This window comes from Rattus norvegicus, chromosome 5 (genome assembly GCF_021556685.1).
Source record: "Rattus norvegicus strain SHRSP/BbbUtx chromosome 5, alternate assembly SHRSP_T2T, whole genome shotgun sequence".
In the NCBI taxonomy this organism is placed as follows: domain Eukaryota; kingdom Metazoa; phylum Chordata; class Mammalia; order Rodentia; family Muridae; genus Rattus; species Rattus norvegicus.
The window spans coordinates 109,680,997-109,752,687 of NC_141538.1; the positions used below are offsets into that span (position 1 = coordinate 109,680,997).

Genomic DNA, 71,691 nt, shown 5'->3' on the forward strand with positions numbered 1-71,691 from the left:
CTGCATCACAGCAATAGAGACCTTGAGTAAGACAGTTACCAATGACTTATAATGACGACAAATATGTGAGTGTAAATGAATACATACCATATTTATCTTTCTGGGTCTAGTTACTTCACTTAAGATAGATGGAACTAGGGAGGAAATCACATATGTTTTTCAATTTTTATTGTCTTGGAGATCCCCGAAATAGTTGGTTTCAGTACTCACAAACCTGCGTATCTGAATCTTATCATTCCAGACACATTTTCTGCACTTGCCAGTGCTTTAGTTCAAAAGTCTAATTAGCAGATCCCAAAATCTCAGTTACACTTGCAAACTCCTACACATGAAGAAGCTTAGCGTGGAATTCTTCCAAAGGACGACAGGAATGGTAACCAGACTATATGGCTGACTATCTTAGAGTTTCTGTTGCTATGGTCGACACCATGATGAAAAAGCAAGTTGGGGAGGAAAGCGTTTATTTGGCTGACATTTCTGTATAACTGTTCATCATCAAAAGAAGTCAGGATAGAAACTCAAGCAGAGCAGGAATCTGGAGGCAGAAGGTGATGCAGGGTCATAAAGGAGTGCTGCTTTCTGGTTTGCTGCTTTCTGGGGGGATCAGCCTGCTTTCTTATAGAACCCAGAGCCATCAGCCCAGGGATAGTACCACCCACAATGGCCTGGACCCTCCCCCGTTGATCACTAATGGAGAAAATGCCTTAGAAATGCTCATGGAGGCATTTCCTCAACTGAGGCTCCTTCCTCACTGATGACTCTAGCTTGTGTCAAGCTGACACAAAATCAACCAGAACACTGATACCTGGAATTTTATAACTGTTGCTATACTGTGTGTTTTAAAAAAGAAAGAAATAGGGTATATTAGGAAATTAGGGGAACAATGGAAGCTGGTCAAACAGCCCTACCTATTTCTGCTATACAATAAAAACTGCCAGGTAACTGGTAATAGAGCATATTACTGTATACATTTTTTATTTAATTACTAAAGATATTTAAGTTTCAAGAAAATTAAGAGAAAGCAAAGTACCTAAGAATGAGAAATTGTGTTTGGTCACAAAGCAAAAGAAATAATGTGTCAAAATGGTGTCCTCATTTTCTATTATGATCAAATGTGATCAGAAAGAAAACTGGGCTTGTTGGTGGGTTTTTTGTTGTTGTTGTTGTTGTTGTTGTTGTTGTTGTTGTTGTTGTTGTTTTTGGGTGGTTTTTTTTTTTTTTTGTCAATTTGAGACACCTGGAAAGAGCAAACTTCATTTAAGGAAGCTGGCTGAACATGATCCAGGAAGTGAGCAGCTCTTCTGAAATTCTTCTGTAATTTCAGCTTCAGGTTGTAATTTCTGCTTCTGTAATTCCTTTTTGGGTTTCTGCTCTCACTTCCCTCAGTGATGAACTATGACCTGGAAGTGTGAGCCAAATAAGCCCTTCCCTCTCCTAAGTTGTTTTTGGTTATGATGTTTACCACAGCAACAGAAAACAAACGAGGACAAATACTTTCTTCAACTATTAAAAAAATCAACAGAGGGATGATGCTAAGAATATTTGTATAGGGAGATTTTGGTCTTTGGCATGTGTTACAAGTCGGGCTTTCACAAAAAGAGAACTGGGATTACATGGAAACTTTGAATTGGAAGAATGAACATAGAATATTTTGTTGGAGACTAGGGCCATAACTTTCCAGCTAGAAAGGTTCTGATAGTATACAGACCAACAACAGAATACAACCAGAATCTCACAAAAGACTAGGTAGGGTATTGACCAACAAAATTGTGTACCAAGAAGGCAGAAGACCAAATCTATCTTCTCACTACAGAGTCCAGAATTTTATAATAACTAATTAGCCTACAGAATTTGTGAGTCAAGTAACTTCCAACTTTCCTCCTGCAAGAAAACAAGTGACTAGTAACTGAATAATTTTTAAAACTTTTAAAAATTATTAGAAAATGAATAATATAATAGGGCATGAGCAAGACTGAAGAAGGAGGAGGAGGAGGAGGAGGAGAAGAAGAAGAGGAAGAAAGAAGAAGAAGAAGAAGGAGAAGGAGAAGGAGAAGGAGAAGGAGAAGAAGAAGAAGAAGAAGAAGAAGAAGAAGAAGAAGAAGAAGAAGAAGAAGAAGAAGAAGAAGAAGAAGAAGAAAGAAGACAAGAGAAACAAAAAGAAGAAGAAGAGGGGAAGGAGAAAGAAAATAATAAAAAAACAAGCAAAAAGCCCTCAGACTGTAGAGAGGTAAGAACCTCAAAATCTGCTTGAGACTTAAGTGCACTTACTGACCACAGCAAGATTGCTTCTTCTTTTCTCTTTTGTTCTGTTCTTGTTTTTTCTCTTTCATTTCTTTTGTAGCACAGGCTATCTTTGTAGTCTCATTATGGGTCTTGCCGTGGACATAGGCCAGGCTAGTCTTGAACTTGCAGCCATCCTACCGTTTCAGCATGTCTATTCATATTAACAACCTTATGAAGGAAAGAAGTGGAACTAAGCCCAAGACCTGATTCAGGATGTCTGACAAGAAACTTAATTCTTGTTCCCTACTTCAGGAAAGCTGAATTATACCCTCTGGGCAAGAGGGAGTTAGAAAAAAAGTGGCCTGTCCAGATATCTGTAGCCCAGATCCACTTTGTCCGAGAGTCACGGAATACCAGAAGCAAACTTGGCTTGGCCTACTCCTGATTAGGAAGTGCACTGCTTCCAGGCAAAACAAAGATGAATTCTTCTGGAGACATGCAGCTTCATAGCAGTCCTGTAATCAGTTTTACAAATAATTCTTCAAAGACTATAATACTTTATAAAGTTTATAATAAACTTCAAAAATATACCACATGAGGCCAACATGTGTGGAAATCTACAGAAACGACCCACGTAGATTTGAGATATCAAAATTTCGTGCAAAGGCAGGAATCTGGAATGGTCGTGCACCCTTGGGACCCCAGCCTTCAGAAAATGGTGAGAGTAAAAGGCATCTTAAGTTCAAAGTCAGTGTGACCTATACACTAAGACCCTGCCTCACAAAGCAAACAAAACACAAAGACAAATCGTTCATGCTTCCCATGATGTAGTTACCATAGCGTCTCATGGCACAGAGCTGGGCAAGTGTCCAACTGAAAGTGAACTCAAGAGCACACATGGACAAAAGAGGGGATACATAAATGTTGGGTGGTTACAAGATGGAATACCAACCACCAGTAAAAGTACAATGACACCCTTGGAAAAGACAACAGTGACCAAAAGGAAAAACAAAGCTACAAGTGGCATGTGTGCAAAGGTCTTAGAGATTGGCCACTTTCTGGGATAGTGCTGTCTAGCTTGTTCAAAGTTGTCCCAGGGTCATGCCATGGAACCACAAAACGAATACTGATGATGATGATAGTGGTAGAGTTTTAATTGACTCCACCTCTGCTCGTAACCCCTTTATCCATATCCAGCGCTTCTTCCTTGACTAACACAGCTACTGTGTTCTTCCTCCCTGTCTGTAGCTTCCCTGTCACCATGCTAGGTCCTTAGCATTTTGTAGCACACGGATCAATTCACTTTGTCTCAGGTGCAGCCTGTGTAGATTTTCAGGAGCTTATATTTAGCCTTCTATATCAAACTACATGTGCCTTAAGACAAAGGGACACATTTCCTTTTTCTCCATCTTACTGTGTAGATCTGGTTTGATGGAGCTATTTAAATGGTGGAAGGGTTTTATTACAATGGCTGCATGTCTAAAACCTGTTTCCCCAAGGCACAAATGTATGGCTGACTTAGCTAGATTTTTTTGTTCCTTGGGGGAATTTTTTTAGAATGGGGATTTTTTTTTCTAATTAAAAGATGCCTTAGACAAAGATTAAAACAGAGACAGAAGGAACACCCACTCAGAGCCTGCCCCACATGTGGCCCATACATATACAGCCACCCAATTAGACAAGATGGATGAAGCAAAGAAGTGCAGGCCAACAGGAGGCGGATGTAGATCTCTCCTGAGAGACACAGCCAGAATACAGCAAATACAGAGGCGAATGCCAGCAGCAAACCACTGAACTGAGAACGGGACCCCCGTTGAAGGAATCAGAGAAAGAACTGGAAGAGCTTGAAGGGGCTCGAGACCCCTTATGAACAACAATGCCAAGCAACTAGAGGTTCCAGGGACTAAGCCACTACCTAAAGACTATACATGAACTGACCCTGGACTCTGACCTCATAGGTAGCAATGAATATCCTAGTAAGAGCACCAGTGGAAGGGGAAGCCCTGGGTCCTGCTAAGACTGAACCCCCAGTGAACGTGATTGTTGGGGGGAGGGCGGCAATGGGGGGAGGATGGGGAGGGGAACAGCCATAAAGAAGGGGAGGGGGAGGGATTAGGGGGATGTTTGCCCGGAAACCGGGAAAGGGAATAACATTCGAAATGTAAATAAGAAATACTCAAGTTAATAAAAAAAAAAGAAAGAAAGAAAGAAAGAAAAAGATGCCTTAGAGGTCCAGTCAAAGTGAACAGAAAGGGAGAAAACCAGGGATAAAGAAGCTGTCATAATGAAAGTAGATATTTTCTTTGACTCCAGTTCTCAATGCCACCCTGGTGCTTTACATATAAACTGTTAATTATGAATGCTGTGCTCCACTCCACCCCACCCAGGGGGGGAAAAAACCTGCTACTTCTGGTGGGCAAGCTAGTACAGACCTGAGATCCTAGCGCTTGGAAGGTTAAAGAGGGGTTGCGAGTTCAAAGTCAACCATGACTATATAAGTAATCCCTGGCTCAACAACCTCAAAAACAAACAAAACAAGTATTATTTACTGACTTGTGGGTATCACACTTAGTGTGGCTCTCAGGGCTGCCCTTTTGATCCACTGGAGTCCAAAATTCCAACAGCAGCTTTTCTTTCTTTCTGCCCCCTTTGCAGAGTGGCTTCTTAAATTTAGCATAACTCATGTATACATCATTTTTCTGGGTTAGCAGATCATCATGTCTTTGTATCCCTAAAATAGATTCCAGTTTATCTGTTAACCAATGTCATTTTGGTGGCTGCTAGTACTTGGTAATTATTTACAGAGACCTGTAATTGTTAGGCTGTCAAGCTGCTGTCTTCCAAAGTAGAAATGGGTTCTGTGTTCCCATCAGTGGTGAATGCAACTCAGTACTCAGACCTGTTGTTTGCCCGGGTGTTAGAGTTTTGGCTATTCTAATATATATGAGGAAGTGACTGACTGTTGCACTTGCCAACTGCCTAATGGTATGTGATGTTCCCATACACTCAAGTAGGAAGTGATAAGAGAAGATACCAGAGATCACTCTTAGATAATGGCCAGCATTGAACCTTTTTTTCTCATTTGTATTATTTTCCTGCTGTGACTATAATGAATGTTCTAAAATACACAGTCATTCAAGACAATGGAAATGCATTGTTCTGGAGCTCACAAGTGGAAAATAGATCTTACTGTGCTGCAGATCCATGTATTGACAGCACACACTGCTTTTGGAGGGTCTGGGAATAGTTATTTTCCATGTTTCAGAGGCGGTATGTGTTCTTTGGCTTCTGTCCCCCTGCCTACATTTTCAAACCTAGCTATATTGGGCTAAGTCTGTTTCATATTTTTCTCTCTGATTGTCTTTCTCTCCCACTTCTAAGGATCCTGAGGATGGAATCAGGCCCACGTGGATAAACCAGGATAATCTTCTAAAATTGCGGACTTCAAAGATATCCGGATCTAAATTCCTGGGACCAGTGACTGTATGGAAAAAGAGTTTTCCAAGGATATAGTCAAGTCACAGATCTTGAGATAAGGATGTTATCTTAGGTTGTAAGCTCTAAATATGATTAGACATTTCCTTTAATTGGAGGACAGTGCTTTATAAGAGGAAAACAGAAGATTCCACAACAGAGAGATGATGACAGCTTTCCTGATAAAATGTAAAAGATGGAGATTTTTTCTGCCTTGCCAAAAAAAAAAAAATCTCCAAGACACATTGGGTGTTTCAGTCAATGTGCTGGCTAGTTTTGTGTCAACCTATGGACATCTGAGAGGAAAGAACCTCAATTGAGAAAATGCCTCTATAAGATGGGGCTGCAGGTAAGCCTGCAGGACATTTTTCTTAATTAGTAATTGAGGGGGAGGGCTCATCTCATTGTGGACGGTGCCATGTCTGTGCTGTTGGGCCTGAGGTTTGTAAGAAATCAGGCTGAGCAATCCATGGAAGCAAGCCAGTAAACAGGAATTCTCCATGGCCTCTGCTGCCTGCAGATTCCTGCCCTGTTTGAAGTCCTGCCTTGGCTTCCCTCAGAAGAGTGTGATCCAGGTTAATAATAAATAACCTGGGAGAGTAACTTCCTCCCCAAGTTACTCTCGTCCTGATGGTTCTTCAAGTCAAGGACAACCCTAACTAAGATAGTCAGTCACCCAAAGAGTACATACTACATGTAATGATGCTATTTCAGAGGAAATAAAATGCACCAAACAGAGAACCATGTATCATGAAAAACTCATCCAGTTTAACGATACCTTCAGATACCTCTAAGGAATAGCAATGAAAAAAAAATATTGCTATTCTGCATTGCTTAACCACAGCTTTGCTTTGGTTTTGGTTTTTCTTTGCTTACTATTTAATTCAAGTGCCAACAAGTCCTTGACAAGAAATGCTCATTTAATAAACAGTTCATGAAGATGAGGCTTGCCATCAATATTGACTCCTGGGCTGGTGGGCAGATGTTATAGGTATTCTAAATTCTTCCTGTTCAGAGTACGTCACAGAACTGCATGTATCAGTGTCTCTGTGTGTGTTTCTGGGAAATGCATTGCTATTGTGTATCTAACTTAAACATCTACCCTGGAAAGTAAACCTCTTGTCCCCACTTTACCAACGAGGAACCTAAGATTTGGGTGTGTGACTACTTGACAGATGTTTTCTCTTTCTTTTCCTGTTTATGCAATTTGACAGTTACACAAACCTCACCAAATGGAATGTAGAAATCTCTAGAAAAATGTCCCTTTCAGGCAGGTTTTCACTTGTGTTTTTTGTTTTGTTTTGTTTTTATTAGAAAATTCATAAACTTGATTTAAAAATCGATAACATACACAGGTAGAAGGAATGTCCTGTCCTGACTTCTGCAATACAGAGAGATGGCTGTATGTCTTGCCTTTTGAATTTTCTAGATATGCCTAATTACTTAATGTGACAATGAAGTAAATAGCAGGGAAGCCATAGTCATTGAAGTGTTATATCTTTTATTACAAAGTCATGGGCTGGAGAGATGGCTCAGTGGTTAAGAGCACTGACTGCTCTTCCAAAGGTCCTGGGTTCAATTCCCAGCAACCACATGGTGGCTCACAACCATCTGTAATGAGATCTGATGCCCTCTTCTGGTGTGTCTGGAGACAGCTACAATGTACTTATATATAATAAATGTTTTTTAAAAAAAAAAAGTCACAGTGGCGATGCCGGTAAGTTGGCTATTTGACCAATCTACAACTGTGTCTATAGAATAAATTTCAGAAGTCGAATTGGTTAGTCAAATAAATATCCCCTGGAATTCTTTGTAGAGAAAACTGAGTGTGGTTGTACATGCCTATAAACCAGCACTCAAGTATGTTTGAGGTCACCCAAGACCCTGTCTCTAAATAAGTAAATAATTATAGGGGATAACTTTTTATTAAATTTATTTATTTATTCACTGTACAACCTATTACCAGCCCTTCCTCTTTTCCCAGTACCCCCATTCCCCCACCCCTCCACCCCACTACCCCCTCACATCAAGTCACTGAGGTGCTAGGCACATCCTCTCCCCACTGAGACCAGACAAGGCTGTCCATTTAGGGATGTAGGATCCACAGGAAGGAACAATTGCTAACTTTTAGCCATAAATGTTAGGTAAATATTCTTCTTTCAGAAATTGTTTTGTTGTTGTTGTTGTTGATGATGATGATGATGATTTGTTGTGTTTTGAGACAGGGTATCTCTATGTATTCTTAGCTGTCCTGGAACTTGCTATATAGACCAGGCTGGTCTTGAGCTTACAGAGATCTTACTGCCTCTGCCTCCAGAGTCCTGGGACTAAAAGTATAAACCACCACTCCTGGTCCTATCTTCAGAAATATTTAGTTACACCTTCTCCGTGCTGTAAGAACACTTCCTTGTACATGGGGAAGGGAAAAAGAAAAAAAACCTAGTTTGCCTAGGGTACACAAAGGTACCGTTAAAAGATGGTTTGCTGGGATTCATAGCATCAACCCCTCCACTTTCTAAAACAGTTTCATTTCCCAGTTGCAACTGAAATCTGTTTCTATTTCACTCAAGACACAACTGATCTCCCTACCTGCCTTAGCCTCTCATGATCAGACTGCAGTGCCCTGAACTGTCCACCATTGATCCTGTAGTGGCACCCAGAACCCACGGCCTTCCTACAGGTTCCCTACACCAAATACTTTCCTCACAAAGAGAAACACACTCTATTCTCCTCTTAAGTCTGCCTTGAGCCTCTTTCTCTTTATATGATTATGTGACCTCACGAAACTTATTTTCTCTTAATAGATGAGGGTCTATAAAGACTTACTCCTTGATTTCCGAAGTCAAATCCATGTGTCCTCAGTGTTCTCATGTAAAGCTTGAAGGTTTAGCCACTCATAAAACTGAGTGCATGTTAATATTTTATATACATAAAATATATATGACATTTTGCATATATGTATATATATATATGCCTTGACATCTACACAGAATTGCAAGTAGAAGAATCTTAACAGTTACTTAAGTGTAACTATGCAAAGTGCAAACTGTGTGCACTTAAGTGACTGCAAAGAGTTTTCTCGTCTCAGTTATTAACCACAGAGATCATGTTATCAACTGACGTAAAATGAAGGAGGAGTAGTAAACAGTGGACACTGCTCCCACTGTTAATAAGCAGTGCTCCAATCTGTAATGGAGGGCAGAGTTGACAGCTTCCTCCCTGCACTGCAAGTTTAATAAAGATTTAAATATTCATCGCTGATTCTTCTGTATAGCTTGGACATACTGATTTGTTCTTTTGTGCGTTTTGGTGTTTACCAAATCTGACTTACTGGAGAGCGGAGTGGAAGAGGGAGTCCCTGATGCAGTTCTCTGTGTGAGAAGAGTCTCAGGAGGCAGAAGCTTTAAGGTTTTTTAATACCAGGCATTTTGCTAAAAAAAAAGAAAAAAAATGCAGGCTCAGAAGGAGTAGGAACTCCACAGGAAGACCAACAGAGTCAACTAACCTGGACCCTTGGGGCTCTCAGAGTCCAATCAAAGAGCATACATGGGAGCTTGACCTAGACCCGCACATATGTAGCAGATGTGGAGCTTGTTCTTCTTGTGGGTCCCGAACAAGCGGAGGTGGGCGCGGGGGCTATCCGAATAGCTGTTGCCTGGATGTGGGGTATGTTCTTCTAGCTGGGCTGTCTTGTCTGATCTCAATGTGAGAGGAAGTGTCTAGCCTCGCAGACTTGAAGTGCCAGGGTTGGGGAATACCCAGGGAGTCCCCACCCACTCAAAGGAAGCGGGGAGAGAAGGATGTGGGGAGGATTGTGGGAGGGGGGGACAGGGAGCGGTATATAGAGTGAATAAGAAAAAAAATAAAATAAAATTAGGTTTAAAAAAAAAGCCAGAAGCCAGTAACTGTTTGCTCTTTGAGGTACAAGATTCAGAATCCTGGTAAAGTACTGTAAGACAAATCACTCAGAAAAGAGTTCCAGAAAGGAAACAATAACCAAATCATCTAAAAATACACTTATTTGTCTTGTACTTGAGCCCGGTTGCTTCAGTGGCTTTTCCTGATTTGAAAGGGAGTGGAATGGCTCAGGTCGACTGCGCCCGGTGCGGGGTCCCAGGGAGACCACGTAAGGTGGCGGGGAACCCCCTCCAGGGTCGCAACGGCTGGGGAGGCTCCTGAAATCCGCGGGTTCTGGGGAGGCTCCTGAAATCCGCGGGTTCGTAGTGCCTTTATCCAAGCCACCACCTCTTCTGAGTCCCAGTGGTTCTATGAGCCTCTCCCTTTCCAGCCCTCTGACAGCACTGGCTTTTTCTAGCTTGCGGCGGCGCGGCTGCTGTGGATGTGAGTGTAGTGCTCTCACACAAAGGGAAGTTTCCATTGCCGGGCTGCTCCGTAAGCAGCTTCGCTGAACCCGTAAGCAGCTTCGCTGAACCCGGAGCTCTGGTTCAGCTTTCCAAGGTGGCCCTGCCAGGACCTCTAAGTCCTACTCTAAGGTCCTCAGACTTTAGAGGTTAATGGCAAGGAAATTCGGAAAGACCTCCACCCTCAGAGGCAGAAGTGAAACGCCCTAAAGTTGGGGAAGGAGATCATCAAGTGGTCATGGAAATGTGTTGGGACTAGAAGAGGGTGTCCTTTGTGCAACACTGTATTTTTGCTAAATATCATTTGTGATCCTACCCACCCCCACTCCCATCCCCACCCTGAGATCTTGTCATTTCACTTTGGAGCCCACGTCAACCTGGAACTCACAATTCTGCCTTGGGATTCAAGTGGACTGGAGTACAGGTGTATGCCACCCTGACCCAATAATTGTACATTTTAAAAATAGGGTAGCAAGTGCGGCACTATATACCTGCCCTCCAGGCGCATTGCAGTCTGGGGTGTGGAGTTGTGATAGTGGCAATTTCTTGCGCAGTTCAATCCTGAGAACCCAGCTCAGGCAGGATTCCTGCGCAGTCCTCCGGTGCAAGCTTGCAAAAGGGCAAACGTTGAAGGATCTGCTTCCATAATTAAGCAAAGGGCCCCAAAACACTTTACTACCAAAGTCCAAATGTGTAAATCCAGGTTCTCTGAATTCCCATCCACCATTTTAAGCACAGCTCATCCATCTTAAGACCTGGCTTTTGTTTGCTATTTCTTGTTTCTGAAATCCGGACATGTTTATCTATGGTAGGAGGTTTACAATACTATTTCTTATATTGTCTGTGACTCAGTCAAATTGCTAAGATTTCCTGTCTTGTGTTTTGCAAGAGGATTCAATTCGTAAGTCTTTGGCACTGTGCCCTAATAATGAATGTTGACAGAATGGGTGGATAGAAACTACGTTTTAAGTTAAGAATCTTGGAGCTCCCAATTTGCTGGAAACTTTAGAAGAGCCTCGTGGCCCTTTTTGAACTCTACTTGGCTAAATGGCTGTTACGATGCCAACAGTAGCTGGTAGAGGATGAAATGGAGGATGGATTGGAGCACCAGAGATAGCTCACAAGAAACCAAGAAACAGTCACAGATGGGGACTCGGAAGTTTCAAAATACTTTTTCTTTTTTTGGTAAAATGATATAGAAATGGGAGCTTCAGTGAGAGTTTGGGGACATGGACATGTGAAGTCTTTTCTATGCTAAAAATCAGTTGACATTATAAAAAGTAGGGGCCCTATCTGGCATCAATGGGAGGGGAGGCCCTTGGTCCTGTGAAGGCTTGATGCCCCAGTGTAGAGGAATGCTAGCGCGGTGAGGCTGGAGAGGATGGGTGGATGGGGGAGCACCCTCATAAAAGCAGGTAAGGGGGGAATTTGCAGAGGAGAAACCCGGAAAGGGGAATAACATTTGAAATATAAATAAATAAAATATCCAATTAAAAAAAGAACTGTAAAAGGGAAACATTTTTAAAAAGTATTTAATCTTTTTTAATAGTCCACTCTGTCCCTCCCTCCCTCTGCTAACCTCCCCCCACCCACCCCGCGTGATTGCAAAAAGCATTATGTATTTTTTTAAAGCCATATGCTAGTCTCGCGTTGCCAGAAGTGAAGCCAAGGAGAAAAAGGAGGGCTGAGGCCTAACTTAGCGCTGCTTTGGGGGTTGGCCTCGAAATCCTAGGCACCTGCAGGGAAGAAAGAAAAAAACAATCGGGTTTTATACAGCTGTTCTAGGTGCCAACCTTACCCCACCCCCCATCCTGCTCCTGCGTAGCACCCGGCCCGGCCTGTGCACCCCCCCCCCCCGCCCAACCCCTTGCCAGGTGACCTTCTGGGCACATCCAGTCTCTGATATCCGCCAGCCACCACGGGTTTTCCTGTAGGTTATATTGTACATAGCAGTGGGGCTGGCTTTCTCTTGGCAGCCCGAGAAAACCGCAGCGTGGTAAAGAGTTGCCTACTTGTCTCCATCCCCGTCTTCCACCCCGGAGCAGACGCCCCACCCCATCCGCAAGGACCTTTTCGGTCTCCCTCCTCTATAACTATTAATGGGTTCTGAAGGCTCCTTTTTAAGATCTTCAGGGTTCCCACAAGACTGGCTTTCACTCGCTAGTTCCCCACCCTTCAGCGACTACTCCTGCATTCTGTCCTGCAACCCTCACTCCAGCTCTTTCGTTAGTAGCGTCTCTAACCACTTCTTTTTCCTGACCCCCCCCCACACACACACTCAGCAACCTACTCATTGAAAACATGTCTCCTCCTACTCCTCCTTCTCCTGGAAGACAGCTGTACTTGGGGGGATCCAGCCCATCAAATTAGGACCCAGCCCAGCCTCCCTCTTCTTGCTTGCAGCTTGGAATCTAATCCAGTCAACACTCATTTCCAAGGGCCAGAATGAGACTGTTACGCCCTTGTTCCGGGATCTATTCTAATAGCTTCTAAACCATGTTTTACACTAAACATTTGTGTTATTTTCGTATTTTGCTTCATAAATCTTACTTTAACTATTTTCCCCTTAGCAAATGAAAAACTTCAAGCTTGACATTTTATGTAGGGGTGGGTTGTGTAAAGGGGACGGGATCCAAGAAAGGCTTCCTAGTTGCTGAAGGTTTGAAAAGGAAAAGGGGGCTTATATTGATATGTGGTTTAATCATATCTCCAAGAAGTGGGCCGTTTACATTTTATTAGCTACGTGTATACACCCCTTGCGCGGTGCTCACGGAGGCCACAGACATCGATTGAATCCCCTGTAGCTTTAATTCCAGGCTGATAGGAGCTGCCTGAAGTGGGTGGAAGAGCAGGGCACTCTTAACAGCCGAACCCCATCTCCAGCCCTAAAATGTAAACTTGAAAAGATGGGCAACGACTGAGTCTCTTGGAGGGGAGCGTGGAAGATCTCCACCTCAGACATCCTCAAAAAACGCCCTGGCCTAGAAAACTTTCCACTGCGAAGGCCAAGGTTTACAAATCTGAGGCGCAAGAGCTGAAGCACAGGATGTAGAGTAACTTGGTTTGGAAGCTGGAATCAGTCCACCCGGCCAGGCTCTGCTGCTGCTCTACAGGTGTGTGCAGAGCCGAATACTAGACCTCTGGGCCCTTCCGCTCTTGTGGTACCCAGCCTAGTCCTTGACCGTGAGTAAGCAGGTGGGTAAAATGGGAATTTATGGGGCAGTGTCCATGTTCTCAGGCTCATTTGAGTTGCATCTTTTTCTGAGTTTCGGAAGCCTTTGGACCACCCATGCTCACCTGGGCGTGCTTGAGCAGAAGTTATGCCTGTCGGTGACCCGGGAAACGTTCCCAGCGGAGGAGAGTAGATACCGCAAATACCGCACGACGTCGTGATGTCCCCGCTCTAGGGCCAGGTCGAGCGGCAGGCGACCCCAGGCATCGCGCACATCCAGCCGCGCCCCTGCCTGGTGCAGTACTACCAGAGTGTCTAGGAAGCCCTCCCGCGCTGCGTCGTGCACCGGTCGGGAGAGGGTGGTGGGGTCCTCGCAGTTCGAATCTGCACCATAGGAGAGCAGGAGAGCTGCCACTTTGACGTTGCCCATCATCATCACCTGAAAAGTCAGAAAAAGAGCAAAGGGGTCACAGACACAGTGAAGAAAGAAGCCTTGTGTAGAAGCCTCATCCTTAACTACATCCATAGTCACAGTCACGAGGTTCTATCCCTTAAAGGCGCCCAGTCCCGCCCATGAATTCTTCTTACACACAGGTTAACAGTGTATTTCCTAAGATTTCCTGGTGCTCAAACCCCTGTAGAACATCACCAAGGCACAGACACACTGCACTCGCCTCATTTGAGATGAACTGAGATTGTGTGGTCATTACTAAAAAGTGGTTGTGGGAGGGGGCGTGGGCTGGAGAGACGGCTCCGCGGTTAAGAGCACTTGATTGCTCTTCCAGAGGTCCTGAGTTCAATTCCCAGAAACCACATGGTGGCTCACAATCATCTGTAATGGGATCCGATCATCCAGTGTGTCTGAAGACAGCTACAGTGTACTCATACACATAAAATAAATAAAGCTTTTTAAAAAGTGGTTGCAAAAAAGACAACCAGAATTCTTACAAAAATTTTTTGTTAACCTTGTCTTCCTGGAATGCTATACTTCAATAAAATAAGAAAGCTGGTCCGTAAAATAATAATTTCTCCTCCCCATCTTAAATTATTGGTCCTTTGAACGGAGACTAGAGAGGAAAGACTATGGAGATAGTACTCTACCAAGGAACTTGAGGCACATTATCCAAGTGTGCAAACCCAGGCTCCCTGAATTCCCATCCACTCTGGACAACCAGAATAAGGCTCGAGGTTTTCCCAGATGTCCTGCCACAGAGAAGATATATAAGATATATAAGCAGGGACACAGAGGTCAGAGAGAAGAGGCAGGTGTCCTGGCCCCTGAGCTAGGAAAAAGAAAGCAGATTCTGGCTTTTAGCCTTCTAAAAAAAATGAAGCCCTCTGGACTCATTTTAGACATCCGGTTCCTATAGTTACATAATGATAATTTTGTGTTTGTCTTAGTCATTAAATATGTGCTAACTGGCTCAGTTGGTGGTATGTTTGCCTGGTGTTTTGGGTTGCTTTCTATTGCTGCAGTAGAGACCATGACCAAAAGTATCCTGGGGAAGAAAGGGTATTACAGTTCTTCACAAGTCAGGAACTCCAGCTGTGCAGGAACCTGAAGGGATGCTCTAAATGGCTTGCTCAGCTTGCTTTCCAATGCAGGCAAACCAACTAACTACCTATGGGTCGCACTGCCCACACTGAGCTGGATTCTCCCAGAAATCAAGAAAGTGCCCTGCCTCCGACTTGCCTAAAGGCCAATATGATAAATACATTTTCTTAAAGTACTTTCTTTCCAAATTACTCTAGTTTGTCGTGTTGACTGTAAAACCACCTGTAAGACTTAGCATGTGAAAGAAACTCTGGGTTCAAACTCCAACACTATATATTCTCAGCACCCAGTGAATAGAGGCAGGAGGATCAGAATTTCAAAGTCACCCTCAGCTACAAATCCTTTTGGAAGTCAGTCTGAGCTGCATAAGATCCTCTCTGTCTCTGTCTCTCTGTCTCTTTGACTCTCTCCCTCTCTCCCTCTCTCTCTCTCTCTCTCTCTCTCTCTCTCTCTCTCTCTCTCTCTCACACACACACACACACACACACACACACACACACACACTAAAAGAGGGGAGGTGGAGAAGGACTAGGAGGGAAACTGTAATCAGGATATGTTATAGGAGAAAAACATCTATTTTTACATAGAATGGAAAATTATAAGTTGTTAGAACAGTAATAAGAAAACAAAAACTTCTCGTTTAAATTTTGAATGGTTAGCTCTGGACTGTCAGTTCTCCTGACACAATCCACTTCCCAAGGCTACACAGAAAAACCCTGTCTCAAAAACAACAACAATAATGATAAATTAAGTCATTTCCACAGGAGACTGGACTCAACACAGTGCTTTGTGCATGAGGAGCAAGAGCTCAACCATCTTATCTCCCGTCATCTACCAGAGAGGAATTTTGAAATGGACTCCACAATGGCCACAGAGACACATAACTATTTTGTTATGTAGGGGTAAGGGACTCCAGTTCTGGATGACCTCACACCACCTGGGTGAACATCAGACATGCATGTGGTACAGATATGCATTCAGGCAAAACACCTACACACAGATAATAAACCAATAATAAAGAATAATAAACAACCCAACTATAGAAGTGGGAGTTCTGCTGCTCAGCTGGCAGTATGACTTGAGGTTGGACGTTATGCTTACAGTACCAATGGAAATGTTAACTTTAAGTTACCTGCTTACACTTTCAAAACGTGATTAACTATCACATAAAACTTTCCCCAAGTTGTTTTACTTACAATGGCGACTCTTCAAAACTCTGTAGGGTAAAGATGGCTATGCAGGTAAAAGGATTTGCTGTCAAGCCTGACCTTCCTTTTCCAGATTCATATGGTGGAAAGAGACAACCACATCCCACAAGTTGTACTCTGATCTCCACACACAGCCCCCTCTCAACTAAATAAATAAATCAGTGCAATAAAAAAATGTAAAGCTCTGTAAAGTTAACTGGACAATAAACTAGGCAGAACTCGCTTTAGAGAAAACAAGAAAGCCCCCAACACCACTTTGTACAGGGAACCCACAGTTTTTTGAACTAATTTTATCTAGGGTCCAAAATAAAGAAACATTTGCTCATACTAGAGGAAACTTGACTATAGGTTTGGAACGTGTACTCAGACTACAAGAAGGGAAGGGCAATGTTAGCTAATGTAATTGATGCACCACTACGTTTGCCTACTGTGTGTATAATAACAACCGAGCTCTGGAACAAGTCTTACTCCTCCAAGTCAGGCGCACGTCCTTCTCTTCAGGCCCCTGCTTCTGTTTACCCACTGCTTTGCTTGGTGGCTATCTCCTCCTCCTCTCCTGTCAAAAGTTTTAACCTCAGGAGTCTTCTCAAGAATCATATTAGCAACAACAGTCTTGCATGTAATATTACAAAAAAAAAACACCCAAAATAACCCATATGGATGGCCAAGAAGTTTGCCACTAGAATAAGCTTGAAGAATGGACCCTGATAAATCTTCAGGAACTTTTGGTTCTCAAGAGGAAAATTTAATCAGTTTACTGTTCTGTACTCTCAACTGCTGGAAAAGTCAGTCTTTGTCTCTTTGGATTTTCCCTTCCCTTCCCTTCCCTTCCCTTCCCTTCCCTTCCCTTCCCTTCCCTTCCCTTCCCTTCCCTTCCCTTCCCTTCTGTCCCTTCCGCCCCCCTCCTCTCAGGTGCTCCTGTGGCACCCAGCACAATCAGGGGTGTGTGTGTGCGCGCGCGCGCGCGCGCACACACGCGTGCGTGTGTGTGTGTGTGTGTGTGTGTGTGTGTGTGTGTGTGTGTCCATCTCCACGTTAACATTAGGTAGAGGGACTGGAATGTCATCACATCCAACATGGTTTAGTCGGCCACAGATCGTTTTTGCAACTTCAAACAACTCTTATTCAGTGCTGATGGAAGTAGAGGAGAGAGAGAGAGAGAGAGAGAGAGAGAGAGAGAGAGAGAGAGAGAGAGAGAGAGAGAGAGAGAGAGAGAGAGAGAGAGAGAGGCAGTGAACATAGCCACTCGGAATTCTATGTGATTTTACACATGAATTACTCAATATACATGAAGAAGACAGCATAATCAATTGCACTAGTATTGCTGAATCTTTCTCTGAAGAAAGTGAAACTAACTTAGCTTCAGGAAAACTGTAAGGGAACGACAAAAAGGAGGAAGTAATGCTGTGTGTGTGCCACATGTATGTTGAAGACCTCCATCTTACTCATAAAATTGGTTTTAAAAGTTGCTCACATCCTTTATGGTATGGAAAAGTTGAAATGGCAAAAATAAAATGAATACTAAATCCTTTAAGAAAGTACCTTAACTTTTTTGTTGTTTTGTTCTTTCTTTCTACTCTTTTTTTTTTTTTTGGCGGGGGTGGGGGTGTTTCTATACAGGGCTTTCTTTGTGTCATCTCTGCAGAGCTAGAACTGAAAAGATTAGTCTGCCACTGTCTCCTGATTTTGGGATTAAAGGTGTATATCACCACAGTCCAGGGTTTTTTTTCTTTTCTTTCTTTTTCTTTCTAATTTTCTTCTTTCTTCCTTTCTTCCTTCCGCTCTTTTTTTCATAAACTAAGCATTTCTGTCTCAAACACCAAGTTGGTTAAACGATTTCCTCCCTCCCCCTTACTAACTATCTGTTAAAACTATCGACCTGACTTTCTTTTACTTTTCTGCATTCAATAAATAAGGCCCCCCTCTTACATATTTTAGGACTCCAAATGCAAACTCCTCAGCCACTGCTTACACTCCAAATGTTAAACTGTAAATTGTAGACACATTATTTTAAAAGGTTCACATTTGTCTTGTACAACCACCCAACCTAACTAGAATTAAAAATGTTTCCACGCTCGACTTGTAAATGATCTCAAGGTCCAAAACTCGTTTATTTTTATTCTGAGATTTAAAGTGTGTAAAATATATTCTATGTTGCAGTTTCAGAAGGCACAGTCTAGCCTTTTTTAGTCAAGTTGCAACTGGTGTTTCTTTTCTTCACCTGACTATGCATAGGTTCCTGGAATGAACATTTGTTCCACAGGAATTTTCTTTGTTAGAATTAGAAACGATGGTTACAAATGGATATTACTAGGGCCGTGACTCCTTTTAGGTTGAAACTTAGTAAGCTGGTAAAAGCAAAACCAGAAAGAATCTACTGACAGTAGATGGGGAAAGTAAGAATTTTCAATAGTAAGAAATTGAAAACTCGATGCCAAAATGGTTACACTGTAACAAGTTCGTTTAATGGGGGCCCAGGGAGAGCAGCAGCAGCAGCAGCAGCAGCAGCAGCAGCAGCAGCAGCAGCAGCAGCAGCAGCAGCAGCAGCAGCAGGAAAAAAAAATTACCTGGGGTATACATTTCATGCATTTCATAAATGGTAATTGAATGTTCACTCTTCTTGAACAAAAGTTATCTCACTGCAGATGGGACATTCCTTGCCTACCTGTATCGGGGTACGACCGAAAGTGTTCGGGGCGTTTGGTGAAGCCCCGGCTTCCAGCAGTGCCCGCACCTCGTGCTCACGGCCCAGGGCCGCTGCCCTGGCTAGTCTATCTGCAGAGGACTCCATGCTGCTCCGGATCGCCCTCCTCGAGTTCGCCTTCCTCTCGGAGATTCAGTGCCCGCCCAGTCGCCAGTGGTGTGACCAGTGGGGCCCTCCTTCCTTCCTCTGAGGGGGACGGGGGGGGGGGCAAACCACGCTTTGCTCCTGACCTGGTTCCACAGCCCGCTTTAGCTGGCGCTATGTGCCCTGAATAAAGCAGGAATTGAACACCTCTGAAAACACTGCTGCCCACCCCACCCCCGGGGGTCGGACTGCAGAGGAGGTGAGGGGTTCCTGTGGAGTGCTAGGAGTTGAAGCTTCGCTGAAGGATCGAACTGCCCCCACCTGCTACCCACGCTGACACCCTTTCCCGCAAGCCTGGCCACCCCTTGAGGTACTGGGCTCCTTTCGGGCGGGGACACCATAGAGGAGCACATCTGAGAAAGTGAACTAGTCCATTCTCTACCCGCTCGAAATCGAAATCTCTCCTCCTCCCCAGCAAACCCCAGGTTTTAGGAAAACGAAGGAGGGAGTTTTCATCGCCAAATTGAAGCTTAAGATATTTAACTTCTTAGCAAAAAAAAAAAAAAAAAAAAAAAAAAGGAAAGGCGCGTTCTCTTTTATTCAGAAGAAAGAGCTACATCCTGGCCAAGGTGAGATCCCAACAACCCTAGCTCAAACAAACAACTTATTTTGGAGGGTACTATACCAAGTATGAAACCCGAACCTTGGCGAGGAATTTTCAGAAATATTTCTGATGTTGCGGTAGCAGTGCTAGGATTCTGTACACAAATTTCAAAAAGCGAGCGAGTGAAGTCTTTGGAGGGTAATCTGCTTATAAAGTATTTCTATTTTATGGACCCGTTGTGAGTTTAAATGAGTTGATATGCTGCACATAAATGTTGAGAACTACTGCACACCCAATGGCACAGGTTTAAATTGTTCATTTAAAACTTATTGCAATCTTGTGAGGCAGGAAGAACACGCTTTGGGCAGAATTACTAGACAAACGGGTAGACTAAAAAAGAGTCCTCACCGAAAAGGCAGCGGCCCTTTCTCCCTCTCCTGGAACTCAACCTAAACTCTCAGAGGAGCTCTGCCTGCTGCTTTCCGAGCCTTCCGAGTGCCAGGAGTAAAGACCTGGCGTTATTTTCTGTAGGTGCTGAATAATTGTCTCTCCCCATATTCTTTATATGGCCACAGCTATTTTGACTTTACATATGTGTGTGGTGAGAATGCCAATCATATGCTGTGGACACAAAACTAGAGACAGAGAACTGACTCTGTGTGTGTGTGTGTGTGTGTGTGTGTGTGAGAGAGAGAGAGAGAGAGAGAGAGAGAGAGAGACAGAGAGACAGAGACAGAGACAGAGACAGAGCGTATATGTGTGAGTCTCACCTTATATTATACCCCAAGTTGTCCGTGCTTCAGCCTCTCAAACTGCTGGGATTATAGGCTGCTACCAAGCAAGCTGGGTTTAGTTTAAATAAACTATGTACATTTTCTGAGTCTTTGTTCTCTCTCCTTAGGTTTAAGTAAATTATGTAAACCTCTTGAGGTCTGTAAGGAAAATAAAATTTACCTAGGAAAGGTCATTTTGGGGAGTATTGAATATTCTGTGAAAATCCAGGTATATAGTGGGTTTTCAATAAATAAAAATTATTATTTTGGAACACATACATGTTCTCTCATGTTTAGTGGTGGAGGCCATTAAAGTCAATTTCCTCTTTACCCTTATTCATAACTGTGTATTCCTGCAAAAGTTATAAAAACCAATAAGTAAACTCTCTTCTAATACTTGTTGTGAATTCTATTTTGGGGAATTCAACCCTCTAAACATATCACTGTGGTCCCCAAAGTACCTGTGTTCTAACAAAATAACTCTCAGAGAAAAACCTAGTCATTTAATTACTCTGGGGTGGGTCAATGTGTCCAATGTTTTCTCTGCTTTGTAACTTACCTACCACGCTTCCTTTGAGTGTATTTCAAGTGAAAATGTGTATCCCTGGTTGGCCCTGGGAAAACTAGGCTAAACAGGGGACCCCCCCCTTTATACAGTCCCTTATGGAGTGGATCTTCCTTTAAAAACAAGTATTGCCCTCTGATTGCTAACTGGTGTTGTGCATTTGTGTGTGTGTGTGTGTGTGTGTGTGTGTGTGTGTGTGTGTGTGGAATTCCAATTCTGAATAACTCCTTCAAAGGAGCTACGAGCTATCATAAATGACTCAAAAAGATTAACTTTCACATTCCAGACATTTTGAGGAGTTTGAAAATGACTTTAATAATACACACACACACACACACACACACACACACACACACACACACTTTTAAAACAATATTTAAAAACTGTTTTGAGTAAATCGCAGGGGTTAGAAATCCAATAATTGCCAGTGCTTCCTGACGTAATCACTACGCCAGGTCATTGAAATTATTTGAGATCAAAGACAGATTAATAACAATACCTTTGGTTTTAATAAACACACCGATTTTCTACTACAGAAGAAATTATACATTTATAAGTGATAGATATTGCTATAAATTATACATATTATCCAGACAGTACATACAATTGTGCCCTGTGTGCTTTCATACAGGGGATCTATGCGGTTGTAGATTTAAAGGCAGGCGACTTTGCACTAATTTTCATATGGCATCTTACATTGGATTTGGCTAGGGACTTGATTGTTAGGTGTTTCTTGGTTGTTTGTAGGGAGATTGACATCCTCTACCTACTTCTACCTGTCACTACATGAATATCACAAACTGCTCACCCAGGCTGACAGTTAAAAATAATAAAAATAAAATGCGAGTGGAGAAATCCCTGCTCTCACAAACCACAACAGCTAGGAAGTAAAAGGAAGCAAACGTGATCCCAGACTGTGTGAATTCCAAGAACAGGTGTGTCCTGCTTCGGGCTGTTCAAACTGTATTAGCGCAGAGCCTCTCACTTGCTGCTTTTAAATTAAAGTACAGCTTAAATTTGGGAGATGCAGAGACTTGGGAACTCATGTCAGTGATTATTATATTGCTTCATGTTTTGAATTTTCCCACTGAATCTGTAAATATTCCCTGGGACACAGACAGCGTTAAGAGTGACTTATGGGGGTTAAAACTGTGTAGCCCCCTGAGCATGGTGGCATACCCTGCTCATCCCAGCACTTAGAAGGCTGAGGATGGCTGCGAGTCCCAGGCCAGCCTGGGGTACAGAATGAGAGTGACTGACTCTATCTCAAAATTCCAGAAAATAAAATGGTCCTAAGTCCAGAAGCAAACAGAGTCAGTAATATAGAAATTATTAACCAACGACAGTTTACAGGTTGTGATATTTTTCTGAGCCTTAATCTTTAAACACAAAGACAGGACAGAGCAAAATATCAAAACCATAAGAACACAAAGATAATTAAATGAGATAATGCAGGTCAGATTTCTTTATTAAGCTCCCCATAATCACTTCTGAGAGAGAATATACCTTCAATATTTCTTTTGGAAGAGTGACTGAATGAACTTTTTAAGAAATGTGGTATTACATAGAAGTCTGTTGTAACTATTTGGTATGGAAAATTCAAAGTACTTCACATTACATGGGTTCTCCATTATTGCACAGTTAAAAAGATACTACTTTTTATAGGAGGAGGATTTTCGACTGAAGGAAGTCAGATAGCTTCTGTGTCTTTAAATTGGATGCAAGAACCACACAAAGGCTGAGTCAGATGATCTGGCGACTGAACAGAAGAAGTGAGCAGGAAAACACTCAGAAGAGAAAGCAAAATGGCGATTGTTCTGACTCCATCCCTAATGTAACAGGGGACACCTGGTAAGGCCAAGAAGCAGCTCTGATTACACTTAAAGGTACCCTAGCTTAGGTTTTCTTACAACTGTGCATTTCCCTCCAGCTCAAGCTATTCATGCCCCCGCCCCACCTCATTTCCGTGCTTTTACAGACACACAAAGGCCCGGCATTTTGTCTGTCAGCTTCATTATGTTATGGTAATATTTTACTATAAGCTTTTGATTTTAAATAAATTATTTAAACCACTGAAACCCTTGTATCTTCCATCCTTCTTTAAAACAACAACAACAACAACAACATTTTAGGTTACTCAATGTCTGGTTTAGATAATAAAATAAAATCCTTATTCACATGTATATGGAGAGAGTCTTATTCGCCTGGTATAAACAAAGTGAAGCACAACGGAATTTTGAGCAGATGATTTTATTGTGGCTTTTCTATATAGAATTTTCAATAGGGCACTGTACACTGTAAAATATCCCATTAGGCCTCCCCTCTTAACATATCCTTTATGCAAATCTTTCCGCCTGCAAATGCTTAAAGGTCTCTTTTTCATTTTATGAAATGATTCCTTCCTTGATCTTCAGTTATTCTCCTACTTGGAGTCCAAAATATACTTAACCCTGAGCTATAAACATCTCCCCTACATTTAAAAACAGTTTGGCAAAAATAAGGTTTTAAATAAGCAATATTGACCTATATATGCAAATCATAGCATAACAGAATCCACCTCAGGTGGTAAAGTGAAGATACTGAGGTCCACCAGAGACCTGCAGGACTCGAGTTCCAGGAGAGTGAACCAGAGGAAGCCACAAGAACAGCCGAGCCTGCTGCTGCTGCTGCTGCTGCTACACTGCACCCCACCCCAACCTGGATTTTTGCATGCTTCCACGAAGAAAGCAAACACACGGAGAGAACTTTGCAGTTTTCTTAGTTTCATTTTACGTAAGAGATTAGGTAACTTTATAGCTCTTCCTAAAACGCAATTCCCCTTGGAGTTTGGGGGTGTTTTTTTCAGTGATAGAGCCTGTAGCTAGTGCACCCACAGTTCCATCCTGAACATCCTGGTTTTCATAGGGTTCTGTAATCATTTGAGCAAGTTACATGAAGGTGATTTGGTGGCAAGGGACGAAATTGACAATGTGTTGAAGAGGAATTTAAAGTGTTTACATTTTCATAAGCAGAGCCAATATACATACATTCCCTAATTTAAAAATAAAGCTGTCTAAAAATGATGCTTTGGGGATTCAAATCTTCTAGCAAGATCTATATTTTAATCTTCCCACTGTATCACTTTTTCTTTATTATGGCTTTTGTTGAAACACAGTGAGTGTTCTGGGGCCCTTCTTCATTGATGTTTGGTAGCACCAATAATTTTAAGTTCACCTGGGCTTGCTGATTTCCCTGACATAGCACAAATTACCATATCGTGGATCTGTTGAGGTCTGAAGTTGGAGGATATTTTTAGGATTTTTTTTTCCTCACAGGTTTTCTTGGGCTGTATTTTGCCTGCCAAATATGTGGGTCTTGCTTTGACTGGAAGTGGTGGTGTTCAGTTTTGATTTGTAATTTTAAGATCTTACCCTAATGAGGGAGATTTGCACTACAAAGAGAAATAAGTCATCGCTGGAAATTGCTGCTCGCCTCTAAAAGGCATGCTGTACTTCAGACATAGAAGCAAGGAGGTCAGGACTCCACAGGACCCTGCTGGGATACGTGGGGCGGCATCCCTGGGTATTCTTCTAAATAAAACTGATTTACTCTTTCCCACCATCACTCCTCCAAACCAGTAGAGTTGGTGATGTAGATATGATCTCCTATTGGCGTCTGACTCTGCTGGATACCACTCCTTCTTTGTTCTGTGAAAGCCTTTTCCTGCAAGGCTGCTAACACCTACACTGTCAGTTACCACTATCTGATTGCGTCTTATCTGTGGTTGTAGCCCTGGGGAGGGAACTGGTCCTGAGGAGACTGAAAAAGAAATGGAAGGAGTGCCTGGGCCGCATGTGGTGGAAGGTGGATCTAGGGTCTAACTTCTGGTTATTTGGTCTTGTTTAGGCAGCCAACTGAATTAGCATCTTCTCTAGGAACTGAGAGGGTTGAGAGGAAGGGAAAATCAGGGAAGGTGGCAGGAGCTGAAGAATGCAGGGATCAATATCTGAGCTGTGTAGAGCTCCTCCAAGAACCACTGGGGCTCTTGGGACCTCAGGATGCTCAACAAACCTCTGAGATTAGCTCTGCCAACCAGTCATTCATTCTCAGTCTGAGGTCATTTCAAATACCTCGGTATGAGTGTAGCAGGTTGAAGTTGTGTGAGGGACCCATCATCCCATGGCTTCAGAGATGGGTCAAAACAGCAAGTATCCTTTTTAGGAATCTTAAATGAGCTAGTGCATTTACAGTTAGAGCCTGGGGTCACAGCCCCGGACAGATTTCCCAAACCTGAAAGCCATCTTTATGGAGGCAAGACTCCCACAACTCAGTTCTTCGCTCATATAACACTCAAGCCATCCCTGATGTGCAACTTTTATGGGGCTGGGCTTGGGCAATGAAATATGCTTGACTGGTGATATCAGACAAGACTGTGTAAAACTCAAAAGGATGATGAAGATGATAAGTATCCCCGCTGCTCCCAGTCTGAGGACAACATTTATTACCTTGAATCTCACTTTTCAAGTTGCCTAACTTTGGGGGGTGGCGAGCACGGTGGTACAGATCTTTAATTCTAGCACTTGGCAGAGTGCTATGCGTTCCAGGCCAGTCCGTTTACACAGCAAGTGCCAGGCACCCAAAGGTACTCTATCTCAAAGAAACAAAACAAAACCCAGTTAAAAAAAAAAACCTACATTTAAATTAAATATTTTACATTGTATTAAATCTATTAAATATGTCAGTCAGAAGGGACACACACATTTGCATTCTCCCAGTGGCTAAGGCAAAAGAACAAAGAATCCAGGCCAATCTGTGCTACATGGGGAAACTGTCTTAAAATCAAACAAACATCTTTAATCATAGCACTTGGGAGGCCAGAGGTAGGTGGATGTAGGCAGATCACTGTGGTTGGAGGTCAGTCTGGTTTACACAGTGAGTTCATAGGGAGACCCTACCTCAAAGTGTGTGTGTGGGGGGGTCTCTACTCCCAAACCTAACAACCGTCTCATTCCAGATTGTAGTTGAGCTACAATCCAACACCATATTGCTGTGATCTGAGGCAACTTTCACTCTTCCTGTACTGGTCTTCATCAGATATTTTCTTAGGGTGATGTCTACACAGAACAGTTGAATGTAGTGTAAGCATTTATACAGTTCTCATCCTGTGCTATAAAATTGACTGGGGTTACAGCTCAGTTCACAAAGTACTCAGAGAATCCTGGGTTTGGCCCCCAGGACTATATAAACAAGATTTAGTGGCCGAAGGCCAGTAATCCAAGCATCCAGGAGGTGTTCAGATGCTGATTTCAAAACCTGCCTAAGCTAAATACATGAGGCCCTGTCTAAAAATTATTTTTTCTTGCTTGTAAAGGGCCATATTAGAAATCAGGTATATGGAAATGTGAAGTTAGAGAAAATTCATACTTAGTACTATAAAATTTTTTATATTTAAAAATGAAACAATACTCATTATTTACATAATTCAGAGTTCAGAAACACAGCATCACAGAAACTTCTGGGCTGGGATAAACCACACAGAGGGTCCGGGGAATTAAGGGTTTCAGTTTAAGGAAGTGCAGGGTACTACAGCGTGAAAGAAAAAGAGAGGTGTCTTTCGTGTGTGTGTGTGTGTGTGTGTGTGTGTGTGTGTGTGTGTGTGTGTGTGTGTGTGTATGTATGTATTTATAGGTATTTTTGAGGCAGGGTTTCTTTGTGTAGCCATGGCTGTTCTGGAACTACCTCTGTAGACCAGACTGGCCTCCCTTGAGTGTTGTATTTAAGGATGAGCCACTGAGCCAGGCTTGAGAGATATCTTTTACAGAGTGAAAACACTGGTCCAAATGTGTCAAATAGCTTTGCTATTAGAAAATATTTTTTGGTGATTCATATCACTTTATGAAAAAGAGTTATCCCAATGTTAGGAATAATGGTGGAGTTTATTCCTATCACAGTGATTCTAGTAATTAATCAATGTGAAATGACAGATCTGTAAAATGTTAGAGACACTGGCAGTAGTAGGCTATTCCCTTTCTATACTAGGACGACAATGATGTCTTAAAACTCAAAAAGGGGGGGGGTTGTTTTTTATGTAGAACACAGCATCAATTTGGGATCAGGTACATATTGAAATATTGGTTTATGTCAACTGCAAGGCATGGCAAACTATGGGAGGAGGAGGAAGAGGAGGAGGAAGAAGAAGAAGAGGAGGAGGAAGAGGAGTAGCAGCTGCTATAGAGAGCCCCTAAAGAATGATGAATAAAGGAGTGTTTGGTCAATGTGAAGGAGGACCTTGTGATGTTAATCAGAAATGTGTATCGGTACTGGAGAACGAACCCAGTGCCATTTGCAGACTACCATTGACTACTAAGTCCCTCACAGAATTTTATCATACACATTTTCAGTCACACAGGGATAAAACGTTCTAAATAAAGCATCATAGAAACTTTCAAAAACGTTGAGATATTGATATCTTACATACATGCATCAGTAATGCGTGTAAGGAATGTCTAAAGTGTGCACCTGAGCCAGTGTAATTAGCACCACATAAGTCAATGTACTGTGGCATAATAGTGATATATAAACACGAGGTGCATAATTATAAAGACACTGGTGACTAACACTTCCAATATTTCTATTAAGTGCTTGGTTTCAAATAGAAAGCTGGGGAATTGGACATATTTTAGCACACATTTTATTTATGCCGTGTGTCCTATCATCAGATACTTGATGATAATTGGGCCTTTTACATAATGAAGGCACTTCTACATAATTTTACAAATAATTCCTAAAACATTCTTTTGTTTGTTTTTTTACTTGTGACAAATGATTTCTTTTGACAAACCTATTTTTATTATTCCACAGATTCTACATCATGGGGCATAGTCTGCATTACAACTTCTAATACTCTAAGTTGACATTTATCTTTGTGTTTCATTTTGTTTCAAATAGCCCAGATGGCCTATTATGTACGTAATAAAGGATTACCTTGAGCCCCAAATCCCCTGCCTCTATTACCAATCGGTGCCCGGTCCTTTCAGTGCTGGAATTTCAGGAAAGTGCCACCATATCCAGCAACTCTGCCTCTTGTGGATAGAACCTGGGATTTTGGACGTGTTAGGAATATAGCTCAAGCCCTATCTGTAACTCTAAGGGCCCACAATGTGGTGTTTTATATTCCTAAAAATATACAATTTACATATGGTTAAAATTTCTGCCTCCTAACCACAGATTCCCAAAGGCACCGAATTACTTGTATAAAATAATTAATAGGGAGAAATATTAACTAATAAAACAGCTTTTTAATAGAGCTGGGCATCAACAACTATCCTCAGATGCACATATCATAAAGGCGAGATGTTGTATGCTGTGCAGAAAAAAAAAATCACCATTAAGGAAGATGACTCGGATCCCGTGAATGTTTTTAAATGAACTAAAATCAAAGCTAGCAACAAGTCACAAAAACCTTTATAAATGCCCTACTAACTTTTGGCAAAAATTAAATTTCAAGTCCCTTTAATCCCAGCATTGCGGCAGAGGTGAATCTTTGAGTTTGAGGGCAGCCTGGCCTAGAGAGTGAGTTCCCGGACAGCCAGGGCTATAAAGAGAAACTCTTATCTTGAAAAACAAACAAACAAACAAACAAACACCAAAAACCAAACAAGTAAACACAATTTGAGTTTTCCTTTTCTGTCCTTTCATTTTCTTTATGGCCCAGGACACTGCTCCAGCTTCTCTAGCCCTCCTTGGTAGTGTTAATAGTTTCACATTTCCGTAACTAAAAGATAATTGACACTGTGATAAACTTTTCCTAGGGAGTGGGAGGTTTCACTTTGGAACCCGTATTCTCCAAGATTTTTGTACACTGCATGTACATGTACGTACTTTTTTTTTCCTTTCAGTTTTCCAGATCACCGGATGTAAAAAAAGCTGCACAGGTTCGATTTTTCAAGCACTAGGCCTCATTTAAAACTTATGTTAAATTGTGGTCTGTGAATCTTAAAATATTACTGCCTCTGACTCTTCCGGGACCGCAGGTGTAAATTCTAATCGTGCACTGAGAAAGCACTGTACTAAACAGTTTCAGTGAATTTAGGCCAGCCAGTAAAAAGTGTTCACCTCTATGGTCAGCCAAGCCTATACGGGGCAAGGAATCTTAGAGAATCGCGTGCTTGCTTTTGTGTAGCAGCTACTGAATTTTTCATATTTTAGGAAGTCCATTTTTGTTCCTGTTTCTCTCTCTCTCTCTCTCTCTCTCTCTCTCTCTCTCTCTCTCTCTCTCTCTCTCTCCCCCTACCTCCATCCCTCCCCCCCCACCTCTGCTACCCCTGGTGGATGGGGGCGAAATAAGTAAACCCTTAGAAAACAAGACAGGTATTTCCCCCTCCTGCACCCCAGGGCGAAATAAAGAGCTTTAGAAAACAAACCTCTTTACCTAAAGGGTAGTGTGTGTGTGTGTGTGTGTGTGTGTGTGTGTGTGTGTGTGTGTGCGTGTGTGCACACAAATACGCCTGCAGTTTCCTAACTTATAACGAGGATATGTAGGAGTCACTCATTTCTAAGACAAGCAAGTAGGTTTGGAAATAGTCTTAGGCTTTTTGTAGGATTGAGGAGGAGCGTGAAGCCGACCCCTTCAGACTTACCGAGTGAGAGAGAGAACACCATCTCCAAGAAACTAAGCCGAAGTGGAACAGCGACCTCTCCCCTCCCCCACCTAAAGTCCCCACCCGGACACATCCTCCTTCTACCTCGTGGAGCAGATGCATAGAAGCACGCGGAACCACAGCACCTGTGCGTGCAGCGTTGCAGGGCCTTTCCTACCTGGTCCAGGATGTGGCTGCGGCCCTCTCCGCGCGATCCTCTCTGGCCTCAACACCAAGGCCACGAAACCTCGTGTGCCGTTCGCTGACCTGGGTCGCGAGGATCCCAGGAACTGCACCAAGAAAACCCTCACTTGGGGTGAGCGCCCTGTGCGCCGAATCCTCACAGTGACCACGAACCTGCGACCCATGCTCCTGCGGCCGAACTCTCTCAGCAGTGGCATTACTGTGACAAGCGAGGTGAGAAGCGCCGCCCCCAGCCCCTTCGGCTAGGAGGCACCTCGCGACCCACGCGCCGCCCCCGGCCCATCTCCGCTCCACGCCCATCTCCGCCCTCAGGCGCGCCCCCGTGTCCCATGCGCGCGGTCCCCAGTCGCGCGGGAAAGCTTCCCGGAGGCGCCCAGGGGGAGGCGCGCGCGGGGCCTGTCGCATCCGGGGTCCCGCTGCCTCCCGCGCAGGGCACGCTCCGGATCCCGCTCGCTTCGCTCGCCACCCATCGCGGTGACAGCTAGCGCCGCGGGACGCGTGCGCACCACCCGCCCCCTAGCTGTAGCCGCGTCCTATCGCGGCCGGCCGGCTACGTCTCGTGTGCCGTTCTGTTTTCGCTCTGCTTAACTTTTGGGACCCCGTTCTCTCAGTCTACGCCTGACGCCCCTCGGTGAGGGTTCTCCGGCTCCGAATCCAGCTCTAAAAAGAAGGAAAAAAGAAGATCCGCGAGGCCTGCCTTGGGCCGGCCCGCCAATCAGGACGCGCGCGGGCGTTTTGAACGCTAGCGGTTCGCTGCGCTCCTCCGGTGGGAACAGCGCGCAGAGGAGAGCGGCTGAGTGTACAGGGGGCCAGGGCCTGCGCGTCGCTGCGGACCGGTAAGTGTGGCCGGGCCAGGTCCCCGCGCAGTCCGGCAGACACGAGGCCGCAGCCCGAGGACGTTGTTTATTTTCGGTTTTAAGCGCGAGCGCTAGCGGAGCATCCCCGGCTCTTCCTCTTTCCCCGCCCCGTGTCGCCTCCCTCTCCGGTCCCCTCCCCCCTCCCGGCTGCCCCCTTCTCCGCTGCCTCCCCGCCTCCACCGCGGCCCCCGCGGAACAGGAAAAGTGGGGGAAGGAGAAAAAGGAGCGGTTGAACCCAGGGACGCGCCGGCCGAGACGGAGGGATCGCGCTTGGTCAGTCCTGGCTCGTGCGGGTCCGGAGCTCGGAGCTTGAGAAAGCGGCAAGTAGAACCCAGGATCCTTCTAGCAGGCCTGCGAAGGTGCTCGCGGGACAGAGGGCTATCGGTCTGGACCTGTTCTGAGTTCACCAGCGGAAGCCTAGCTGGTCTGGGTGGCCCAGCTGTGCAAGGTGGCGTGAGACCCGGACTTGGATTTGCGGCCCTGAGACTTGGTGGCTTCTCCTTTACGAGCTCCGGCCTAGTGTTCTGGCTGCAGTAAAGTATCAATTCAGGGCGACAGCTGGCAGGGTCTTACAGAGTGGACTCCAAATACCAGTACTAGACATAGGAGGATGGCAAGACCTGGGAATAGCCAAACTAACTCAGCTAAAGGCCTTGCTGAAACTGAGAGGTCAGGGCAGGACCGGCTGCTGCTTTTCCATTCCCCTGGTGTATGACATTGCAGTAGATCTGCAGTAGACCTTGCAATAGAACCTAGGCTGAAGCATGGATCCGCTAAATAAAATGAGTTTGAGGGTCTCTTATAAGGACCCCCTAAGTATCCGTGTAGGGTTAAAACAAAACCCAAAGCAGTGCATACCTCTGGTTGGCTTCACAGAGAATTTGAGTTTCCCAAATACCATGGTTGGCCCTGGGGCTTCTGGCTACCCTACCTGGAATTTCCTCTACTTCAGAAAACTGCCGCTCCTCTAGGTGTCTGGAGTTGAAAAGCTGAAAATCTGGACTTTTAAGTCCCTACCCCCCGTTGCCCACTGTCTATTCTCTATCTGTTGGATGAGAAGGAATTGTGCATTTTTCATCTTCGTATAAATGCAATCACGAAGGTATTGGAGTTCCAAGTGACTGTTGGCTATGTGCTCTTCAAAAAGTGAATGATGAACTAATAATGAATATGTGGCTTTACTTAAACTCGAAGCACCCATTTTATCTTCAGAGTTGCCCTTTGAATGAGAGACTTTTGTCCTTATTTTGCAGGGGACAAGACTGAGGTCGAGAGGCTCAAGTCTTGAACACTACTTGGCTTCACACGTACAGGCTAGACTACAGGATGATCACTGGATTACCGGGTGGTGATCTCTCTCTCTCTGTTGTCAAAGGATCAGCTACAACTGAAAGTCAGTTATCTGTGAGTCACTCTGCAAACAGAATCCATGAAAGCTGGAACTTTGCTTTGCTCTCAGTGGTCTAGAAACCTGACAGTTTTGTGTCTTTTATAAAAGAAAACACTATTCTGTTTTGGATTAGCAAACTCATTCTGTAGTGAGAATAGGAAGGATTCCTCTCCTCCCCACACAATGTGGGGGAAGATGTTCATCTCTCAGGGCCTTTTCTTTTTTTGAGGGGTTAGGGTTATGGAAATAGAAATGAAAATTGCCATCACTGAGCTCTATAATTGCATCTTGGCTCTATAATTGACTGACTTCCATTACTGATTTTATCCTCATTGCAGGGACTCAGACACAAATCACCCTACAACACAGACCACAGGGCAGGGGAGATGACTCAGTGGGTCAAGCACTTGCCATACAAAAGCATTGGGGACTGAATTCAGATCCTCATGACCCCACTACTATAGAGGTGGAGAAAGGAGGTTCTCTGAACAAGGACTAACTGGATTGGCCAAATCAGTGAGTTGGGCTCTAGTGAGAAATTCTGCCTCAGTATATAAAGATTGACATTTGACTTCACCTTTAACCCCCACACTGGCATGTGAACCCTCTCACATCCATCTATACGCAGGAGCATGGTTACACATGTGCTCCTTGAACTTACTCAGTTAAAAAAAAAAAACAGGCCAGCGAGTAACGGGGCATGGCGGCAAATAGTTATAATATATGTACTGTAGAGGCCAAGGCAGGAAGCATATGAATATGAAGCCAGCATGGGAGACCTTTTTTCAAAACATCCAAAAATGAGGGCTAGGGGAGATGGTTTGGTAGAAAAGTGCTTCCTTTACAAATGTGAGTGTCCAAGTTTGAATACCCAGAGCTCAAACTGGGCCTAGTAGCCTGCCTGTGTAAGCCCAGTTTCAACAGCTGGGTGGTAGGTAGGTGGAGACAGGACAATCTCCTGCGGGTCTGTCAGCTTGACATACAAAGCAGCAAATAAGGCAGAAAACAACTAACCTTAGAGTCTGTTCACTGATCTCCACACATGTGCCCTTACACACGAACTTGCATACACAGATACCTCACACCAAAGGTTAAAAACAAAACCACCCCAAAGATGGAGATTTGAGACGCAAAAAGATCTGCAAAGAATGTAAACTATGTTATATACAAATGGCCAAAGAATAATAAAAAAGACAATATCAGGGCTGGAGAGATGGCTCAGCGGTTAAGAGCACTGACTGCTCTTCCAGAGGTCCTGAGTTCAATTCCCAGCAACCACATGGTGGCTCACAACCATCTGTAATGGGATCCGATGCCTTTTTCTGGAGTGTCTGAAAACAGCTACAGTGTACTCATATAAATTAAATAAAATAAATCTTTAAAAAAAGACAATATCAGCAAGTAAAAGAATGAAAGCAGAAATGATAGCATGGAGCTGTAAGTGGCAGAGAGAAAGGGAGTGAGTGCTGTCAGGATGCACTCTTCCTTGATTCTGTTAGAACTTGCTGTAGTTTTATTTTGGAAACACTTTACAATGTATCAAAGTTGTTGGCATACCTGTACCCTTCGATCCAGGTGTTTCATTCTTATAATTTAAATAAGTATCCAGAAATACACAAATATGTGAAAATATATACCCATGTATATACTTACAGACAGCATATGGAATTATAGGAAACTGCATGTTAGATGGTCATTTTACATAAGTTTTGAACCAACAAGTCTAGTCATAAAGCTCGTGTATGAAAAATATGTTATGTATGTGTATACATACGTATCTGTAAGCATGGGGAAGTGTATGCGTATGTGTATAAAGAAAAATTGTGAACATACACACATGTATAGATATAGCTGTTCCTTTTGCTGCAGACATTTCACTTCAAATTATTTCACTCTGGATCTTGGCAATGTGGAGGCCGGGTTCTTTATAATAGTATACAGTAACAAAGAAAAAGGAATAAACATGAACATGCATTGGTGATACTTTGTTTTCTAAAAGCCATGACTCATCAACCAAACCAAGACTCACCCACAAATACAAAATTGGGGAGCTGTGAAAATGGAAGTGCTTCTGTATCTGGGCAGCAGGGACTGTCAGAAAGCTCATAGTAGCAGGAGAAAGTAAGTACTAGAGTAGTGGTGGTCTGATTTGTATTTTTAATGTGTTGAGGTAGGCATGTTTATAACTACACAATTCACACATTCACTCTTTGTGTCTCTGTCTCTGCCTCTCTCTCTCTCTCTCTCTACACACACACACACACACACACACACACACAGTTACCTTTTGCTATTAAGAATAGTTTAAAAAGTCTCAGTTTTTATTTAATACTTGCTGCTTTTCTGAACTGTTTGAAAGTTTGCTGTTGACAAGAAGTAGAGATCAATTATCATTTAGTAAATGTGGAGCTGCTTAGTAAATATGAATTATTTATTAGTGTTTTGAAGTTGCTTTCCAGAAGTATAGGAAGCTGCATGTTAGATGGTTGTGCATATTTATATATTTTACATAAGTTCGAACCAACAAGTCTAGTCTCATGTATAAAAAATGTTATATATGTACATTCATACATATCTGTTGCTTTCAAGTAACTAATAGGGCCAACACCATCATGGTCTAAATCTACTAAATATGGTATACATATACTAGTTACTTGGAGGTGGAATGGAATGTCATTTAATTTTTTCCCAGAAGGAAGATAACATTCATTTTTATGTTTACTTTAAAAATTAAACAGACCAAAAGTGAATCCTGGAATAGGTTTGTTGTGGTAACTTGGTGGCTGTCCAGAGACTAGGAGGCAATAGGGAATGATCAGATAGTTTTTAGGCATGGGGTATAGCTTCTAACCCCAGGTGGTGTGTGAGCAGGGGAAACCATGAGAAGTTCCTCTGTGTAGGAGGGAAAGGGAAAGAGCATCTTAACCCTTAGAAGAAGCAGGGAGCCACTGACTGCACATCTTCCCAGTCTTGGAAGAAAAGCCCATTCCCAGTAACATGCTGACCTGTCCTTGTATTTGAGAGTATACTACATTGTTAGTGCTTAATGTTTTTGTATGTCTCTTCTAAACATATTAAAAATATGTAACAGCATACCGTGAGATATTATTTACATCTTACTTAGAAACAACAACAAAACCAAATTTAACAGCATTACATCTCTCAGGAAGATACAGAAACCTTTCTCATTGCCCTCTGATTTGGGAGTCCACTGACAGCTATTGCCAGTCCGGAGAAGGTGTTGCCCTGCCCCAGCTCTGCTGTCTGCAGCTCAGTGCTACTTAACTGGGGCAGAAGAGAGGGAAGTCCCCCAGAAAGACACAGTTTTGGGGAAGGGCAAGGAGACGGATTTGTGAGAAGATAGGAACAGGGAATCTGCTCCAACTTCCATTTTTCTGTCTGAATTCTTACACAAACACATCAGAAAGCTTCCACATGCCAGTGCATGTCACAAAAGTGACATTTTCAGTGTACTTCTATTAACTTAGAATGGCTAACTCCCACATTGTTTTCTACATTGAACTTGTCAAAACGAAGCCAAGTATTTCTGCTGTGCCAGTTTTCATCCGACTTGTGAATTTTTCAGTGAACCAATGCAGCACATGGCTGGTTCAGGGGGGTAGAAATTTCCACAGATAGATAGGTAGTATTGTAAAAGGTTCTTTGTCCCAGTGCCACAGAATAAATATTCAGAAAACCACAGATTTATCTACTTAGATACACAGACATACATACATCACTGTCAGCTATGGAGAGATTCGAGAAGCACAGAACTTTAGTGATGATAGGACTGCAGAAAGGGCCTCATGCAGTTTCCATATTCATACATAGCAGAAACTAAGACTTACTCATGTCATGCATGTCACTTAGCAGCCACATTGTTAAATGAACAATGTGGACCAGTGCCTTCCTCCCCCTCGTTCTCTCGCTCTCCAGGGTTTGCGAGTAGAGTGGGAGAATATGTTGAGATTCAATTGCTATTGTTTCTTCAAGTAATTTTTAAATTTAGAGTTACCTTCTTTCTAAAAATATATGATAATCTGTCCATCAAGTCATCAATAGCCATAACTGAGTGCTGAAATGACACCAAGTAACAGCAAATTAATTAGTAGTTATGATAATAATGGGAATGTACCCAGCAAGTCAGAATATGGTTGCGGCTAGATGCACCCCTGCCAGATCTTACATTTGGGGATAGTGGGCTCTGCCATTCACAGGACTGCTGCAGATGTGTCCTGTAACTTTTGTGGGTTCTTAAGGCCACTGCTTTTTCCTTTTTAGCGTGAGTATTGGCCATAGCGAAGCTTATAACCTGCCATGAAAATTACCAGCTTCTGGGAGAATATAAAAGGAAATTAGCTTATCTTCCATTACAAAGACAGTTAAACTCTTTTAACTATCCTATATAACTTTAATTTTTTCCTGTGAAGAGCAATAGAGAATTATTAAATGTATGTATGTAAACATTTGTTACAGAAATTATGTCACTGAGAATGATCATTTCTTTAAATTTGGAATGATCTCCTTAAACAAGCAAATTCAAATATTTTGGACCAAAAGAAGCTAAAGGATTTTATAAATCAAATGGGAGGTTTATAGTACCATTTGTGTGATTTTTTTCTTTGAAGCTATTTTAAGTAATATATCCCTCAAAAGTACATTTTAGCTTCCATTGATTATTTAAACATTAATTAGAATTATGTTTTTTTATTTTTATAAACCAGTATGAAAATGAGTGCTCTGTTATATTTGCTTAAGAATATTTTTCTTAACATTTGTAAGAAAATAATACATTGATCATTTTTCCCCCAGAGCCTGTCCATTTCCCTACCTGTCCAACTTGGTTTTCCGTCTCTCAAAAACAAACAAAAAGCAAATAAGAAAAGCAAAAAACAACTCCCAGCCCCCTCCCCCAATCAAAACAGGCGGGGAAAAGACCAATGAAACAGTGCCAAACAAAGCGAAAGGAAAGAGCCCACAAAAATAGCACTGAGTTCTGTTCGGCTGCCCGACTAGGCTGGCCGACTACTCGTGGAACCTGTCCTGAAGGTATGGTTGATATACTCAGAGAGACTATTGGAGAAAACTGATTTTGCTGGTGACAGGGTGACAGTCGGTGTCCATTGTAGATAGGTTCGTGTTTAGGGATGGGACCCAGTATCCACTTCATTCCTTTAGTGCTTGAACTTGTACTTGCCGCCACAGTCTCTGTGAATTCATAGAGTCAGTCCTCTTGTGTCCAGAAGAGAACTTCCCTGACATATTCCCTTCCTCTGGCTCTCAGTCTGCCTCTTCCTCCACACAGCTCCCTGAGCTCTGAAGGAAGAGCTTTGATAAAAACATCCCATCTAGGACATCTCTCCCCTCTGCAGACTGTTCAGTTGTGGGACTCAGTTAGTTCTTCCCTACCTATTACAAGAAGCTCCTCTGCTGTGGCCAGTGAAGCACTGATCCATAGGTATAGCAATGTCATCAGGTGTCATTTTATTGCTCTGTTCCTGTAGCAGAATATGGTAGTGGGTATTTTACTGGGTCATGACTAATTTATTGTAGTTTTAGGTTCTTGGCCACTTCAGCCAGTGTCAGGTTTGGGTTCCATTTCGTGGACCGAGCAATAATTTATTCTTCACCTAAGAAAGAAATACATTAGGTTCTTCACATCCTAATTTTTTAATTTCAATTTGGATTTTCTTTAGCTATTCCATGTCTATTTTAGTGTCTTGAAATAGTTTCATCATTTCATTTCTATTTGTGTTTTTTCAGTCTTCATTAAGGCATTTACTTATACCCTCCTTAAGGTCTTTGACTGAATTCATACTTGCTATAGAGACCCTTATCTCGTGTTTCAGCTAAACTGACTTTCTCAGGGTCTGTTGCAATGGTTACTGGCTTCTGGAGGAGGTGTATTATCTCAGCCGTACTCTTCTGTTTGTATCAAGCCATCTGGAATTATGGTTGAGGCGTTCCTTGGTATAAAAATCTGACCTCACCGTTGTCGGGTGAGCGTTCCCTTCTTTGGCTGCTATTGTTCACTCTGAGACCTTAGGCAAGTGCAGGGACTGTGGGGTTTCCTGTAGCGTGTTTCTGTGGGCTGATGAGTGACACGAATACAGGTGGGCTACCAGGAGAGGCTGAGGGGACAATGGGAAAGAGCTAGGGGCATCAGGCTGTACCAAAAGATGGAGTCTTCAGGGAGTGCGGTCGGGATGGGAGGAGGGGCTGATGCAGACAGCTGCTGACTTAAGAATAATTATGCAAAGGGGAATGGAGCGACAGGAGGATAATGAAAATCACCCACCCTCGTCTCAGCTCTGTGTGGCCACTGGGGGGAAGAGGGGTCCCTGGTAGAAAGTGATTCTGTAGGTCAGTGGCTGACACAAAAGAGTGGGGATGGGCTAGAAGGGAAAGCTGGGACTTTCTAGTGGCCACCCCTAGTTCCCATCCCCCACTGCTACACACATCCGTTCAATTTCCTCACCCTCTGTACTTTCCGCTCATCTCCTCCCACACCTGATCCTGTTCCCCCTTTCCCTCCCCCTCCTCCTTCCCTCCCAGATCCCTCCCTTCCTCTACCTCATTATTTTGCCCCCCCCCCCCACTTCTAAATATCTAGTCTTGGTGACTGTATATATATATGGGGCACATGTGGGGCAGGCTCTGGATGTCTGGTTCCTTCAGTCTTTGCTCCAAACTTTGCCTCCATATCCCCTCCTATGAATATTTTTGTTCCCCCTTCTAAGGACTGAAGCATCCCCACTTTGTTTATCCATATTCTTGGGCTTCATGTGGTCTGTGGATTGCATCTTGGGTAATCCGAGCTTTTGGCCTAATATCCACTTATCAGTGAGTGCATACCATGTGTGTTCTTTTGTGATTGGGTGACCTCACTCAGGATTATATTATCTAGTTCCATCATTTGCCTGCAAATTTCACGAAGTCATTTTTAATAGCTGAAAGGCTGGGAAGGAAAGAGTTAAAGGGGACTCAGAGCTCTCGCCTAAGGGTGGAGTGGGAGGAGTCTCTTGCAGCAGGGCGCAGGAGGAGGGTGAGTCAGGCTTTCGAGGCTGGGACAAAAGCTATGCTCCAGTAACTTTGAGTTGTGAGTTTCTTTGGGGAGGAAAAAGCATGTTGAATATAGCATTTTTAAGATTTCATGTGAGAAGAGCCACCCCAGAAGGTAAAAGAGATTGAGTTTTTCTGCGCCTAAAAAAATATCTGTTTTCCACATGTCATTCATGGTTTGGTTTGGTGCAGGGTGGTACAGTGGACACAAAAGTGTAGCCCATCCACACACTCTTACAGCTTACTAAAATTAAAGACCAAGGGAACGTTTTCTGGTCTAAAGTTTGTGAATGCCTTCCACCCTTCTTCTGCCTTTAGAACTACCTTTTAAATACCTGCTTTGGTGAGTTTCAGAGTCAAACTTACAGGGAAGGACTTGTGACATCTGTTTTTCTGACCTTTCACTCAGCATAATGCTGCCTGCCATGATGAATATGCTAACTAGCTTGATCCAACCATTCTTCCCTGTGTTCAGGAATCCTAACTTGTTATACTCTACAAGTGCACATGATATGAATATGACGTGACTATCATGCCTATTCACGTATAATTCAGACAGTAAGGGGAAAGGTAGACTATCTTTTGCACACATGTTGAACCTTCATATTCCCTTAAACTTGATTTTCTACAAATAGGCATTGATATTTGCAATCCTAAGTTTTGCTTTTCCCCCTTGGATAATAATTGTTTACAGTTACCTTTATAAGCTGTGGGCCAGCTACATTTCAGATGCTGCACAATGCACAGGGCTACAGAACTCTGTAAGTGTGGCCCCTGGATACCAGACTTGCCAGTTCCTGTTCCACGAGCTAAGGAAGTTCCGGTATTTGTAAACTTTAGAAGACCCACATTTGGGGGCCAAATTGACTTACTTTTGCACACAATGGAAGGTTTAAGTGTTGAAGGAACAAATATCTGTTTTAAAGTATGCCTGATGTAAACTGTATTAATAAATATGTTATCCTTCCCCAAAAAATATGAACTATTTCTCAACTCATCTTCTTTGGTAATTTATTAATTTGAGAGGTGAGGAATCAACAGGGAAGTTTTTGTGTTTAGCTCAGAGGCTCCTCTTTCTATTTAAGTTGCTTTTCTAGTCCCTCTTCTGTATTTTCGATGAATATTCACTATATTTGACACCTAGGAAAAAAGTGTAAGCCTTATGTTTTACTATTAGAAAGCAGATTTTAAAAATAAATGATTGAAATCATTATATAGATTTATATTTATTAAAAAGGACAAGCAGTGAATACTTTTGAATCTTTTAACATTTGGGAGTTAGTGTTAGATGCATGAAAATACTTTTAAATTATTTGTGTGAAAATATGAGTGTATGCCATGTATGGGTGCCTGCAGAGGTTATAATATCCTGGACCTGTTACGATTGCTGGGAACTGAACTCTGAAGAACAGCAAAGGCTCTTAACAACCATGGAAATCTCTTCAGGCTCCACTTTTTTTGTTTTTGTTTTTTTTAATAATTGTGTGTGTGTGTGTGTGTGTGTGTGTGTGTGTGTTAGGGATGTATATGCACAAGAATCAAGAATGCAGGTTTCTCTAGAGGCAGAGGTTTTGATCCTCCTTGAAACTGGAGTTATAGGTGGTTATGAGCCAGCCTGGAAATATGCTTTAGTGCCAACATTTCCACATCTTGGAAATGTTTATTCTTTATTAAAATAATGATATATCAATTGTTTCAATGCAAAATGAACCAAGCCACACTGGAGCCCCCCAGAGTGCATCCACAATTGTTCAGTAGACAGCAATACAGCCCATGAGTCATCATTTGATTTCAGTTAGTTCATACTCAATTTCCTTTTTAGTAAACTTTGGGACGTAGCCCAAGGTAACTGACTAGATAAACACACCAGCCATCTAACAGGACACCTAGAATAGCTCCCCGAGACACTGTACAGAAACAATGAACAGAGAAGTAAACAGCTTAAAGATAAAAGCAAAGTGCTCTTTGCCACTAGGAGTGTGCAGACTGTCATAGTTTCATGAGAAGCTGTATTTCAGAAGGATGCAGGCTATCAGGCCAGTACTTAAGGAGACTAAGGCAGTGGTAGCTGGACTTGAGGGACTACCTTGAAAAGGAAAACACTGCCTAGAAAAGGAAGAAAAGAGGAAAAGACCAACCAACTAACCAACCAACCACAAAAACAAGTTGCCCTTCAGTCTCACCTCTGAAGAGCAGTTACACACACAGTTAAAAGTTTTCCTCATTAAATACAGTTACTAAAGAGCAACTCAAATGTAGGAAATTTCTAAAGGGGTTATTAAACTATTTTGCATAGAGCAAACTGCTATACACTACAATTCATCATTGGACATTGTGCATGTAGAGTCTGTCAGGACCCAGGCCTCAAGGGAACTGGGTCACCGTTTAGCAGAGATCTGTTGTCTTCAATTTCACTATTTTCCTTGTAGAGGTGCAGGTGACTCCTTGGTTTCTATACATGTCATTTTGCAGGTGAATCACCACACAGGACAGTGCATAAACCCACTTCAGTGCCTCACATCTACTCTCCAGGTTTTCCCTCTAGCCTGTGGATCTTCTGCATTTTCAGTTCACAGGGGAAGGTACTGACTGCTCCCAGCCAATGTCAAGCTTTCTCAATTCCCCGAAGCAGCAGCTTCTTGTGGAGATTCAAGAATTTCCCTTGCTATTTTACACCATGTCCTGAAAGATAGAGGGTCCCAGAACTTCATACAATACTAAATCTCCTTGGTGATCCCCTGGCTTCAGGGTGAGGATCAAGGGCCAGACCAAGCTTCAGAAAACACTTAGGAAGTTATTTCTGATTGGCTTTGCCTTCCTGGGTAGGGTGGGGTTCTGGAAGGCCAGCAGGCTGTGCGCTGCTGATCCTCTCCACGTTTACAGTCTTCCTAGATAGGGCTGGGGAGAAAAAAAAAATGGTCCTTGCAGGAGGCTGAGGACCTGCAATCAATCTCCAGTGGCAGCGTGCAGATACCTCGCAATATCACGGTGGCCCTGCTCTTCAGCTAAGTCTACCGGCAGGCGGCCCCAGGCGTCACACACATCCAGCCGTGCCCCTGCCTTGTGCAGCACCATTAGCGTGTCCAGGAAGCCCTCTCGAGCTGCATCATGCACAGGTCTGGTGAGGGTGGCAGGATCGGCGCAGTTGGGTTCTGCTCCGTGGAGGAGCAACAGCTCTGCCACCTGGGCGCTGCCCATCATCATGACCTGTGGGGGAAGGACAGAAAGGGCTCAGAGGTTACAGAACTGAAGTTTTAGCAGGGGCGGCAGGGCGCTTGCAAGCTTCGGGTGTCTGGTTTCTCATTGGCTTATTCAATCCACTCCCCATCCTAGGCTGAACTCAACGTAGCTTCCATTTTATTCTCCACAGGTGAAACAATAAGAAAGGGCGGAGAAATGGCTATTTCTTACATGGAACGGTGGACAACAAAGACTTATTTCGTTAAGTGATTCGTTAGCTTAGTTTGAACTGTTTTTTTTTTAATTTTAATTTTATTTACCCTTTTCTTGAAAATGGACTTTCCTGCCTCACATAAATTCTGATTATGATATCCCCTCCCCCGGCTACTCCCACCTCCTCCCCATCCCCTCGTGGATCGGTTCCCTTTCCGTCTCTTATTAGAAAACAATCAGGCTTCTAAGTGATAGCATAAAATATAAAACAAAAACTAATACATCAGAACTGAAAAAAACAGAAGGGTAAGAGGACAAGAGAAGGTACAAGGCTCAAGGGACCCACTCTTTCACGCACTCGGGGTTTCCATAGAAACAGTAAACTGGGAGCCATAATATATACACAAAAGATGCGGTGCAGGACCACCCGACCCTGTGCATTCAGTCTCTGTGCGTTCATATGACGTCACTGATCATTTAGAAGACCTTTTGTTTCTTGGCGTTTCCCCATCCCGTCTGGCTCTTACACTATTCCTTAGCCCTGTGGGGGAGGGAGTTGCTGGAGAAGCCGAGTGTTTCAAGGTATCTCCCTCGCTACATATTGTCTGGCTATGGGTCGCTGTTTCTGTTCGTGTCTGCTGTAGGAGGAAGCATCACTGATGATGGCTGGGTAAGGCCAGATATCTCCAAGCACAGCAGGGCAGTAGAAGTCATTTTATTGCTACTTTTTTTTTTTTGAACAATACTACTTGGTTTTACCCTAGTTTGCTGAGCTATAGTCTCTGGATCTTGGTCCCTCAAGCAGTGCCAGGTTCCATCTTGTGGAGTGGGCCTTTGGTCAAGTTAGGCATTGGTTGCTTACTCTCACAAAGTTTAGACCAACCTTGCCCTAGCGTGTCTTGCAGGCAGGACACCAGGAACCAGGCTTCATATATACAGTTTTATATTGTTTTCCTCTAACCCTCTAGGTCTAACCAACCACACGTGCTGGTGGTTAGTCTGACAACAGTCACCGGGAAGAGGACCCTCAGCTGAGAAAAGCCTCCACCAGATTGGTCTCTAGGCAAGTCTGTGGGACATTTTCTTGGTTAATGACATGTGTGTGTGTGTGTGGGGGTGTCCAGTCCACTCTGGGTGTGTGCTAGACACACATGTGGTCTGGAAAAAGGGTGACTGAATTTGAGCCTTGAGCAAGCCAGTAAGCATTGTTCCTCCATGATCTCTGCTTCAGTTCCAGCCTTGACTTCCATCAGAAATGCACTGTAGAAATTAAATATAAGCCAAATAAACCCCTTTCTCTCTAAGTTCCTTTTGGTTATGGCATTTCTTAGAGCAGCAGAAAGCAAACAACATCACATAACGGTGATTGTATTATTATTATTGTTATTATTATTATTATTATTTAGAACAATGCTTTACAGGAGAAAACAAACAAGGAAGTTTAAAAAAAGGTTTTGCTCCTTCAGTGCCAGAGATGTCTGTGCTCACAAACATACCCTGCTCATTTGTGTGTAAGAGATCAGGGGAAAGTTGTTACAACCCAAGCTTATGTAACATTATGGAAAAGTTATTTAGCACCTCATAACGTTTTTTAGCCTAGTGTGATATGCAGTGGGCAGTTTAGACATACAGTGAACATGCACTGTAATGGGAAATTAGCATTCATTTATACTGTACAAAAATTTTAATGGTAAGTGGTATTTTTTTCCTGTATAAAAAGTTTGACTAGTACCTAAATCACAACGATGCTTAATTAGGGAAAGCCAACAACGATGTTTTGAAGATGTAATCCCCCTGCAGCTCCATTTGAAGGTAACAATACAATAGGTTTTGATTTAGTGTCCTAAACGGTCACTCGTTCTGGTGGGCCTGTGTGCTTTGAAATTTACACAGTGGAAGTGGTCATTTTTATTACATTCACACTAGAAACGTTCCTTTCTTCCTTCAAGAAACACAACAATATTTTTCTTTCTCTTAGCGAGGTAAGGGCTATTTTTACAGCCACAAAAAGACTTAAAAGTTTTTAGTAAAGAAAATCATAAATAAAAAAAATTAAGGTCTTTTTTTTTTTCTTTTTTTTTTTTTGGAGCTGGGGACCGAACCCAGGGCCTTGCGCTTCCTAGGCAAGCGCTCTACCACTGAGCTAAATCCCCAACCCCAAATTAAGGTCTTTATACTCACTTTACAATTATTTTTGTTACTCTTAAAAAATATATTCTTTTGCTAAACACCTCTTTTTCATAAAAACGGAAGAGGAATGGTCCTTTTTTTCCTAAAAACCTACACTATTAACAAGAGCCCTGATTTTCATAGTCCCAGAGAAGGACAGTGAGGTAAGTGAAACTGGCGACTATATTAATCAACAGGACAGCACAAAAGCACTGTGTTAGATCCTCAAGAAACAAAGCCAATATTAACTACAGCAGGATTAGTAAACACTGAACAAATGTATCTCAACCACCAATATGTTTAGGGAATCCCTTTGTGGATCCGAAAGAACCCAACAGTTCTTTTGGACTTTGCCTGTTCGCATTAAACAGTGAAAAACTACACACTGTTACTGCCCGCATACAAGGAATTAAGTGTTGGGTTTGGGAAATCTTTAGTCCTATGAATGCGATTAAGTTTACGAGGAAAAAAGAAAATAAAAAGGATTCATACTGTTGTTCACAAGATTAGAGTGAAGTCTCTCATCCCACGCACTACAGTTTTGAGGAATTCCCTGAATCTAGGCCATATAACTGGTAATCTCATCTTTATTGTCATCCATGTCGTCCTCTCCCTATCAGACCCTCCCTTTCCCACTTTGCTCCCCGAGTATCGGACTTATTTCTATGACTGTAAGATAGCAGAATAAATTTGGTATTTTTCCATTATTGCAAAGATTCCAAGGCTGGGGACGTTGCTCACAGGCAGCGCACTTGCCCGGCATGAACCGGGGACCCTGGGTTCCAGACCCAGCATCGCAAAACGAGAAAAAAGCCAATCTAGTGAAGAGGGATATTTCGATCGTTTTTGTTTTTCAGGATTTTTGCCCTTGCAAAAGGCAAAACCTGCCTCCCGTCGGGCCCGCACACATCCAGCACCAGCGGGCAGCCCAGGTGCCCGGGTACAACTCGCAGCCGCGGAGGGCAGCGCGCTCGTGCGCCCTCTGCCGGCAAGGCCTGGGGACCCCGCTACCTGGATCGGGCGCCTCCCGAAGCGGTTGACGGCGTTGGGATCTGCGCCGGCTTCCAGGAGCTGCCGCACCGTCTCCACCTGTCCCCGCGCCGCGGCGGTGGCCAGGCCCGCGTCACTGCCGCCGCCCAACATGCCCTTGTCCCCGGTCCGTGGCAGAAATGGTCCTCCGCCGGCCTTGAGATTGTTACAGCCTCGTCTCTGAGCCGCTCCTCCTCTCTGGGGACCCAGCAGCTGTGGTGAGCGTCCGGGGAAACGCTCGAGCCCTAGCGCCTGGGAACCGCACCTCAGGCACAGCCGACTTGTGCCGGGTGGGGAGCCCGCGGGCACTGTGCAGCTGCGTTCAGCACCGCCGCCGGTCCCGCCCCCTCAGACCACGCCTGCTAGTCTGACCCCGCCCACATTTGGTGACGTCACGAGGCAAGGGGCGGTGGGGGGGAGGGGTGCGGTATCGGAGTCGGAAGGTCTTAAACGCCTGCGCAGAACATTAAGCTTTCTAGTCTGGAACTTACCCTGGCCGGTTGGCTATTTTTGAAAAAGTTGTGCCTCTGCACTCAGCAGGCATAACAGAGGTCTTTATTTAGCCCAGGCCTGCAGGTTTCGCTCTGGAGACATTAATCGCTCTTTTGCAATCGACTAGCTGAAAGAAAGCCTTTAGGGTGGAAAATGTCCACTTTGTGAAATCGCTTGAAAGTGACAACACCTGTCATGCGCAAGGCTCGTTCATCTCAAGGCGGTATTTGAATTTAACGAGTTTCACTTCTAGCATCAGACCGAGCAGTTTTCTTTTGACAATGTCTTCCTATTTAGTCAGCAGGGGGAGGGGGGGGGAATCCCAAGGATCCCGTTTTGCCTCTCTTTAAATTGTTTGCCCGTGAGCTGTGGTTGTAATTCTGAAGGTAAAAAATAAATAAAAAAAATAACGTTTTAGAGAAAGGTAAGATCACACACACACACACACACACACACACACACACACACACACACACACATACGTGGATCATAAGAATTTAAGATCCCTGGACGTGTGCCTGTACTCACCTACTTGGAGGCTGAGACAGAAGGGTCCCTGAACTCCAGAAGTTCAAAGACAATCAGTATATAACTCACCAGGCCTCCTTCCAAAGCCTCTAAGGTGGTCCAGTTCCACGTGTGTACTGTATATCTTAGTTTGCCCTCTTACCGATTGAAACCCACCTCAGCAAGTATTTGATTTTTAGCTATCATGTGTAATAAAGGTATTTATGCAGGAATAATGAAACAATAAAACTTGGGTGTGGTGCTGGACCTGTCATTAAACAGGGTGAACCTGTCATTAAACCCTCCTCTGAAGATGTAAAGATCAAGTGTTGCATTTCTCCCTAATCTTCCCAGGGGAGACTGAGTGAACATATTGCTTTCCCATTTTTAAATGTAACAGTTGATGCAACAGTGAAATGGGAAGAGAGCCACACGTCTGTTGCCCAACAACTCTGGGGAGATGGCTGTGTGAGAAGGCTGGGCAGTTCTTACAAAACAGGTTCAGAGTGCTTATGAAGGGGGGGTCTTAAAGGAAGACAGGTGTTTTATTTACAAAAATCAAAGACTTCAGAACGCATCTCCTGGTACACCTGAGTCAGATTCCCCATTTAGAACTATTTGCTGATGACTACTCCACTCTTAGTCCGCAGCAGAAGACTAGAAGTCTCCTTCTGGGTAAAACGAGTTTATAAACTGTTTATGTCCCCCTCCCCCCTAGGGAGTCAGTCATTCACTGTTGCCAGGGTGCACAGGCAGAATGGCAATGGAGGAAGAAAGAGTTTGGTGTTTTGTTAGCAAGTAGAAGAACTAAACCATCAGGTTGGTATTAATGGGTGTGAAGCAAATAGATTCTAGGATATCTTTTACCAATAGAACTTTGCTACTTTGAAATTTAATTCATAATTAAATGCAGCACAGAAGGCTGTGTATGTGTGTGTATGTGTGCATATGTGTGTCTCTCTGTGTGTGCCTGTGTGTGTCTGTGTGTGCCTGTATGTGTGTGCATCTCTCTCTCTCTCTCTCTCTCTCTCTCTCTCTGTGGTGTATGAGCATATTATGTGTGTACAGGTGTGGAAGCTGGATGAGGATGCCGAGTGCCACGTTCTACACTTCCTATCTTATTGCTTTGAGGCAGGGTCTTTCTTTGAACCTTGAGGTAAATGGGTGGCCAGCAAGCTCTGATTCTATCTCTGCTCTCCCCTTCCCCCAGCATTGTAGTCACGACTGTGTTTTGGACAATGCCCATCTTTTTATGTAGATTCTGTCACCTGAGCTCAGATTCCCATATTCATGCAATGAACAATTTTACCCACTGAAGAATCTCTCTAGATCCAGTAGTCTGACTTGTAAGGATGTTGTGGACTATTTTCTTCCTAATGGATCCAACTGTTTTTTTTTTTTCAATCCCGCCCTCCCGATCCAGCTGTTTTAAATGCAGTCCAACATACCTACATTGACTATTGACTATGTCCTAAATTCTAACTTTAATATGGTGGTAGGTTTTTGTATGCTATTTTTTTTTTACTGAAAGAAATATTTATTGGGTATTTTTGGAGTTTATCAGTTTTATTTATTTATTTATTTATTTATTTATTTATTTATTTATTTATTTATTCATTCATTCCTTTTCAGTACTGGTGACTGAACAGGCTTTTGTAGATACTGGGCGATTGTTCTGCTGTGGGACAGCATCTCCAGCAAATGCTGAAGTCGTTAAAATATTCACACAATCACACTGCTTCATATAACCTAACAGCGAGCTCTGGGCTTCTCTGAAACTTGCAAAGTAAAAGGTACTTTGTACCAGTATCTAAGCTACCTTCTGTATAGATTCTGTTTCTGGGGATAAAAACATTTATAAATGAGAAAATGCAAAAGAATTGTTTTCCTTTGAGGAAAACACAAGAAAATCACGACAATACCGGGGGAAAGCCAATGAGTAGACTGACAGAATTTTCCACGAGGAAGAAGTGGGAGTTTTACTCCTTAAGTTGAAGGAAAAGCGTTTGGGGTAGGGGCATTGCTTGTCAAGTGCGCGATCGCAGTCACCAGCACCAAGGACAGCGACAACCCATCCTGCTGGGCCGGGTGGTCCTTATCCTCAGCAAACAATTCTAGGGGCACCAACTTTGATGGTTTAATGCCCCCTCCCCCACCTGCCACCACCTGTAATCCCAGCATCCAGAAAGCTGTGGCAGGAGGACTGTGGCAAGTTTAAGGCCAGCCTGGACTACAGGGTGAGGCCTTGTTTTAAAAGATCACAAGCAAAATAACAGGAAACGCCCATAAAGAAACTCAGTGGGCTTTCCCCACAAAAGCCAACCTGCTCAACTTGTTTTCCAGGTATTATTGTATTATGTAACATTATCTCTATAAAGAATAATAGTCACTATATTTGAAAGAAGGAAAACAAACAAACAAACAAACAAATATTCTATTTCCTGTCCAAGTGGCTTACAAGTACTATTGCATTCTCCTTCCTTAAGGGTCCTATGTAACACACACAGGTATCAAAACTTTACAGATAAGACAGAACAATGAGAAAAATAAGGAACTTGTGCATTCCCTAGTCATTGGAGGTGGGATCGGAGCTGTGTGGCTTCAGAGCCTCTGCTATCTCCACACTAAGTAGTGTGTAGCAGCGTCTGTCTATGGTAGGCTCCAAAGGAAAGAAGCAATACAATGGCAAACAATTATTTTCTACACTACTTTTTTTTCCCAGATAGATCACACCATAGCCACCCATAATAGACTCAAAGAATGGTATTTCGTATGGACTACCGATATGATATGCATTTGTCTCCAACAACAGAGTGAAATCATCAAGTATTTGATATGTCTCCGGAGCCCAGGTGGTTCCAGGATGAAGGACAACCTGGTGTGTGTGACCCAGAATCAGTGAGAGATGAATCAGGATGGGGCATGGTTCCAACAGAAATATGTTAGCTGTATCTTGGTCAAGTGCAGGACTCATTAAGTGAGGAGAAAGAAAAAAAAAAAACAAATGATAAACTGGCTTTAAATTTGGAGATCAGGAGGAGGGAGTGAGTACAATGAGTTCTAGTATTGTATATCGTGAAGATCACCGAGGATTTCTTTTTTTTTTTTATTAACTTGAGTATTTCTTATATACATTTCGAGTGTTATTTCCTTTCCCGGTTTCCGGACAAACATACTCCTCCCCCCTCCCCTTCTTTATGGGCGTTCCCCTCCCCCTCCTCCCCCCCTTGCCGCCCTCCCCCCAACAATCTAGTTCACTGGGGGTTCAGTCTTAGCAGGACCTAGGGCTTCCCCTTCCACTGGTGCTCTTACTAGGATATTTATTGCTACCTATGAGGTCAGAGTCCAGGGTCAGTCCATGTTTAGTCTTTAGGTAGTGGCTTAGTCCCTGGAAGCTCTGGTTGCTTGGCGTTGTTGTACCTATGGGGTCTCGAGTCCCTTCAAGCTCTTCCAGTTCTTTCTCTGATTCCTTCAATGGGGGTCCTGTTCTCAATTCAGTGGTTTGCTGTATTCTGGCTGTGTCTCTCGGGAGAGATCTACATCCGGCTCCTGTTGGCCTGCACTTCTTTGCTTCATCCATCTTGTCTAATTGGATGACTGTATATACATGGGCCACATGTGGGGCAGGCTCTGAATGGGTGTTCCTTCTGTGTCTGTTTTAATCTTTGCCTCTCTATTCCCTGCCACGGGTATTCTTGTTCCCCTTTTAAAGAAGGAGTGAAGCATTCACATTTTGATCATCCGTCTTGAGTTTCATTTGTTCTAGGCATCTAGGGTAATTCAAGCATTTGGGCTAATAGCCACTTATCAATGAGTGCATACCATGTGTGTTTTTCTGTGATTGGGTTACCTCACTCAGGATGATATTTTCCAGTTCCGACCATTTGTCTACGAATTTCATAAAGTCATTGTTTTTGATAGCTGAGTAATATTCCATTGTGTAGATGTACCACATTTTCTGTATCCATTCCTCTGTTGAAGGGCATCCGGGTTCTTTCCAGCTTCTGGCTACTATAAATAAGGCTGCGATGAACATAGTGGAGCATGTGTCTTTTTTATATGTTGGGGCATCTTTTGGGTATATGCCCAAGAGAGGTATAGCTGGATCCTCAGGCAGTTCAATGTCCAATTTTCTGAGGATCCTCCAGACTGATTTCCAGAATGGTTGTACCAGTTTGCAATCCCACCAACAATGGAGGAGTGTTCCTCTTTCTCCACATCCTCGCCAGCATCTGCTGTCACCTGAGTTTTTGATCTTAGCCATTCTCACTGGTGTGAGGTGAAATCTCAGGGTTGTTTTGATTTGCATTTCCCTTATGACTAAAGATGTTGAACATTTCTTTAGGTGTTTCTCAGCCATTCAGCATTCCTCAGCTGTGAATTCTTTGTTTAGCTCTGAACCCCATTTTTTAATAGGGTTATTTGTCTCCCTGCGGTCTAACTTCTTGAGTTCTTTGTATATTTTGGATATAAGGCCTCTATCTGTTGTAGGATTGGTAAAGATCTTTTCCCAATCTGTTGGTTGCCGTTTTGTCCTAACCACAGTGTCCTTTGCCTTACAGAAGCTTTGCAGTTTTATGAGATCCCATTTGTCGATTCTTGATCTTAGAGCATAAGCCATTGGTGTTTTGTTCAGGAAATTTTTTCCAGTGCCCATGTGTTCGAGATGCTTCCCTAGTTTTTCTTTTATTAGTTTGAGTGTATCTGGTTTGATGTGGAGGTCCTTGATCCACTTGGACTTAAGCTTTGTACAGGGTGATAAGCATGGATCGATCTGCATTCTTCTACATGTTGACCTCCAGTTGAACCAGCACCATTTGCTGAAAATGCTATCTTTTTTCCATTGGATGGTTTTGGCTCTTTTGTCAAAAATCAAGTGACCATAGGTGTGTGGGTTCATTTCTGGGTCTTCAATTCTGTTCCATTGGTCTATCTGTCTGTCTCTGTACCAATACCATGCAGTTTTTATCACTATTTCTCTGTAATACTGCTTGAGTTCAGGGATAGGATTTTTATGTGCTAGTTGGTGACACTAGATACGGACTCACCATAAAAGTGTGATTAGAAGTAGGTAAGTGTCCATGAGGAGTAGTAATGCAACAGTGCCTGCCATTTGTATGGTCTAGTACAGTATTCCCAAGTGAGGAGAGAAAGAAATACAGAATCATTTCTGGGGTGTTTTCAAATTATATACAACCAGCCTCCTTTTTAGGAAACTTGGCTTTTCTCTATTCTCTTAGTTGGTAATTCTTTTTTAAAAAGATTTATTTATTTTTATTTATACGAGTACACTGTAGCTGTCTTCAGACACACACCAGAAGAGGGCATCAGATCTCATCACAGATGGTTGTGAGCCATCATGTGATTGCTGGGATTTGAACTCGGGACCTCTGGAAGAGCAGTCAGTGCTCTAACCGCTGAGCCGTCTCTCCGGCCCCCAGGTGGTAATTCTTACTCCAGGATTCACACTACATCCCATCTTGTGTCTTTTATGTCATGATGTTCTTTGCTTCTTCCCTCCCCGCTTCTTGTCCTGGACTTTTGAGACCGGGTCACACAGAGTTGCTCAGCCTGGCCTTGTAAATCCCAGGCTGCTCTTCAACTTTCCACCACGCTGTCTCAGCCTCCTACGTGCCCGGATTATAGGATGTTTCACCATCACTGACTTCTCTGATAATCTGTCATATCTTTAGGGGGTCGAGGGATAGTGGTATCTTGACTTGACTTCTTCATTTTCCAGGGGCACCAGCTCTAAAGAGGACATGTTCGTCTTCAATACCTGGTCATCTATATACGAGAGGGTGAAGACAGGCACTGTTTTTAAATTCATATGTAAGTTTTCAAGATGATGAGTTATCTCTTGCATTTTCTAAAAACGATTAATGATTTGAAGATTGTTGTCATAGATTTAAACAGTGTGTTTCAATCCTGTAGAATTCTTGTTGATCTATAAACCTGAACTTTGGTCAGTAGCCTCTGTAAGCTGGTTCCTAAATTCTTTTGGCATAACTCAGTGGTCTTGCTTAAAAGCTTTGATTTTTTTGTTGTGATAGTATGTTCTAGTGTTTTCTTGCACATTTCATGTTGTATTATGAACAATTTATCTGAGGAGTGCTGGGTCTTTTTAGTAGGAAATAATACCTAAAAACTACAAGCAGAGTGTTGGTGGAGCATTTCTGCTTCAAGGTTGGACATTATATGTCTTGGTCTGTGTCTTTATATGTAAAACCTAATTGTTTCTTAACTCAGGATGATTATACATAATTTCATTTACATGAACATCCAGGGGGTTGTTAGCAATTCAGTAGCATACACCTTTGGGCAAGTATGGTCTCAAAACGATTGCTACAACCAAAAAAATTGCATTGAATCAGTATTCAAAATGCCCTATAACATGCCCATCTTTGAGAGGCCATGCTTAAATAATGTATTGGTAGTGAGAAATGTAATCAAGGAAATTAGTAAAATCAGGAACTCTCTACCTACCTGGGTCACCTGCAGTGTCCCTTGTAATAGTTAGACCATTCCTTCTGCACAGCCCAGCTCCACTCAGCGTCGACATCAGGCAGACCTGAACTCTCTGCTGTGCACACAGGGTTTATCGTACTCAAACATGCAACAATTTGTTTCCTAATTTTGTCACATCATGTCTTGTCAGAGAAGGCCATTCTGTAAAGTGAGCATATGTCGTTGAACTGAGTGGAGCCTTCTGGGACACAGGTCTGCATCGGTTTATTTATTTCATCCAGTGGTCATCAACAGGTATTTATAAAGTGCCCATTATGTCCCAGACACTCTTCTAAGTCTTTAAAGCACTTCAGTGACAGAAGACGACAAAATCCCAACCAAGCCAAAGCACTTCTTCGTTTTCCAGGGGCACTGTTCCTTGGTTATTATACTCTAGCTCAGACAGTGATTTCTGTTGTAAAACTAATCACAACACAGACATATAAAGACACACTTGAGGAAAGAAGATGATTGGGCCTGTGAGATGGCTCACAGATATGGGAGTTTGCCAGCCAACCTCACAACCTAAGTTTGATCTCTAAATCCCCATGATGGAAAGAGAGAACCAAGTCCTACAAGCAGTCCCTCTATCTCTCTCTACACATGTGATGTGGCACATACTTCCCTCTTCCCCCCAAATTAATAAATGTAAAAAGAAGTAAAAATTTCAAATATTATTTAATACCCTTTGTGTGCCATACTTACGATAAAACAGGTTAGGATTGGCTTGTAGGAGATCAATATCAATATATTCAAATTAATATACACATAAGATCATTAAAACATTTGTATTATATAAATAAATAATAAATAAATAATAATAAAACCATTATCCTAATACCTTATGAGGCTTTCATCAAGTAGAGCTTGAAGACAGCATTAAATTCTTTTGATTTTGTCATTTGTTGGTTAGACGAACAGTCAAGCTTTTAGTCGTCTGTGCAAACTGAGACATAGCTGAAGCGAAAGCTTGGAAGGGAGCATGGTAAGCCAGAGCTCAGTATCATTATGATGACAGCAGCTTTAGGATTTTAACCCTGACACTCTCACTTCAGAACCTTTGATGTGGTCTTCCAGCTAAACAATGCTAAAGTGAAAGTGTCAGACTAGTTAAAATCAAGAGTTACCAAAGGCATACAAAACAATTTTTCATTTGCTATACTGCTTTTAAATTGACACTCAAAAATTAACAGTCAAAGAAGTATTAGGCCCTAGTAGTTCACATTTGAAGTCATAGAACTCAGAAGGTTGAGGCAGGAGGATTGCTCTGGTTTAAGGCCTACCTTGTGTTACACAGCGAATTATAGGTCAGCCTAGGCTTCACAGTGAGACCTCATCTCAAAACACGTGTTAATTATGTTTAGAAAACTGTCTCTCTGATTGTGATGAGCTTTTCAACTGGCTTAATTTGGGACAATTTTAATGTAAGAAATGATGACACAATGTAAATTACATTGAATTTGAGAAGTAGTCTGGGGTGGGGAATCTTTCTAGAATGGAACCTAGCATAGAGTGAATACTAGAATTAGAAAGCCACCATATTCTGTTCTCATTCCCTATTGGAGTGGCAAAACCACGGGTAGGCTGCAGTCGGGAAAAGAATGTTCTCACAATCTCCCCCAGGAGAGAGAAAGATGTCACTCTGAAGACCAGGGTAGTCTTGAACTCAGAGATCCTCCTGCCTCTGCCTCTGCCTCTGAGTGCTGGTATTAAAGGTATTTATTACCACATTGTCCAGCTTGTGTGGGTTTCTTAATAGACTACTTGATCTGAATTTAACCAGAAAGGAACCGGTCTGAATATCAGAGATCTGGACCCTCTGTTGTGATGATTCAAAGAATGTAGGAGAATATTAGTGGCCATGGTGTGACTTCCCTCGGATCTCTGATTTCCCCACCCAACATGACTCTCTTTGTAGAAGTCACTGTGGAACATGCCAATGAAGTGCACACTAGTTATTTCCTGAACTGTTTGGAAGGTAATCTTCTAGGATTGTGTGCTAACAGAAGAGCAGTGGAAATAGCCCTTCTAATTTAGTCAATAACCTGTCAGAAAATATTTCAGTGACCTATTTTCAAGTACCTTTTAATTTCCATTTTATTGTGCTCCCTGTACTAATTCAGTTTCTTTGTATTTGTAGTCACCAAGCTTTGAATAATGTGATAATTCAAATTATAATATATTCACAGAGCCATAAACTCAAAGGTTCTTCATGAAGGGGCATTCTAGTCATTTCTGTAATGTAGTGCACTGCTTTCAGTCAAAGCTACATTCATACAGGAAAAGGGGAGAGGCCGTCTATTTCTGGGGTGAGACTTTGCCAAGAGTGTAAGAGTTTACCAAGTGCGTGGGACCAGAGTGAAGCACCTTGCTGGTAGAGGTCACACAGTGAAAGTAGTGAGAGATACAGTCAGCATTCAACTTCCTCTGTCAGTTCCTGGCTGGGGAATGAGGAGGAAGAACGGGGCTTTGAAACAAATGCTCCCCTAGTCCTTTCTAGGTTTGTGTATCACGTCTGAGCATCTTCAGTAAAATGACCCACTCTCTGGCCTATTTTTAAGGCCTCAATGTTGGGACATGTACATCAGAACTGCTTTGGGACTCCTTCTCATCACAGTCAGAACGGCTCTCATCAAGAATACAAACCACAAATGCTAAGGATGTAGAGAAATTGAAACTCTTACCCTACGCTGCGGTGTAAACTGGCACAGACACTGTGGAAATCACCATGCAGGTTCCTTGAAAAATTAAAAGTTAAGGCTACCGTATGATCCAGCTGTGGCACTCTTGTGTTTCTTTCTGAAGGATTCTGTGTCAGTTCACCACAGAGATGCTAGCAGTGTGTGTGCTTGCTGTAACATTTACAGTAGCTGAGATATGGAAGCAGCCTGGATTTAAATGTGTGTGTGTGAGTGTGAGTATGTGTGTGTGAGTGTGTGTGTAAGTGTAAATGTGTGTGTGAGTGTGTGTATGTGTGTGTGAATGTGAGTGAGTGAGTGTGTGTGTGATTGTGGTATGTGTGTGTGAGTGTGTATCTGTGTGTGTGAGTGTGTATGTGTGTGTGAATATGTATCTGTGTGTGAGTGTGAGTGTGTGTGAGTGTGTATCTGTGTGGTGAGTGTGAGTGTGTGTGTGTGAGTGTGTGTGTGTTTGTGTAGATGTATCTATGTGTAGGACATGAGTCAGGAAGAGCACTGTGAGGCAGGGGGAAGAGGCCCGAGGATGGGCTAATGGGGTAACGGATGATGATCTGAAGCATGAAAACAGAAGAATGGGAGATTATGGGTGAAGGAAGTGGACAGAAATATGGGGGATGGACAGTGTGGATGGGCAGGTGCGTGCGTGAGTCACAAGAAAATATAAGATGGAAATGCCACAGTAAATCGATTTCTTCATAAGCGAGCCAAAGAAAATAATCATTTATTCTTTCATTGATAAGCATGTAAGCTAATTTCAAATCTTGTCCACAATAACTGTGGGCTTGTGGGTTATGGAGAGCTGACTTTGATTCCTTTGGGTACGTACTCAAGACTGGTATGCAGCAAGGTTGTATGGATAGCTTTATTTTGAATTTCTGGAGGAACTTTTGTTCTGTTTTTAATAGAGGCTGAGCTAATTTCCTACCCCACCACAAAGCATAAAATATTCCTTTTGCCTCTTGTGTTTGCCAGCACGTGTTGTTGTTTATTTTTTGATGATGCTTATTCTGACTAGGGTGAGAAGGAGCTGGTGTAGTCTTTACTGTGTTTCTTTTATGGCTAAGAATATTGTGTTTTTGTGTACTTAGTGGCCATTCCCACCTCTTCTTCTGAGAGCCATCTGTTCAACTCATCAGACAGTCGCTTCTTAAGAGAGATTCGAAAAATGATTTATTTACTTTTATTTTTTATGTGCCTTTGTGTTTTGCCTGCTTTCGAGTCAGTATGAGGATGTCAGAGCCTCTGCAACTGGAGTTACAGGCAGTTGTGAGCTGCCATGCGGGTGCTGGGAATTGAACCTGCGGCCTTTGGAAGAGCTGCTGACGCTCTGAACTGCTCCATCTCTCCAGCCCACATAAGCACTTTTCAAACAAGCAAGTGCAGTTAGAGTTGCTCTACAGTAGCAAAACATGTCCAACTACCTTCTTAAAGAACTATTGTGAAGTATAATGAGTAAGTGATCAGTGTATTTATGTATTTATGAGGAGTATTTATATTTTACAGAGCGACTGTGTATTGCTCTGCCATGTTAGTCAAATTCTGAGACCATTCATGTTATTTTATTTTTATGACTTTTAAAAATTGTTAAATTATTTTCTCTCTCTCTCTCTCTCTCTCTCTCTCTCTCTCTCTCTCTCTCTCCTGTATACATTCACATGTTTGCATGCATGTGAATGCAGGTGACTATCATCCAGGGCATCAGACACTTCTGGAATTGCAGGATGGTTGTGAGCTGTATGTCGTGGGTACTTGGAACTGAGCTTGGGTCATCTGCAAGAACAGAACATGATCCCAAACCCTGAACCATCTCTCTTGGCCCAATGTAACTTTCTTTTCTTAGTACTTTCCTTCATAGTGACTCAGCCTGTCTCATCTCACTTTAAGCAACACTATCTGCAAGATCATGGGTTTGCTGTGCTTATCAGATTTCCCTAATGTGCTCCACAATACATTTCTTAGGCAAATTCTACTCGTAGGCAGGGTGTGGTGGTGGATACCTGCATCCCAGAACTTGGGAAGCTGACACACTGCACGCTTAAAGGCAGTCTGGGTGAGGAGTTGTGTCTCCCATTTCCCGTGCCCCACCCTTGCACACTCCCCACACCAGTGTTCCACTGTGGTCCACGCATCATTCAGGACCGGCTCAGGAACCTCCACTGTGGTGCTATGCTTTGGAAAATACGGAGTTCCCTTCCCTTCCTTGTTTACCTCCTCAAGGTAAGCAGGTATGGCATAATGATCTGACTCCACAAATGAGATAATCAGGTTCAAGGGAAAACCATTTCGGTCAATAAAGGCACAGAATCTCCCGTGTCATCCTGGTTTCTCTGTAAGGTCCCCATATTCTTACTGTCGCACAAGCTCCACTGAGGAGGGAAAATTCAGAACCAAAAGCAAAACTTTACGCAGTTAGACACCAGGGATTTAGAGTTTTATGATAAAGCTAGAGCAGGCATAAGACATGAGCAAGCCATGACACCCAGAGTGGATTTCTACACGGTAGCTGCTTCTGCGAGTCAGCCTCCCCTGTTCTTGGCCTCCTATAGCCACACCTCCTGGAGTAACTTTGGTGCCATAAATGGAACATGGGAATCTTTAGAAGCTGCCATTTCCCCGAAGAGTTTGCAAAAGGATTGCAATTTCTATCTTATAAAGACTTTTTCTGGCTTCGATGAAGCAAGCTGCCATGGGAGAAGTTTACCCGACATGAACAGGAAGGTGGTTTCTGGGCAGCAGCTAGCAGTGCGCAGGCCTTCAGCTCAGCATCCTTCAAGGAAAACGAAGCCTGCTGGTGATCTTAAGTTCTAGCTTGGAAGCAGATCCATCCCTGAGTCAGCCCTCATGTGAGACCCCTTGACTATATAGCCCTGTGAGGGACCACGCATGAGGCCATGGCCCCAGTGGAGAACTTGTCAAGAACCCTGTCAAACAGCTCATAGATGTTTTATGACAGTAGTTTGTTTTGTTTTGTTTTTAATTTTTGGGGAACAGGACAACTTTTAATTTGGCAATATAATACCAGTCCACAGAACAGCCATTAGAATGTTTCAGTGGAAGTGATCTGAACAACCCTGGCCTCAGGCCCCAGGCACATACAGTTCTAGTAACTACACCTGACACTGGATGTCTTTGCTTTTTCTCTTGTTCTTACATTCTCTCCTGTCTTCTGTTTTCTCCTTCCCTCTTTCAAGTTATATGCTTTATTTATTCCTGTACTTTCAACCAATAGGACAATGTTAGATCCTTAAAGGGACCTGACCCAGAGTTGATTCCTGCATGGCTTACATGTCATATGTACTTTGCTTCTGCAGCTGCCCTGTCAGGACTTCACATGGTGCACATGTAGGTGGTACTAGTGAGGGTTTGGCTGTTTAATCATCTTGAAGTGGCTTCAGGGCTGACCCTGCGACCCCGAGTTTTCGTCTCAAGGGAGAGCTTTGTTCTTTAAAGAGCCTGTATCTTATGTTCGCCCATGTAGCACTGCATGTAGTGTGGCATGTACCACGTGCTGACTTGGCTGTGAAGACAGTTTTTCCCATAGGTATCCCCGCTACAAAGATACTCAACAGTGGTGGTGGGGAAAGGTTCAAGCTTTGTGACATCTCACATACACACGCACCCCAGCCCTGACACACACTGTTTCTCTAGCCACTACCCTGCGTAAAAACAGTTTACGTTTATAGGGTGTTCACTCCCCCCCACCCAAAGCTAAAGATCTGATAAGTGGAAGGGGAGAGCGGGCTGTAGGGAAATGTGTGTCTGAACAAACTGGACCACAAATCTACCACTGCCTGGCAGCGAAACTTAAAAACAGCACTGCTAAATGCACATATGTAAACGACGCCATCGAAGCTGCCAACAAGTGCTGACAAGTCAGACGGCAGACTTACTCTGAAACCTGCCTCCCCAGTAAAAACCTCATGATTGAAAACAAACCTGCTCACAGAAGCATCGCAGCTTATAACTGCAGCTGGTATAAGCCTTGGTTAGAAAGTTAGAAGTAAGTTTTCCCAGGTAAGAATGTTTTATCTCCATGATAGGCAGCCGCCAGATTACCACGTGCACTTGAGAAGAGAGGTGTCCTTGCTCCAGAAGTCAACACCAGCTGACTTCAGTCTAACAGGAGCCCGACGTGGTACGTAGTACCTAGCCTGTCCTCTGGTACCAAGACTACATATCATGTGCCTGGTGCTGTGTTAAGTACTGAATCTGCTGTATCAGTTCACCCTTTTTACATCCAGAGGACAATCAAGTTTTTACAAATGTATTTACACTGAAGCTCAAAGTGGTTTCTGGGATTCCCCGATCCTTCACATAATAAATGGGAAAGCACCCACTAAACTTAATACCGACACCCCCTTAGCTTTGTCTCTTTTGGGGTTTCTCTATTCTATATAGTTTCGAAACATGACTTGGTATTCATATCTGTACAAAAAGGATAATAAAGTCGACTCAAGAGTGACCTTTATAACACTACTGAACTGAAATGTACTTAGGTACATGATAAATGGTAGCTATAGTTATTACTGCCCTTAGTTTATTATCTTAATTTTAGATTTTTTTTTTGTTAAACTAAGTTGTATTTGTGTTCAACTAATAAACTGCTGTTGGATTTGTTAGTTGATTGGAACATTTGGAACTGTTTTGCGGATTTGTTATTAAAGCTATTTCATCTAGACAGGGAAAACTACAGCAGATGTTGTGGAGTGAATTAGAGATGACTGAATTCTGTCACCTCTCACTTCTGTATTCTGTCCTTCAAGATCTTGTCAAAAGAATTGTAGAAGTATGGTTACAGTGTTGCTGGGAAAGTTGGAGCCTGTGAAGCTTGGTCTGTGGTCCAGGAGGGTGGGAACACTATAGTATGCATGGTGGCTGTGTCTCTGGATATCTGTATCTTTTTCTTGTGAAAGGCCATCAACTTTCTTGTGCTGTTGTACTGAGCCCCACATCCTACAGAGGTCACACTGGCTTTCTGCTGAGTCACCCTACCTCATTTCTAGAGACGAATTTGACTCATCAGAGCGAGACTGTATTTGCAATGTATTTTGATCATTTGTTCCTTTCCTCCAACCCTTCTCCACCTACCTATCCATGCAACTTATATTTCTTTCTCTTTCAAGGAAAAAATCCCCCACAAAACCCACACAGACACACAGACAGACAGACAGACACAGACAGACAGACAGACAGACAGACACACACACACACACACACACACACACACACACTAAATCAGAACAAACAAGCAAATGAGCTATAAGACAAACATTTTCTTTTTTTTTTTAAAGGAAGATTTATTTTTTTTTTTATTTTATGTATGAGTACACTGTAGCTGTCTTCACACACACCAGAAGGGGACATAAGATCCCATTACAATTAGTTGTGAATCACCTTGTGGTTGCTGGGAATTAAACTCAGGACCTCTGGAAGATCCATCTCCCCAGCCTCAAACATTTATTTTTTTCTTTTTGTTGTTGTTAATAACATTTTTCTAGTAGGGAAAGCCACATTCACACCTGAAGGTTGTGGCCCTCACAGATCTGCACTTTAACAGACATTTTTGGCCAAAAGTCAAAGTTGTATCAATTACTCTAATGGAGAATCACAGAACAGGGTCTGGGCTGTTGATTTACCAATTACTGTAAATTCTCTTCATTTTTACTCAACTTTAATTCTTGCCAGTGGAAGAGGTGCTCAGATCTTCCTACCTCTCTTTGAACCTCCTTTCTAGCTCTACTTTTTTCTGTGATGAAGACAAAATGAGAACAGATCTATTGTGGTCTGAATGGAGGCAGGCAGTCCATTAATCTCATAAGTTGGGTCCAAATGAACTTTTGTATTTTTCTACTTAAATTATACCATGCTTATGATAGTTAAATTGAAAACTTTCAATATGATGGTCGTATTTGTAGAAGTGGACACTGAGACAGTCTCAAAAACCAATAGCATGAGGGGCTGATATTTTGTCCTGGCTGTTTGTTTTTCTTAATTTCCCTGCTGGTTTGTGTAGTGTGTAGGCATCAAATTCTTTCAAAATTACAATTCTTCCAATTGTATTATAATTATATTACGATTATATTTTGCTTACATGTTCATATCTACCTGGCATCAATTTCCATGGTCTAGTTGCATAGAGACCTGATCACTTAGAGTGAAAAGTAAATTCAGAAGAAGGTAATAACAATGTCTGGATTCTGCTTGACATTAATCTAGGTGTGAGGAAGTTGAAGGCAGGCAGCCCTTAAGCAAACTAAAAAGCCAGTGCAGCAATGTCTTGCTCTCATTCTCTCCTCTCCTGTCCTCTCTCCGTCCTCCTCCCTCCCCTCTCCGCTCTCATATTCTCATGTAATTTGTATGTATATCTGGCTTCCTCACTTGTCTGTAAGGGCAGGGACTATGCCTTATCCATCTTTTGATCATTTATAGCTTCTAGTCCAAGGCCTGGACCTGAATGATCACTCAATATGGAGAAGAGAAATAACTATAGGTATGCTAGAAATTTTAATCAGATTCTGGCACCAATCCACTTCCAGCCTATTAGGTGGTATCAGAAAGAAGAGCAGGGCTTAGGTGTATCCTGTGAGGTGTAGTGGCTGGTGATAGCTGCTGGGCTTCTTCAGCACTGTGTTCTACAAGTCATTTCCCATGCCAGGTGACTCTTAGCCTGGCATGTTTGGGCAGGACTCTTTACCTGTTTTTTATCATTGGCTTCTAGTTTCAACAAGAACTGTTTACACACATACTTAATTAGCTGCCCAACTGTAAAGTGTCGCCACTCTTCTCTCCTTTTGCTTCCTCTTTTAGGAACAGGATGGGCATCTTTAATTCACACCGTTCTGGTTCAGTGTGCTTCTAGACCAATTTTAGCCTTTTCACTCTTTAGCCTTCTTGACATTCGAAACCTTTTCAAGCTTTCTTTCCTGAATAAGAAAAAATAGACCATTCTACCACAAAGGGAAGTGCAGATTGGGGATAGTATGGTTTGAGTCATGCAGGGGATCACATCTGGAAGGAAATAAAAACAAAGTATGAATGTTTTTCTCACCAACTATTCTATATTCAACCTGTAGGACGACACTTTAAGCTCTTACTCAGTAAGATTACTCAGAGTAATCTTTGATTTCAGAGTGGGTCTGGAAAAGACAGCAATACATATCTGGGGCTTGAATTAAAATCACAGGCATAGGAAAACTAGTTTCCCCCTACAGTGTGGAGGAGATGCATAGGTAGGATAACAGTAATGAGCCCTGGGCAATGTGCTCCTCAGAATAGGACATGAAAATCAAAAGAAGTCAAAGAAATCTTGCCCGAGTGCTTTGAAAAGTCCCTTCACGATTTTCCCTCATATGATGCGGATGTAATCGTATTTCTTAGTGGTTTTCTATTAATAGAAGCTTGTTCTGACAGGAAGCTTAAACATGAAAGTCAGATAAGTTTTTAAAACAACTTTTGTCACTGCTGGCTTTGATGTAACAGTCTCTTTTCTGTCCAGTTTCCTTGTCATTCCTGGAGGACACCGGAAATGCAGTACTGCGTAGGAGGTCCGAGTTTGCCACCTAGAGGAGAGTTGTGAAATTCAATGTTTCCCCCAGTAAATTAAGTAAACTCATTATTGTTTCTTCATTTACTTACTTATTCATATAACAATTGAAAACATAAAGTATAAGGCTTAATTATAGTATTTTGCCAGGATAAACTTGATGAACCTATTCAAGATAGAACTTGGATTATATGTGAAGTGTGTTTTATGTTGCCCTTAAAATCTTCTATTTGGAAGAACATGTAAACTAACCATTAGACATGTCTACGCATCTGTATTTGGGGCAAATATCATTTATAGTTTGAAGGCTACAGTAAAATATTTTTTGATCATGCTGGTTCTTTACTTTTTTAAGTCTTTGACAAGGTTGGTACAGACAGACAAGTGCATTAGCTTCTTGTTTGAGATGGATACGATGTAATTTATCCTTTAAAGAAATGGGTGGCACACACCTTTAATCCCAGCACTTGGGAGACAGAGTCAGGTTGACACTTTTGAGTTTCAAACCAGACTGCTCTGCATAAGCGAGTTCCAGGACAACCAAGGTTATGCAGAGAGATCCTGTCTCAAAACAAAAGCAAAACTAATCACAAAGAGAGTAGTCTAGTGTCAGAGGCCAATAATTCTCACATGGTTTGTTTTTAATTACCACTGTATATTCATTACATATGACACCAGAGTTCATGAGGACAATTTCTTTCACATATGTAATATGTTATTTTGGTTATGATCACATTCTTTTCGTCTCCCTTTCTCTTCCTCTTTCCTGCTTGCCACGGGCCTCTGACCTTTTCCTCGTCAGTCTGCCTTCTATTTTCATGTTATATTGATTCAAGAGTGGTTTTATGCTGCCATGTTTTATTTATTCATTTATTTATTATTTATTAGGGTTTTGTCATGCCAAGTAAGCACCGTGCAGCTGTGCTACATGTAAAGTTCAATTCTAAGATGTTTGAAATGACAGAATGTTTAGAATAAATGCAGTGCTTGGTATAATTAAAATATATATGTGTACTTATGCCATCTATTGTATTTTGATACTTCCTCAGAAGTAATACAACACCCTTTTCCTCCTAAACGCAAGCACTGATTGACATAGTGAATGCATGCACTCAAGAAACAGTGAACTCATTTCGGACTAGCCTCGATTTAGAAGAGACCTAGACATTGATTTATCTGATTTACAGCAAGGGTATTAATATCTTTCTTGTCAATATTTATTGTCAGTATAATTTTGAATTCCTTTGCTAAATAATTCTAGGAAACAACACTCTGAAATATCTTAAGTAACAAAAATCTTAAAACTACATCCAAATTATAGAGGCCGAGAATCATTGAAAGTAGATTTACAGGTTCAACTTTGTTGCTTAATGGAGGATAGTCACTAAGAACTAAGCTAGAGTAGATCATTTTGTCTTAGCAGCTTACCAGAACTCCACCCCCAATCTCTCTGTCTCTCTCTGTGTGTCTCTGTTTCTCTCTTTTTAAGGGCCTGTTCAATCTCCTCCAATATAACTCTACATACATTTTGATTTTTCTAGCTGTCTGCCCTACTCATCTTTATGTGGGAATAAAATCCACCTCTCCACTTACAGGCCAACAACCTGTCACTGTGTGGCTGTTTCAATTGTGTAAAATCTACCTTGTCTCACAGCATTTGTGTGGGTAGCGGGGTTGTTAGACTGATTGTGAGGTTCTGAGAGATGGAGGCCAGCCTTTTTTGTTTCTTTTTGAATAAGGAAATAAAAGCAGAATGGAAGGAGATAGTTAGATAACTCATTAACTCAGAGAGAGAGAGAGAGAGAGAGAGAGAGAGAGAGAGAGAGAGAGAGAGAGAGAGAGAGAGAGAGAGATTAGAAATGTAGCTGATCGATATTTAGGCATGGCCCACTGTACAGTTTCTTTGAAGTCTCGGCTCTTCAATGAATTTTATCAAAACTTTAGGCTTTCAAAGTTTTCACACTCTAGTTGTTATGAGCTGAACTGTGACTCTTCTTCCCCCATTGGCATTTTGAATCCCTCAACCCCAGCTCCTGAGTTAGTATAGATGTAGTTACTTAAGATGAGGTCAGGATACTGGAGTACTGGAGCCCTAATTCAGCATGACCGGTGTCCTATGAGAGGAAGAATTTTCTGAAGACTGAAGTTATGTCACAATCCAAGACATTAGTACAGACTAGGAGGGTGGTTTGGTGAAGAGCCTTCCCAGGAGCCTAGGGAGGGATTTTGGGCTGCTGGCTCCCAGTCCCTGATGTTTAGCCTTCAGTGCTGTGATACACTGAATTTCTCTTTCTTAAGTCATTTAGTTCATTGGCCTTTGTTACTTTAATGCTAGAAAAATTACATTATTTTAACTGTGGTGATCAAGGTGGGATTGTATAACCATGAAATCATGTCTTCATTATTTTTTGATTCAAATAATTGTTTGTTACTATTAGTCTTAGTATCATTCATTTCACATCCTGCTCATTGCCCCTCTAGTCACCCCCTCCCACAATTCTTCTTCCCATCTCCCTACCCCTTCTCTGAGCGGGTGGGGGCCCCCTTATACTCCTACCTTAGGAAATCAAGTGTCTGTGCGGCTAGGTGCATCTTCTCCCACTGAGGCCAGACAAGGCAACAGCTTTTGGGATAGCCCCTGCTCCAGTTGGCTGCACCCACATGAAGACCAAGCTGCACATCTGCTACATATGTGTGGGGAGGCCTAGGTTCAGCCCCTGTATGCTCTTGGGTTGGTGGTTCAGCATCTGAGAGCCCCGTGGTCCAGGTTAGTTGACTCTTTTGGTCTTCCTGTAGAGTTCCCATGCTTTAATTCTTATGAGAATCTGCCAGTGTAGATATCAAAGCCTTATCTGTATGCGGTAGCAAACTAAATCTCAGAATGATCAAACGACAAGTTCAAGGTCCCGTGGCTGTTTGATTGTGGTGCCAGTGCGTGAAGCCAAGTCCATTTGACGCCAGAGTTGCCATCATCCCCATGCAGATTACACCTGGAGGGGTGGCTCACACCTATGTTTTGAGAAGGAGCATCACTGCAGTAGGGCAAGATAAACTGTATGGAGCCAAGCGACCACACAGACTGGACTAAATGTAGTAGCACCGATTGCTCACATACATGGATTCTTTGAAGCCGTGGTTTCTAAATTTGCCAAAGTTAGTCCAGTTAGTCTCATGATGCAGGAGGTTGGAGATAGTGGTGTGCTGGCTGCTGTGTACCTGGGTATCTAATATCTGCACATCCACGCTCACCTGAATGTAGAGATAAATAGACTATAAATGATCATGACAAAAAGCTCTGCTGTCATCTGACCTGATTTTGATGTTTTTGTCAGACAGCCAGGAATAATATTAACATTGTAAACCTGAAATGGTGAGGCAGCTTTCTGCCCTGCCCACCAGCAGATTAGCCCTGGCTGCCAGCAGCCATTCCCCAGGTTTCCCAGCTTCAGTCTTCTTTTCTATCTTATCATTGCCAGAACTGCAGCTTTCCTTCCTCCACCTTCTCTTGTTCAGCTCTTCGTGTCTCCGTAGCACCCCTTCTTTCTCACAGCATGATTGTCTACTAAGGAAGGGCCCAATGTGTAAACAGAAAACAAATGGGGCAGAGAACATGGTGGTAGACAGGACAGAGCACGGGTTGTCCATTGTTTATGTATGGAGAGGTCTTTATCACACCGCATGCAGAACATTTCTCTTATATTTTTGGTTGTGAGCCTAGCCTTTAACGGCTGAGCCATCTCTCCAGCCCTGCAGAACATTTCTCAACCGTATCACACAAGCACCGTGGACCCAGGACAGTTTTTCCATACCAGGAAAAGTTGTATAGAATGGAACGAGACACTTTGGTTCCACTGCAGGTCCTGTGGTAATGCACACGGTAAGTCCTTCTGATTTTCTTGCCAAAGGGCAACAGATAATGCCTTCTCTGAGCTTTGAATATGACTGAAAAAAAGATACCAGACATAATCTTATTTGCATTGTGTGTTTTCTGCCCCTAACATTTTTCCTATATTAGTAGATGGTGTTTTGCTTTATTTAGACTCTAGATTTTATTAATCAATACACTTTATTTTTTCCTTTGAAAGAATAAGACTAATCTATGTTTTTATGAGAAGTAGAATTATAATGTAAAACACCAAAGTCATATGGGGTCACCGAAGACATTTTTGCTTCTCTTCTGTTAGAAGAGAGCTATATGGGATTTTTTTTTTCATTTTCTCCATCTCCCTCTACTTTTCTATGCCAAAAATGGATTGCAGGTTATACTCAGGTTCATCCCATGGGAACTGAAAAAGCATTTGCAATGCTCTTCTTCCAGCCTTAGGCGAGTCCCCTGTGTGATGTTCTGTGATTCTGCAGAGAATGGACAAGACCGATGCTTCTGTATCACATCAAAGGTTGAAAGGAACTGGTCCTTTGTTCTTGGTAAATCCATGTCATAGGGTGAGTCAGATCTTCATAATGGTGACTTCTTAACATCTCTTCATGTCAAATTATAATGAATGCTTGGAATTTACTGTTTTACTTTCAACTGTGCCTATCTTTAGTGGCTGAGAGCTGAGACAGGAAGACACTGGGGGAGGGCGGAGGCCCCCAAATCATTGAATCGTGATTCTTAGCTATTCTCATTTATAACGAGGCAAAAATAATAACAACCACAAGCCAAGTAACAGTCTCAGAGTAACCCCATCCACCATCCTCTGGCCTCAAAGTAACTCCTCTGTAATTAGGGAAACTGAAGCAGAAGCCCCACCAGTCCCCCCCCTCCCCCCCGGGAGTCAGGAGGAAAACTGCATCCCTGAGGTTTCTTTCTGTATCTGGACTGGTAGGGCAGAGCAGAGGAAAAGCTGTTCTGCTCTAAACCTTGGGCTAACATGTAGAAAGCCACCTACCTTTTAATAGTGGGAGAGGCTGGATTAAAAAAGCAACTGGCTCTGGGAAATTCTGCCAAGTTCTGAATGGGGATTTTGTTTGGAGACAAATATAAAAGTGCCCAGGTCATGAAGTTCTCCAGAGCACACCTTACTCTTACACTCCCTCTCCAAGAAGATCAAAACATCTCAAATAATGACATTTAATGACTGCTTGCCATAAAAAGCTGACTCAATCTGACTTACGTTTTTCTCTAGTTAAGAAAATCCATGGATTCAAAACCAACTTTTTCATTTTGAGAGGGAAACAAATGTCACCCAGAAGCAGCAGGGAGTAGCTCCACTCCTGTGCTTTAATTTATGTGTGGCTCAAGTTCACTTTCTCAGTCTGCCATGATCTCAGCACAATTGGCCAGACTCCACGGTGGACGATCTGCCTTAGCAGGGCAGATTTGTTCTGGGAATCCATGAGCCAAGTTTGCTGTTTTACACAGAAGCGGTCAGACCTGCTGGGCTTGAAAGAAGACTAGTCTAGCAGGTTCTGTGCTGAGGTCACCGCCAGTAGCTCATTTTAAATGGGCTTGGTTGGGAGAAGAAGTCAAGAAAAAAAATGGTTTGACTTTGAGTAGCTGAAGTTATTTTTCCTATTTTCTCTTCCAAATACCATCTACCATCTCCCCAGGAGCTGAAACCATCTATTCATTCATTCACCAAATATTTGTTGAATGTCAGCAGTGCTTCAAAAAGGAGCTGACATGGCACTAGAGAGGTAGGGTAGTGAACAATACATTTTCTGCCTTGATGGTTATGTAGCAAATATGTGTAATATTCACAAACATGTTGTAATTCACAGACGTCAGCAATTCACATACTAGTTCAAAAAAGCAGAAAGCGCATAACTGCTCTTATAAGGGGCTAGCAGAGAATGGCTGTAAACATCCCACCCAATCACATTAGCTCATGAAATCTGGGCCATGCCTCAGCAGGAATTCATCTGTCCGCTGTGCCCCCTGGCCACCAATGCAAAGGCTCAGGGAGCACGAGTGCAGCAGGTCTCAGTCCACAGTGTCTTCAGGCAAGTACTCAGAATCAGTAGCAATGTAAAACACTGACCATGATGTTAACCTTGGCCCCGTTCTATTAGAGAAAGTTTATGGATGACTTTGAATCCCTTTCCCCAAAGTTCTGATGTTTCTGCAAGAGTGTCCTGAATTCTTTTTCTTTTACATACCTGTGCAAGAACCATTATGTGTAAACTTTCCTATTCAATTCTGTTCATAAAATACATGATTTAGTAACATATTGCCACAGTTATGAAATGTACACAGCTTTGACAGTCTGTTTACAATGGGATTTATAATCTTCCTTGTAATATGCTGTCATTTTGAAGTGATTGATTACAGTATTTTATATAGGAATTGTACTTTTTTTTAAAATTGGATTTTCTTTGTTTACATTTCAAATGTTTTCCCCTTTCCGGGTTTCTCGTCCATAAACCCCCATCCCCCTCCCCCTTCTTCTATGAGGGTGTTTCCCTACCCAACCACCCACCCTTTCCTGCCTTCCCAGCCTTGGCAGGACCAAGAGCTTCTCCTCCCATTGGTGCCCAAAAAGGCCATCCTTTGCTACATATGCAGTTGGAGTCATGGGTCTGTCCATGTGTACACTTTGGATGGTGGTTTAGTCCCTGGGAGCTCTGGCTGATTGGTATTGTTGTTCTTATGGGGTTGCAAACCCCTTCAGCTCCTTCAATTCTTTCTCTAACCCATCCATTGGGGACCCCATTCTTGGTTCAATGGTTGGCTGTGAGCATTCCGCCTCAGTATTTGTCATGCTCTGGCAGAGGTTCTCAGGAAACAGCTATATCAGGCTCCTGTCAGCATGCACTTCTTGGCATCATCAATATTGTTTGAGTTTGGCGGCTGTAAGTGTATAGGTTGATCCTCAGGTGGGGCAGGCTCTGAATGGCTGCTCCTTCAGTCTCTGCTCCAAATTTTGTCTCCATATATCCTCCTATGAATGTTTTTGTTTTCCCTTCTAAGAAGGACTGAAGCATCCCCACTTTGGTTGTCTTTCTTCTGGAGCTTCATGAAGTCTGTGGATTGTATCTTGGGTAATTTGAGCTTTTGGGCTAATATCCACTTATCAGTGAGTGTATACCATGTGTGTTTTTTTGTGATTGGGTTACCTCACTCAGGATGCTATTTTCTAGTTCCAGCCATTTGCCTATGAATTTTCATGAAGTCATTGTTTTTGATAGCTGAGTAATATTCCATTGTGTAGATGTACCACATTTTCTGTATCAATTCCTCTGTTGAAGGACATCTGGGTTCTTTCCAACTTCTTGCTATTATAAATAAGGCTGATATGAACATAGTGGATCATGTGTTCTCATTATATGTTGGAGCATCTTTTGGGTATTTGCCCAGGAGTGGTATAGCTGGGTCCTTGGGTAGTACTATGTCCAGTTTTCTGAGGAACCTCCAGACTGATTTCCACTTTTTTTTTAAAGATCTTTTTCTTCATTATAGTTTTAAGAGACTATAGAGTTCATATTTTGTTTTTGAAACTTTAAATTACTTATAGAAATAACATTCATATCAATCGCTTAAGAAGTTTTTAGCATTACTATACATTTTCTATATTGTATGTAATTGTGAACTTTTTTTTTTGCAATTGAGAGTCTTGTTTTCATGAGTTTTAATCACCAGAGAATGCTGTCTCTTAGATTTTCTCCCTGCTTCAAAATAAGAGAGCAGCAATATTAGTGAGTTGGGTCTGAGTTTACTTTAAGGCTTTTCCATATTTGCTGTCCTTATATATTTCTCTCTGTCAAGAACTGTCTAAAAAAAGGGATGTTCCCACTGGAGATTTATGTCTACAGTGTGTATAGTATTTGATTGTTTACAAATGTAAGTAGTGTTCAGATGTTGGGCACCTAATATTCTGATTTAGATGAAGACTGGATTTGCCTTCAAAATGTACAGTCAAGTAGGTGAGAGATTTGCCTGTTTTAAAATGTGACCCTACCTCTTATCTCCTTGTGTATGGTAAAAGCTGTTGTTCATGTTTTATTTCATTGTTTTGGAACCGCCAGTTACTCCTGTATGATACTCATGACTTTCGTACTGTTTGTATGCTGTTAACGTCTGGAGATGTGCTAGTATTTTAAACGTGGTTGATAATAGAAGCAATGCTGTTGAATTCATAGGTTGATAGGTTGATGCACTAGTTATAACATTTTCAAGTAAAGAGACTTTAATATCAACATTTGGCTTTTAAGTAATCCGTGTTTAGGTCTTGCCCTCAGTAGTTTGTACACCACAGGGAGGCTCTACCTGTAACATGTCCATGGGAGTGAGGCTAGGGAGGGTAGCACACGCTTCACTTTATCTCCTTTTTACAATTTCTCTCACAGAGACATGAGGCAGGGAAGAGAGGCCTGGGTGGATGTAAGCAACATGGGATGTGATGTTTTCAGATTAATTCTCTTTTCTTTAGTCAGTTGATATTTCACACCTGACTAGCATATGAAATTGTTCCTGAGTGTGAAAGAGTAAGAAAAATGGAACATGTTTGCTGTTCATGAAACAAACTAACAATCCAAGAGTGGAGATATTGCCGCCA

At 42.6% G+C, this 71,691-nt stretch overlaps 2 protein-coding genes and 2 long non-coding RNA genes across 11 annotated transcripts; 2 read left to right on the forward strand and 2 right to left on the reverse strand.

Annotated features, from left to right (window-relative positions):
- Window positions 1-11,574: 11,574 nt before the first annotated feature.
- Window positions 11,575-29,740, reverse strand: Cdkn2a (cyclin-dependent kinase inhibitor 2A). Of its 3 annotated transcripts, none has more exon segments than NM_001447093.1 (3): window positions 11,575-11,794; window positions 13,356-13,669; window positions 29,520-29,740. In NM_001447093.1, coding segments are annotated over 2 exon segments (483 nt in total). In that variant the 5' UTR covers window positions 29,710-29,740; the 3' UTR covers window positions 11,575-11,794; window positions 13,356-13,376.
- Window positions 29,741-30,063: 323 nt separating this feature from the next.
- Window positions 30,064-33,771, forward strand: LOC148005904 (uncharacterized). Its single transcript, XR_015620302.1, has 2 exons — window positions 30,064-30,381; window positions 31,656-33,771. It is a non-coding gene; the product is annotated as an uncharacterized LOC148005904 (long non-coding RNA).
- A 6,296-nt stretch (window positions 33,772-40,067) lies between these two features.
- On the reverse strand, window positions 40,068-46,576 carry Cdkn2b (cyclin-dependent kinase inhibitor 2B). 2 transcript variants are annotated; one of them, NM_130812.5, is given in 2 exon segments: window positions 40,068-42,061; window positions 45,428-45,744. In NM_130812.5, coding segments are annotated over 2 exon segments (393 nt in total). In that variant the 5' UTR covers window positions 45,560-45,744; the 3' UTR covers window positions 40,068-41,800.
- On the forward strand, window positions 45,900-53,206 carry LOC102552523 (uncharacterized). 5 transcript variants are annotated; one of them, XR_015620300.1, is made up of 5 exons: window positions 45,902-46,160; window positions 47,163-47,263; window positions 48,077-48,237; window positions 52,185-52,276; window positions 53,103-53,206. It is a non-coding gene; the product is annotated as an uncharacterized LOC102552523 (long non-coding RNA). The 5 variants fall into 5 exon arrangements; XR_015620298.1 differs by lacking the exon at window positions 45,902-46,160 and adding an exon at window positions 46,756-46,943; XR_015620299.1 differs by lacking the exons at window positions 45,902-46,160; window positions 53,103-53,206 and adding an exon at window positions 46,760-46,943 and having other exon boundaries at window positions 52,185-52,335.
- Window positions 53,207-71,691: the final 18,485 nt, after the last annotated feature.

Bases quoted from the DNA above. Each gene is read 5' to 3' on its own strand.
- Cdkn2b (XM_087660385.1), bottom strand. From the start codon at position 42,058: ATGATGATGGGCAGCGCCCAGGTGGCAGAGCTGTTGCTCCTCCACGGA.
- Cdkn2a (XM_087660384.1), bottom strand. From the start codon at position 13,666: ATGATGATGGGCAACGTCAAAGTGGCAGCTCTCCTGCTCTCCTATGGT. The intron at 11,795-13,355 runs GTGAGCATGGGT...TCTTCCCTGCAG, and splicing joins TTCTGCTCAAGCACGCCCAG to GTGCCTAGGATTTCGAGGCC.